The 71,581-nt window shown below is 42.5% G+C and overlaps 2 protein-coding genes and 1 long non-coding RNA gene across 4 annotated transcripts in view; 2 read left to right on the top strand and 1 right to left on the bottom strand.

Annotated features, from left to right (window-relative positions):
* The first annotated feature begins 12,765 nt into the window (after positions 1-12,765).
* On the top strand, positions 12,766-48,016 carry Gspt1 (G1 to S phase transition 1). 2 transcript variants are annotated; one of them, XM_050136270.1, is made up of 15 exons: positions 12,766-14,051; positions 25,433-25,474; positions 25,648-25,689; positions 26,743-26,967; positions 28,274-28,307; positions 34,349-34,426; positions 35,442-35,622; positions 37,293-37,447; positions 37,608-37,748; positions 40,449-40,542; positions 41,703-41,783; positions 44,221-44,394; positions 45,489-45,578; positions 45,865-46,033; positions 47,533-48,016. In XM_050136270.1, exons 1-15 carry the CDS (start codon positions 13,709-13,711, stop codon positions 47,583-47,585), a joined length of 1,902 nt encoding a protein of 633 aa, XP_049992227.1. In that variant the 5' UTR covers positions 12,766-13,708; the 3' UTR covers positions 47,586-48,016. The 2 variants fall into 2 exon arrangements, with proteins under 2 accessions (XP_049992227.1, XP_049992219.1); XM_050136262.1 differs by having other exon boundaries at positions 12,767-14,051; positions 26,740-26,967.
* A 10,035-nt stretch (positions 48,017-58,051) lies between these two features.
* Positions 58,052-71,074, bottom strand: LOC126498041 (uncharacterized). The gene is made up of 2 exons (XR_007590754.1): positions 68,522-71,074; positions 58,052-68,440 (listed from the first exon to the last, which is right to left on the bottom strand). It is a non-coding gene; the product is annotated as an uncharacterized lncRNA (long non-coding RNA).
* Positions 71,075-71,222: 148 nt separating this feature from the next.
* The window catches only part of Rsl1d1 (ribosomal L1 domain containing 1), an 11,225-nt gene continuing 10,866 nt past the window's right edge, over positions 71,223-71,581 (top strand). The window contains exon 1 of the mRNA XM_050136307.1: positions 71,223-71,387. Within this exon, the coding sequence (XP_049992264.1) occupies positions 71,310-71,387 (78 nt within the window). The 5' untranslated portion in view covers positions 71,223-71,309. The remainder of the gene's footprint in view (positions 71,388-71,581) is intronic.

Genomic DNA, 71,581 nt, shown 5'->3' with positions numbered 1-71,581 from the left:
TTTTGGTTTTTCGAGACAGGGTTTCTCTGTGGCTTTGGAGCCTGTCCTGGCACTAGCTCTGTAGACCAGGCTGGTCTCGAACTCACAGAGATCTGCCTGCCTCTGCCTCCCGAGTGCTGGGATTAAAGGCGTGCACCACCATCGCCCGGCTAGGAGATACTTTTCTGACAGAAGGTGAGACACCAAAGTTTTGCTGGTTATCTTTAGTCAAACTGTGTCTCATCAGCAGAGGGAAAGTGGCTTTCAGTTTATGCAAAAGGTCTTGTACCAAACAGTTCTCTGTTGTTAAACATCCTTTGAGCTACTTCCAGCAATAGGACCTACTTATATTTTTAATTTTTCTAACTTGGTTGAAAAAGAGATATGAATCATGATATGAAACATCCTCTTTCCCTTCCCTGAGGCGGCTTCAAGCAGACTGAGGAGGGGAGGAGCTGAGGGAGTTCTCACCTGGGGGAACTGTTCCACCACGGCCCCCACCCTATGCACTCTGGAGGAGAGGCCAGGCCCTTCCCCACCTCCACACAGGGACCAACCCTGTCCTTGAGCAGGCTCACACAAGTGCTCCTGCTCCAGAATGGGACAGGTAGAAGATTTTATTTGTTTGTTTTGTTTTCAGGGGTTTGGTGTGGTTATTTGTTTTGTTTTGTTTTCTTCTGGGTGATCTGGTAGAGCCAAAAAGATTATTGATATGCCCCAACAGGAGGGAGAACCAGTCTGAAGCCAGGTGTTCTCACACCAGAGAAAGCCACTGAAGGAACCAGAACTGACAGAAAGACACACATACACACACACACACACACACACACACACTAAAAATAACCAGGGGCGGCCACCTCGTACTCATACACTTGACAGACAGGGAATTCAGTGACGTCACCCACAGCCCCTGATCACTGAATCAGGGGTTTCTTTTAAAAAAAAAAAAAAAAAAGACTTATTTATTTATTATGTATACAGTGTTCTGCCTGTATGCATACCTGCATCCCAGAAGAGGGCACCAGATCTCATTACAGATGGTTGTGAGCCACCATGTGGTTGCTGAGAATTGAACTCAGGACCTCTGGAAGAACAGTCAGTGTTCTTAACCGCTGAGCCATCTCTCCAGCCCCTGTATCAGGGGTTTCATCTGACCTCTCCTATGTGTCCAAACAGAAGACACCTTAACCAGACTTATCTCCGAAGGGGACTGACCAGGTAACTTTCTAACTTGTTTCATTTAGGGGTGGAACTGTCAGACTTCTCTGAAGACTTAGCAGTGATTGATCAAAGGGAGTCACGAGGACCTGGAATTCAGCACCTCCTAGGTGCTCCTTGATCATTGTACTCTACCCCACTCTGAGGGGCTCTGAGATCCCTGGTGTCTTAAGGTGTGGTCTTTGGAGGTCTCACTGGGGCCTCCAGAAATGTGGGGTAACTACCAGAGAAGACTTCTCAGACATGGGTTTAAGGCAATAGAAAATCTTTATTAGCTGGCTGGTGACTTCACTAAATGTTAGGGATCTCATGGTAGCCCTGATTTTTTTTTTCTGATACAAAGTTTCCCTGTAGCTTTGGAGCCTGTCCTGGAAATAGCTCTTCTAGACTAGGCTGGCCTTGAACTCACAGAGATCTGCCTGCCTCTGCCTCCTAAGTGCTGGGATTGAAGGCCTGTGTCACTACCGCCCAGCTTCAGGGTGAGCTTTTAAGCACAAAAACATATTCTGGGTTGACATACTTCAGTTAACAAGAATAGTCAGCCAGAAGCCAAATTCATTTAGATACTTACCCTGATCTGTGAATGTTGATGGATTAGACCTTTGTTTTCATTTTGTGAGTTTTACAGCCTGAATGGCACTTCTGTCATGAAATCGGTTTTGCTTAGGTCTGGGGCCCTGTTACACCTAGCATGAGAAGGGTTAGTCAGGCTTTTGGACACACAACATGATTGGCACTGTGTGAATGAATCCTGCTGTCTGCAAATGAATGAACTTCTGATGTGAGTCAAGGCTGGCTACCAGGCTGCTTCTGTGCATCACTGAGCTGTACACTCAAAGAAGGGATACAGGAATAGCCATATCCAGCACAACAGCTATTTGCAAAGTAATCAGTGAGCTGGTTCCACCTGCTACTTACACATCTTTTAAAGCTTGTTTCTGCTAATACAGGGCCAGAGCTAGGCACAGCTGACTAAGGTCCTGGGTGTTCTCTACTTCAGAGCCACAATTCTCCGAAATATAAGAGACCCAAGGAGAAGTGTTTGTTAACACTGCCTGTGTTTCAGTCCCAGATGACATTGTAACTCTTTCCATCCTTAAGACAGAAAGGACTTATGCTAACCAAGGTGAAAGGGTTGCTGTGGGAAGTGTCTCTGAACCCTGGAGAAACCAGAAGAACAGGTTTTGTAGGAGTTCATTGAACTTCTCCACAGACAGGGTGAGGAAGGCAATGGGTCCCTCCGGTGCCCCTGTGATTGCTGTCCTGGCCACGGGTCCCTCCAGTGCCCCTGTGATGCTTTCCTGGCCACGGGTCCCTCCGGTGCCGCTGTGATTGCTGTCCTGGCCACGGGTCCCTCCGGTGCCGCTGTGATTGCTGTCCTGGCCACGGGTCCCTCCGGTGCCCCTGTGATGCTTTCCTGGCATTACACATTCCAACAGCAGTAGCATCTATTACCAATCCATTCTCCTTATACTTTTTTAAAAAAATTAATCTCGTCCGCTGCACAATTTTCTCATTGATGATTTATGTGTTTAGTGATTTATTCTTTTCCTTATGGAAGGGGCAGAAACAAGACAGGTCATTTTCCATAACCCTGGCTATCCGGAAACCTACTCTGTTGCCCTGTACCTGCAGCAATCTATCTGCCTTAGTGTCCTGGATGTTAGGATTACAGGCTCATTAGGATTTATCTTCTCCCCTACTTTCCTGTCTGCTGTTTGCTCTAGCAAACTATATCTCTGGTGGTATAGATTACAGAAACACCCACAGTGGGTGGGGACTGGGATTTGGTGATGCTCAGACGACTGTGACCATGCTAAGAACCACATGAAGTGGGTGAACTGCAGCCACACGAAGATGTGAACAACCACCCGTATAAAACCTGAAAGCTAAGCCAAAAAACAGGACCAGTTTTTCAAAGTGTTTGTTTCCTACACTGGTAAACACAGAATCCTCCATTCATTCTGGTGTATCTGGTCCCAGAGCTTCTGGGGATTTTCCGGTCTCCACTCCCATCTCGTGGAAAACACCAGCATTACAGACTAGAGATACACATCTGGTTTAGGGTGCTTCTGGGGATCCGCACTCAGGTCCTCATGCTTAGATGGTAAGTGCTTTATGCACTGGGTCATCTCTCCAGACCCCCATATTTCCAGCATAGTTCAGATTAGTCTATGGAAAAATATGATGGGCTGACCAAGTGGCTCAGCAGGTAAAAGCCCTTGCTGGGCAGGGCTGACAACCTGCTGCATCCCTACAACCCACCTGACTCTTGGAAAAAGTTTTCCTTTGGCATTCACATATGAGCCATGGCATGCATATGTGTGTGCACACACGTACCAGAAAAATTTAAAAAACCCTGAGAACTCTATAGTCTTATTTTTTGCTGTCTTTTGATGTTGTTTGGCTTATTTTTCAATAGAGCCTCATGTAGCCAAACCCGGCCTTGAACTCACTATTTTGACTCTCCTTCCTCCACCTCCCAAATGCTAGAATTAGAGGCATATGACACCACGCTGGTTGTTTTTCAGCCAGCTTAAACTGGAGATGGTGGAACATGCCTGTACCAAGCCATTGGGAGGTAGAAACCTGGTCATGTTCTGCTATATAACAAGTCTGAAGCTAGCTTGGGCTACATGAGACACTGTCTCACACACACACACACACACACACACACACACACACACGAGTGCTGAGTAGATACGTAAAAGTTGGAAAACTTGTGCTTTGATGATGGGGCATGCATAAAGATACAATTACTGCAAAAAACAGATAGGGCTCTGTGTGTGTGTGTGTGTGTGTGTGTGTATTTTCTTTCCTGTCTCTTTACATAGCTCTGGCCATCTGGGAACTCATCATGTAGACCAGGCTTCCCTTGAACTTGCAGAGATCTGCTTGCCTTTGCTTCCTAGAGTGCTGATATCAAAGGTGTGAACCACCATGCTGGGCAACCCTTTAAAAACATTAAACACACAACCTATGAGTCCTCAATTCTATTTTTTTTTTTTTTTTGCTTTTTTGTTTTGGTTTTTCAAGACAGAGTTTCCCTGTGTAGCCCTGACTGTCCTAGAACTCGCACTGTAGACCAGGCTGGCCTCAAACTCAGAAACATTCACCTGCCTATGTCTTGTTTGTGCTGGAATTAAGGCTAAATGCCTTAATTCCACTGCCTGTCCATCAATTCTATTTCTTCAAGAATAGAAAGCAGGACTGGAAATTTATTGCTCTTCCAGAGTGTCAGAATTCACTTCTTAGAGTCCATGCTGGGTGGCTCCCAACCACCTTTAACTCCAGCTCCAGCAGATCCAGTATCCCTACCCTTTGCAGGCACCTGCACTCATGTGCACATACCCACACAGACACATGCATTTACACACAATTAAAGAAATAATTCTTGGACATGCAAGACATTCTATGAGTAAAGGTATAGCACGATTAATAAAAACCCAGAGGCAGAAATTGGGTAGGTTTGGGTTCTGATTCCTAGAGCTGGAATTCTAGTCCCAGCTCTTGCCTGGGCTGGTGGCTAAAAAGCCTCAGGCAAATGGCTTTTTCATAAATAAGTTCCTCAAAAGTCGGGCACTAATGGAGGAGAGTCATCTGTCTATCTGTTGCTTTCAATGGTTAATTAATAAAGAAACTGCTTGGCCTGATAGGGCAGAAATTTAGGTGGGTGGAGTAGATAGAACAGAATGCTGGGAAGAAGGAATGAGGCAGATGCCTCAGGCAGATGCTATAGCTCTCCTCTCCAAGATAGACGCAGGTTAAGATCCTTCCTGGTAAGCCACCACCTCGTGGTGCTACACAGATTAATAGAAATGGGTTAGTCAAGATGTGAGAGTTAGCCAGTAAGAGGCTAGAGCTAATGGGCCAGGCAGTGTTTAAAAGAATACAGTTTCCATGTAATTATTCCTGGGTATAAAGCTAGCTGTGGAGGAGCTGGGCTATAGTAGGAGCCCGCTGCTCCTAGTATAGGGCACCAAGTGAAAAGTATAATTAATAAAAAATCAGGGGCAGATATTGTGGCTCAACTGAAGACCAGAAAGCAAAGCGGCCAGTCACTGGTTCTTACCTCGACCTCAGTTCAAACATGGCAATCCTGCCTCCAGAAATCTCAGAATGAGACTGAGATTTAAAGCTGCCTCCTCCTGTTTTATAATCCTCTCTAGTTCTGAGATTAAGAATGTGCACCACTACTGCCTGGTTTCTATGGCAAGTTAGTGTGGCTACTGGGATTAAAGGTGTGTGTCATTGTGTCCTGGTGTGTAAGGCTGGCCAATGTGGCTGTTTTACTTTCTGATCCTCAGGCAAGCTTTATTTGTTAAAGTACAAATACATAAAGGTACTTGCCACCATGCCTGATGAGTTTGATCCCTGGAGCCCAGGAAGGAGAACTGACTCTCACAGGTTGCCTTCTGACATGAACACATACATGCCATTGCATATATGCACTTACGTGCATGGACACAAACACACTAACTAAGTTAATAAATAAACCAATAGGTAAACTATGTAGGAATTCTTTCTAGAAATGACAAGTTGGAGAAATGGCTCATCAGTTAAGGCACTATATTAAGGGAGTGGGGCCCCTTGTTCTGTCCCACCCAGCTAGCTTCCACTCAAAATAATCACATAGAAATTGTATTAATTAAATTACTGCCTGGCCCATTATTCCTGGCCTCTTATTGGCTAACTCTCCCATATTAGTTTAACCCATTTCTAATAATCTGTATATCACCTTGAGGTCGTGGTTTACTGGGTAAGGTTCTAACCAGCATCTGTCTCAGACAGGAGAATCATGGAGTCTGCCTGCCTGTCCTTCTTCCTAGCATCCAGTTCTGTCTATTCTGCCTACTTAGGTCTGCCCTATCAAAAGGCCAAGGAAGTCTCTTTATTCAACCAATGAAAGCAACACAAATACAGAAGGGCCTCCTACACCAGCAGTAGCTGTTCTTCCAGAGGACCCAGTTTGATTCCCAGCATCCCTGTGATGGCTCACAACCACCTATAACTCTAATTCCAGAGGTTTCCAATGTGCAAAGCCCTGGGATTGATCCCTACTCCCACATAAAACAAACAAAATTTAGAAGCAGCGATTCAAACAGATGTGTATATGTACATATTCATAGAAGAAATACTAAAAGTCAAAAAGTATAATTAACAAAATGACTGGTCTATAATTGTTGAAATAGGAGCAGCGGTGGGGCTGCGTCCCCAACACTCCAGCCGCTTGGCTAGCTTATGCTCGAAATAACAACACACAAACTGTATACATTTAAGGACTGCTTGGCCATTATATCTATCTAGCCTCTTCTCAGCTAACTCTCGTACCTGGACTAGCCCATTTCTAATAATTCATGTAAGCACCCCAAGGTGCGCTTACCGGGAAGATTCTAGCCTCCGTCCATCCTGGGCCGGAGCTGCCTGGGAGAGCTGAGCATGGCGTCTCTGCTCCAGAGAGCAGAGCTGTCGCGTCTCTCAGGGAGCAGAGCAGAGTCTGACCTCACTTCCTCTTCCACCCAGAATTCTATTCTGTTTGCTCCTCCCACCTATGCTTTAACCTATCAGGGCCAGCCAAGCAGTTTCTTTATTGCTCAATGACCTTCCTCCATCATATAATGACAATGAAATTATTTGATTTTTGAAAATGCTGATACATATGACATGTGGATGACCTGAAGGATATTATGCTAAGTGAAAATTAGCTAGTGTCTAAAGGGCAGGCACTGTCTAACCCACTTCTATGAGGTCCCTAGAACAGTCCAGTTTGTACAGGTACTTGTCAGTTGGTCAGATGGAAATATGAAGGGTGTTAATATTTCCTAAGAACGCCTTTCAGCAGGGACAGGGTGCTGGGGGAAGGCTGCAGACAGTGCAAACAGTTCTGAGATGTGTGCAGCTCAGTGGGTGGAGCGCTAGCAGAGCACTGCTTCACCAGGAGGAGGTGTGGTCTGTATCCCAGCGGCTGAGAGGCAGGGCAGAAGGATTGGAAGGTCAGCCTCCTCTGCACTCTGGTTTAAACTTAGTTGGGGATCAAAAAAGCAACATAGTATTGGAATTGTATTATCTCTGATCTCAAAATATGAAACAAAGTATTAAGGTCTGTAAAAAGAAATGGCAACCTTGAGATTCTAGGCAAAAGTATGCCCATTCCTGGTTCTCCATACTGTTCTTTATTTCTAATGTTCTCAAATGGGGGAAAGCTCCCCTTCTCTAATTCTACTCCTGTTCCAATTTTTGTTAGAAAAAATTTTAAAAATAATTAACTTTTAAAAAAATCATTAAACAAGGGGGGCTGGAGAGATGGTTCAGAGGTTAAGAACATTGGCTGTTCTTCCAGAGGTCCTGAGTTCAAGTCCCAGCAACCACATGGTGGCTCACAACCATCTGTAATGAGATCTGGCGCCCTCTTCTGGCGCGCAGGCACTTTTGTAGGCAGAACATTATATACATAAAAATAAATAAATATTTAAAAAATCATTAAACAAAACAAAAATACCCTTTTGGTAAAGATTTGGGAACCCAAGCTGAAGTCTACTTTTACATGGACTCCAACAGTTCAGAAAACATGTTAAATTGCTAGTATGAAAGTTTTTTTTAACCATTTCACTTTGTATTTTAAAATACCTGTCAGCCATAAATTGCAATACTACTTTAGAGCTCCAATGGACTTACCACCTAGCCTATCAAGAGCTAATATAGAGATCAACAGAAATTGACTATGGGACTATGGGCAACGTTTAAATTATTTTTGTTCAAAAATAAAAAACAAAAAAAAGCAAAAAATAACAACAACAACAACAAAAAGTACCATATAGCTGAGTTTAAAAAAGCACATTTAGAAATCCTAATTTGGTTTTGAAAGAAGACAGTGGTATTTTATGGAGGATGGAGGGGTGGAGCTCTTGATAGAGCACGTGCTTAGCATACGCCGGACCCTAGGCTCAATTCTCTAGCACCATGTTGGGTAGGAGAGAGCAAACGAGACTAGTAGCAATGAAAGATAGGAATTATCAAACCTTGAATGAGCATAGCTTTGCGAGAGAAAGTGGCTGTCAAACTAATCCTTTGTATACATCCTATCAAAAATTAGTCCTAAGCCAGGAAGATGGCTCAGTGGATAAAAGTACTTGCCATGAACCTACAGAATGGGAAAAGATCTTCACCAACGGATAGTGGACTGATCTCAAAAATATACAAAGAGGGGGCTGGAGAGATGGCTCAGTGGCTAAGAGCATTGCCTGCTCTTCCAAAGGTCCTGAGTTCAATTCCCAGCAACCACATGGTGGCTCACAACCATCTGTAATGGGTTCTAGAGCTCTCTTCTGGCCTGCAGGCATACAGGCAGAACATTGTATACATAATAAATAAATAAATAAATAAATAAATAAATAAATATAAAAAATATACAAAGAACTCAAGAAACTTGACATCAAAAGAACAAATAATCCAATTAAAAAATGGGGTATAGATCTAAACAGAGAATTCTCAACAGACAAATCTCAAATGGCTGAAAGACACTTAAAGAAATGGTCAACATCCTTAACCATCAGAGAAATGCAAATCAGAATAACTCTGAGATTACATCTTACACCTGTAAGAATGGCCAAGATCAAAACCACTGATGACAGCTTATGCTAGATAGAATGAGGGGTAAAGGGAATGTTCCTCCATTGCTGGTGGGAGTGCAAACTTGTACAACTGCTTTGGAAACCAGTATGGCGATTTCTCAGAAAATTAGGAAACAATTTACCTCAGCAATCCTGCTCTTGGGTATATACCTAAAAGATGCTCAATCATACCACAATGACATATGCTCACCTATGTTCATAGCAGCATTATTCATAATAGCCAGAACCTAGAAACAACCTAGATGCCCCATGAAAAATGGATAAAGAAATACATTTACACAGTGGTAAATGTGTACTACACAGTGGTAAAAAATAATGACATCTTGAAATTTTCATGCAAATGGATGGATCTAGAAAAAACTATATTGAGGTAACCCAGACCCAGAAAGACAAATATGTACTCACTTATAAGTGTCTTCTAGACATAAAACCAAGTAAAAAACCAACCTACATTCCACAACCCCAGACAACCTAGACAACAAAGAGGACCCTAAGAGAGACATACATGGATCTAAATACAAAGGAGAAAAAGACAAGATCTCCTGAGTAAATTGGGAGCTTGGGTAGAAGCAGAGGGTAGAAGAGGAGGGGGAGGAAGAGTGAGGAACAGAGAAAAATGTATAGCTCAATAAAAACAACAACAATAATAATAAAAGAACCAGAAAAAAAGTGCTTGCCATGCAAGCCTAATGACCTGAGTTGGATCCCCAGAACCAGATGTCTTTGTCAGTGTGCTACTGCTATGAAGAGACATCATAACCATGGCAATTCTTACACAGGAAAACATTTGATTGGGGTGGCTTACGGTTCAGAGGTTTAGTCTATTACCTCATTGGTGGGAAACAGTTACATGCAGGCAGACATGGTGCTGGAGAAGGAGCTGAGAGCTCTACATCTGAATTGGCCGGCAGTAGGAAGAGAAGTGGCTTTAGCTTCTAAGATCTCAAAGCCTCCCTAGAGACACACTACCTCTAGCAAATCCACACATACTCAAACAATGCTACACTTCCTAATAGTGGCACTCCCTGTGGACCAAGCATTCAAACACATGAGTCTATGGGGGCCATTCCTATTCTAACCATATCACCACACCAGATAAAAAAAAGCTGGATATGAGGCTGGAGATACGGCTCAGTGGTTAAGAGCACTGGCTGCTCTTCTAGAAGACTGGAGTTCATTTCCCAGCACCTACATGGTGGCTCACAACCCTGCAACTCCGGTTCCAGCATTCTCTTTTGCCCTCTGTGAACACTGGGTATGCAGAAACATAACATGTACTCATAAACACATTAAAACAACAACAACCACCAACCTGGTGGATATGGCGATATGAATCTGCAATCCCAGCATTCCTACGTTAAGACAACAGGCGCAGAAGCTCTGCAGCGAGCTAGTCTAGAGTACAAAGCATGGCAGAAACAAGAAAGACCCTGCCTCAAAAGATAAAAGGTGAAAGGCCAGCTGGCCTGGGTCTGAAAAAGCCTGGGTTAAAACAGGTCTCGCTGAACATAGCAGACAATGAGGACTACTGAGACCTCAAGAACAATGGCAATGGGTGTTTGAGCCTACTGCACCTATTGGTTTTGTGGGAGCCTAGGCAGTTTGGATGCTCACCTTACTAGACCTGGATGGAGGTGGGTGGTCTTTGGACTTCCCACAGGGTAGGGAACCCTGATTGCTCTNAAAAGATAAAAGGTGAGAATAGTCCCAAGAGTTGTCCTCTGACCTCCATGTATGTGTTGTAGCACACACACACACACACACACACACACACACACACACACACAAACATAAATTAAGTACCTAGTCTGTACCTCAAAAATCCTGAATGAGCCGGGTTGTGGTGGTGCATGCCTTTAATCCTAGCACTCTGGAGGCAGAGGCAGGCGGATCTCTGTGAGTTCAAGACCAGCCTGGTCTATAAGCACTAGTTCCAGGACAGGCTCCAAAGATACAGAGAAACCCTGTCTCAAAAACAAACAAACAAACAAACAAAAAACAAACAAAACAAAAAAAATACCCAAAAACCAAAAACAACAACAAAAGTCCTGAATGATAAAGGGCAGTCCTGTCATTTTACACCTACAAGTGCATTTTTTTCTTAAATATTTATTTATTATGTATACAATATTCTGTCTGTGTGTATGCCTGCAGGCCAGAAGAGGGCACCAGGCCCCATTACAGATGGTTGTGAGCCACCATGTGGTTGCTGGGAATTGAACTCAGGACCTCTGGATGGGCAGGCAATGCTCTTAACCGCTGAGCCATCTCTCCATCACCCCTACAAGTGCATTTTATTTGCCTAACTTATGCTAGGTGATGGACACAAAAACAACAGCCCTGGACTCAAGTTGCTCACTTTTAGCACAGTAGTAGTTGTTAGCAAGCATTTTTCTTCCCGCTGGAGCTCGATCTGGTAAGCCAATGCCTTTGAAAGCCAAAGGAAGGTTGTCGTAATAGCACATGTTTACAGTCTCAATGCTGGAGGTGCAGACGTCCATCCATCCCAGATTAAATAGCAGCTAATCTTGAATTGATAGGGAGCCTCCTGCCTCTGTTCTCCTTGGTACTGGGATTACAGGATTGAGCCAACACACTGGGCTCATGAACTGCTTTTCTAAACCACAGTTTTAGCAATTTCTGACACTGCATAGAAACTGTTAATTCAATTAGTTGTTAAGAGCTAACATTATCAGAATGTGATCAGCCAGCGTCCTAGGGTTTGGCTCTATACATGGCAGGGTGGTTGGAAGACTGTGGTGAGCTACTCCAGTCAGCTGCATGCACATGTGGACATTGTCTCTGGAGTGGGCTGAGGAATGCAAATCTTGAGTAGAAAATGGAGACACCAACTAAAAGGAGAAAAGAGTGGTGCTGTACAGTTTCCAGTGGTTCAAGTCATCCGGGGTCACACAGTGAGACCTTGTCTTAAAACACACACAAGAAAAAAAAGTCATCCACAAAACACTACTTAAAGTTGAGTGTGGAGGTATATCTGTAAGCAATTTTAGTACTTGGAAAGTGGAGATAAAAGGGTCAGGATTTCTAAGTCAGCCTGGGCTGCTGCTGCCCCTGCTTAACAAACAAACCCAACTAACCAACCATAAAAGAAAAAAATTCCTAGTTTGAGGGCTTGCTGTAAAAAGTAACTGAGAGGGGCTGGAGAAATGTCTCAGAGGTTGAGAGCACTGGCTGCTTTTCCAGAGGTCCTGAATTCAATTCCCAGCAACCACATGGTGACTCACAACCATCTATAATGAGATTTGATGACCTCTTCTGGCATGCAGGCATATATGCAGGTAGAACACTGCATACATTAAAAAGAAGGAGAAGGAGAAGAAAGACAAAAGACAAAAGAAAAGAAAAACAAAACAAAACTGAGAGCTTCGTGTTTAGTTCTCTCCTTAGGCAACAATTCACCCTTAGCTCCTTCACAATACAGTTGTCTAAAGTCAGCATTCCAACTTAGATCTAGATTTTAAAAAATAAAGTTGTAAAAACATCTTCTTTACACACTATTCTGTAATTTCCAAGCAGATTGGCTGCATTCTGTCTAGACACCTTTCAGAGGAAGTAAAATTAACAGTAAGATTTTCTGTGTCTTGGCCTCCAGGAGATTTACAGAAGTTAACAGGTACCTAATTAGACCGAGTTTTTCCTACTTCCTGCAGTAAGGGACTAAAGGTGAACTGTACTTCATGTCATTTTCCCCACATTTACTAAAATGTAACCTGTAAGTGTGAGATGCAGTTATTATTAAAGTACTGTGAATATAGTTGACAAATCTGGCTATTCAAAAAGAAACCACCTAAAAGTGGATAAGGAACTGGAAGAACCCAAATCGCCCATTGGCACCGCTGGACACACTAACAAATATGGCAATCATGATTAATTCGGAAATCTGGCAGGGAAGAGGAACAGATGGAAAAAAGTTTAGGTGAGGGCTTTTAATGACTAGTCAAACATAACGTGAGTCATCAGAAGTTTCCAGTTAACAATCCCTTCTGCCGTACATCCTGGGCCCATTCCTTTATGAGCCACTCTGCTGTTTAAACGGTAACATCTCAGGTTTTACTGCCTCTTCCACAAATGAATACATAAAAGGAAAGACGCTCCCCGCCGGCTTTGAAATGTAGGGCAAACTCTGGTTGGGGTGGCGAGAAAAAGAACAAGGTACAGAGACTGAGGAACACAGAAGGCAGAAAGGGTGTTGAAAGTGGGGAAGAAAAAATTTTTTTGCTGTTGATGTCCTCACGGGCTGGTTGGATCGTCGCCGCGTGCTGAAGGGCCCAGCCCACCGCCCTGCCCCAGCAAAGAAGGGCCTGCCCCTGCCCCCACCCTGCAACAGACGGGGCAGCCGGTCGGCCACCAGACCTCTGCCTCCTCGCGCTGCCTGCCGGGAGCTCCAGCCGCTTCCGGTGACGCTTGATCGCTGAACTCCGACTCCCGTCGGCCCCTGAGAAAACCGCAGCAGGTTTGCGCGGGTGCTGTCGGGATCTGTAGTTTATCTGTCGGCCGAGCTGCGTAGACGGGAACGCAGGCTAACATAGCCGGGAACTACCGAGGCGAAGGTACGGGTAGTAGCGAGGGGTCAATTCACGCCAAGCGTGGGGTTGGCGGTGAGGCCGGCGGCGGTAGTTGGGGTTGGGTGGGAGGAGATCCTTTCGCACACACGAGGAGGGTTGAGCTGCTGTCGCCGCGGTCGCGAGTGCCCAGTCTGGACTGTAGCTGCCGCCCAAGACGCCGAGGAGTGAGTCGTTGGCCTCCGGCTCCTCTGTCTTGTCCTCCTCGCTGGGTCAGCGCGGCCTGCTCCTCCCCGGTCGGCCGCCCCCGCCTCCATTTCCCGCCCTCTCTTCACCACACACACGGCCCCCCCGATCATGGATCCCGGCAGCGGCGGAGGCGGCGGAGGCGGCGGTGGCGGGAGCAGCAGCAGCAGCAGCGACTCTGCGCCCGACTGCTGGGACCAGACGGATATGGAGGCCCCCGGGCCGGGGCCTTGCGGCGCCGGCTCCATGGCGGCGGTGGCTGAGACCCAGCGTGAGAACCTCAGTGCGGCCTTCAGCCGGCAACTCAACGTCAACGCCAAGCCCTTCGTCCCCAACGTCCACGCCGCAGAATTCGTGCCGTCCTTCCTGCGGGGCCCGGCCCAGCCGCCGCCATCCCTCGCCGGCGCGGCCGGCGGCGACCACGGAGCGAGCAGCAGCACGGGAGGCCCTTCGGGTAAAGGGCCGGGCTGGGTGTTCCCAGGGCCCGGGCGGCGGGCTGAGGCCGGAGTTCCGCGCCAGCGTGGGTGGGGAGGACGCGCGGCCAGAGCGGCCTGCACGTGGGGCGCTGACAGCGGCGCCGGCTGGTCTGGGTGGGGCACCTCCAGTCCCGGAGCTGGCTGGCTTGGGGCGCCCGGGCGGGGAGGAGCGGAGAGCCGGTGGCGCTCGCCCTTCGCCGAAGGCCGCGGTTTACCCGCAGACGTGGGAACCGTATGGGACCCGGCAGGCCCTCGGCCAGGCAGTGCCACGAGGCCCAAAAGTGGGGACTGATGGGGCCTGAAGTCCCGCAGGTGGGCGCTGTGAGAGCCTAGGAGTTGGGGGACAAGACTTATCTCTCCGCCTCACCCAGAGAGCTAGTGCTCCGGCTGCAGTTTCTACTATTGGAACTGTAATTGCGTTTTAAATATCTGTGGCACCGGTCGACCTGAAGGAATCCCAAGATGCATTGCAGGCCTGCGGTTCGCCAGAAACTGTTGGCTGTCAATACAAAGACCTTTTATCATTCTTAATAGTTTGAAAACTTCAAAGGTTCAAAAATGTCAGGAAGATTCCTCAGTAGTAACATGTGGTAGGAAAGCTCATTGACTTGTGTGAGGTTTTTAAGTGGGATTTAAGACCTTCTGAGTGGCACGTTTAGACTTTAATTGCTTGAAAGTGTTGACCTTATACGGACTGCTTGCTATAAGAGCGGTTTGTGTGCGTGTATTGGTAGCTTAGTCTGTTACTTGAATATTTCTGATAACTTCATAGTTGTCCCACGCAGCAACTACAAGATACACTTTATGTCGTTTCTAGTTTCAGTCTTTAGACATCTCTTTACAAGCTGACTGTGGGGATGGTAACCTGCTTTCAGGGACTGGTGTTGTACCAGTGTCTGTTGAGTGAACTTAAGTATTGCCTTCGCACTGGTGCTTATTGGAGTAAATGCGGTATTGTCTTTTTAAAGAGAAAGGGGAAAGGGAAGGAAAAAGGCTGACTCTTTAGTTCTTTAGCAGGGAGGCTGTGGGCCAGATCGTTTGAGCTCATTTCAAGTGAGAGTATTGTTAATTTCTGTGTTTTAAATTCTGGACCTTAACCTGTGTGGTGGTACACCAGGTAATGTCTGTAGTTCCAGAACTCTAGAGGTGGAGGCAGGCGGATGCTTAGGGAAAGCAGAGAAAACAAATATCAGTGTCACCGAGCCTCCCTCTTCCAGGTGTGCAGTGCTTGTCTGTGACCCCGGGGACTCAGGAGGCTCAGGTAGGAAGATCTTTAGGTGAAGGCCACTGGTACTATCTGGAAAGTCCCTCTAAAAATAAAGTAATAAATACATAAATGCCAAAAATAAGCAAAGTGCTCTTGGAAATGAGTTTCTTAGGAAACTTTTGCTTCAGTTTGCTCTCCAGGAGTGAAAGGGTGTTTAGGGAAATGCTTTTGTGAGGAACATGTGTAAGCACGGTTTAGATGAGACTGTTTTGGGTGGCTGGGGTGAAGAATGAACTTTGGGGCTGTATCATGCATGAGGGATTTGTCATACTTACCTGCCCCCCCACCATGGGGTTTGAATGTTTATTGACTGGCATTTCTTTTATTTGTGTGTGGTTGATACTTCCCTTTAAACAAGGAAAACCAACTTTGTTTTGTTTTTCAAGACAGGGATTCTCTGTGTAGCCTTAGCTGTCCTTGGCTGTCCTGGAACTTGCTCTGTAGACCAGACTGGCCTCGAACCTATGGCTGGGATTAAAGTCGAATGCCTGGCTTAAAATTCTATTTTATTTATTTGCTTTTTGGTTTTTCCAGACAAGGTTTCTTTGTGTAACAGCCCTGGCTATCCTGGAAGTCACTTTTAGACCAGGCTGGCTTCGAACTGCCTATGTCTGTCTCCAGAGTGTTGGGATTAAAGGTGTTCGCCACCAAATTTTTTTAATTGTGTGATTTCTGTGAGTGCAACACTTGAGAAACATGGAGAATTTCCATGAATTCCAGCTCAGTCTGGGCTAGAGTAAGAACCTGTATCCATCAAGGAGAAATAATAATATAAACATTCTGTGTGTGGTGTCTGAATATTGCCTGTGTATTAGTCTAAAGCTATATGGGACTAAAGTTTGGAAACTGTGGGTTTATAAAATGCTACCATCAGTGAATATTGCTTGGGGAAAGCAGAAAAAAACAGATGGCAGTAGCACTAAGCCTGTAACTCACTGAGGGGAACACAAATGCTTTTGATGGTGAGTAAATGATCCATAAGGTACGTGGCCTGTTGCCTTCGTTATCAATCCAGTCTGTGTTTGGTGTTTCTAGTAGGAGAGTTGTGGTGAGTGGGGCTCTAGAATAACCTTTAGGGTGTGCCTGCTGATGACAACTGTCTCTCCTTTCTCCTGGAAACGGTGATTTGCCCCCCCCCCTTTTTTTTTCTTTTCCTTGAAATGCAGTAGAGGAAGGGGCTTTGGTGCCAAGAGTCTTTACTGTTCCTGGAAAGGCCGTCAGTCAGAAAGAACTAGTCACCTGCTGTTGAAAATGTAAAAACACCAAATTCAGGCTGGGTGGTGGTCGTGCACACCTTTAATCCCAGCACTCAGGAGACAGAGGCAGACTGTGAGTTAGAGGCCAGCCTAAGCTACAAGAGCTAGTTCCAGGACAGGCTCCAAAGCTACAGAGAAACCCTGTCTCGGAAAAAAAAAAAAAAAACACCAAATTCCTAACAATGATTAAGTAAACTCATTTAAGTGTTATTAAGTATAAGCATAATCCATTTAAGTCCAGTTTTCTGCAGAGCCAAGTAAATTGGGCTAGTGACTATAAATGAAAATAGAGGCCTTAAAAAATGACTGGAAATTTTAAGTTTTAGTATATTCTCAAGGTTAAGCAACCATCGTCACTTAATGTATTTTTTTTTTTTTTGAAGACAAGGTCGTGTTGCCTAGGTTGGTCTCCCCGGTGCTACGTAGCCAAGAATGACCTTGGACTTTTCTTAATCTTCCTGCCTCTACCTCCCAAGTTCTAAGATGACAGGCTTGCCCCACCACAGAAAGTTACACGATGTACATGATATTGGGGCTCAACCCAGGGATTTGTACATGCTAGGCACACACTTACCAACTGAGCCCCCCATCCGTAGTCTTGTTTTGGATTTTTAAAAAAAAAGATTGATTTATGTATTATGTATACAGTGTTCTGTCTGCATGCATGCATACATGACAGAAGAGGACATCAGATCCCACTACAGATGGTTGTGAGCCACCATATGGTTGCCGGGAATTGAAGTCAGGACTTTTGGAAGAACAGCCAGTGCTCTTAATCTCTGAGCTATCTCTCTGGCCCAGATTTTTTCTTTTTTTTAAGGCAGGTCTCACTATATAGCCCAGGTTATCTTCTCAGTCTTCCTGCCTCAGCCTCCCAGAGACTGAAAAAATTACTTGTGATTGCCACTATGCCTGCCTGACTTTCTGATCATTGGATAGTTTTAAGTTTCGTCATTGGGGCTTGAAGATTAGAGAGTATCCAAAATCAAAATGGGTATTTTCTGCAGAATTCTTATACTTTGTTATGTTAACCAGTTCCTATTTAAAAAAAAAACTGGATAGTCTTTTATTTTTAATGGCACTGATAGTGCAACCCTGAGCCTCTTGTACATGCCAGGCAAGGACTCTACCTAGCATTTACCCCAGCCTAAGAGGATGTGTGTGTGTGTGTGTGTGTGTGTGTGTGTGTGTGTGTGTGTGTGTGGTACCCTGGGGGGGGTCATGGAAACTAGAGGAAGACATAGAGTGTCCTACTTTATTACTGTCTGCCATACTCCTTTGAGATAGGATCTGTTATGAACCCGGAGCTAGGCTGACAGTTAAACCCCCAGTGGTCCTCCTATCTCTGCTCCTCCCGGCCCCACGGCACTGGAATTATATGCACCTGTGCCTTTTTAAAGTGAGTACTGGGGATTTGAATTCAGGTCTTGTATAGCAAGCTGTCTGATACACTGAGCCATCTGCTCAGCTTCCCAACCTTTGTTTTTGATTTAGGTTTTGTTTTACAATTTAAATGCCTACAGGAATAAAGATGTAAAGAGTTGGTAGGCCTCATTGGAATATAAGTAGAGGACAATAGGAAAAAAATTGGTGGTAAGTATTGTTCCTAAAATATTACAGTGATGGAGATTCGATTTTGTTTCTTGGTTGATGTCTTCACATATACTTCACCTTAAGTATGAGGATTTAGGGGCATCACCTAGTATAAGGTTGAGTGGTTGTTTAAACTTAAAATTTTTGACTGGAAACAAACCTTTGGAGCATGTTTTACTTAGTGTTGTTAGAATATAGTTTATTGCATGGTTGTGTGTGTGTGTGTATATATGTGTATATATATATAGTTTACCTCTTTGAAATCGTACAACATGGAAAGGGCAGGCAAAGTGGCTTAATAGGTTTAAAAAACAAAAAACTTGCTAAGCAAGCCTGATGACCTGCGCTTGATTCTTGGAACCAACATAACTAAGTGGAAAAGAAACCGATCCACAGAGTTGTCCTCTCACCCTCGCATGCACACACACAATAATAGTAATAAATTTTGAAAGTAAAATTATTAGGGCAGTTGGGGACATAGCTCAGTAGTAGAGCACTTGCCTGGTAATAAAATGGCCCCAGGTTAGAACTAGCTCCTTGGCACTATAAGGAAACAATATCAAATTCTCAAGACAAGTTAGGGAAATATAGTAGAGAACAAATACAAGCCTTCATTTGCTTGCTTTTGTTTGCCAGGGAAGAAATTAATGTTAAAAATAGAATTATCACCAGGCAGTGGTGGCGCACGCCTTTAATCCCAGCACTCGGGAGGCAGAGGCAGGCAGATCTCTGGGAGTTCGAGGCCAACCTGGTCTACAAGAGCTAGTTCCGGGGCAGGCACCAAAGCTACAGAGAAACCCTGTCTCGAAAAACAAAAACAAAACAAAACAAAAAAAAATCTTTCTGGCTAAAGAGAAAGAGATGAAAAAGACTTAGTCAACTTTTGTGGTGAGTTAACATGGTGGAAGGGAATTTTTTGCTCAGCTGTTCCTTCTAGCAGTGAACAAGCATTTGCCTGTCTACTGAACATAGGATGCTTGCAAGGCATTGAAAGAATGCTCTGGTAGGAATATCAAGGCAATGAGTATGGTCTTTGAAAGAGTCTAGAAAGAAGCCAAGTAAGTTTACAGTAGTGGAAGACTGCGGAAGAGTGCAGACAGGTAAAGGGTGTGGAAGCAAGAGGCTGGTAACATCCAGGCCCCTTCAGTAAATGGTTCCAACCTTGTTATCCTAATGATAACACTAAAGATGTGTCTATTTTCTGCCAGGTGTTCTTTATGAATGCCTTGGTTTTGTTTTGAGGCAGGATCTTACTGTGTTTTCTAGGCTGGGCCATAACTCATCTATCTTCCAAGTGCTGGAATTACTTTTAATATTTTCAGGAATTTAACAAAGTAGAACATGACATATCTTAGTATTTGATTCTTTCTTACCAGACAGCAGTGGGTTTGGGTACCTAAAGTTTTGTCCTTGTTTTCAGTAGATTTTAACTAAGTAGCTTAGCAGTAAATATAGTTTGTTTATTCATAAATAACTTTGTTCTTTAAGATCTTGTTACTGTTTCCCACTGTAATTCTTCTTTCAAAGGGAAAGAAACAGTAAGAATTTCTAAGCATTTTCCATTGTTATAACTTATTTCCAAACAGGTTCCAACTAGGTGATTGTCATTTCAGTTGAAGGACAAAAAAAGAAAAGTACATATGACTGTGTAGCACGAATAATAAAAACCCAGAGACAGATATTGGGGTTCAGCCTGAAGATCAGAAAAGCAAAGCAGCCAGCCACTAGAGATCTTTTACCTCTACCAAATCTTCAGACCGAAAGGGCAAGATCCTGTCTCCACAAATGCTCAGATCCCACCCTCCACTCAGTCCTGTCTCCTCCCTTTATATCCTCTCCACCCAGCCAGCCATATTGCTCCTGTCTCCACCTCCCTAGTGCTGGCATTAAATGTGTGATTCCCAAGTGCAGGGATCACCTTAGTGTGAGCTCTGTTTCTCTTTTAGACAGATTCAATCTTGTGTAGCCCAGGGTGGTCTTGAACTCAAAGTGATCCATCTACCTCTCTCTGCTGAGTCCTGGGATTAAAGGTGTGTGCCACCACTCCATATTCGTCTGACTAGTATGGCTTCTTTGCCCTCTGATCTTCAGACAAGCTTTATTTATTAAAACACAAACAATATACCACCATATTACTGAGCAATAGGTATCCATCTTTGGGTAGTTGATTTTTGTAGTAGGACAATGTCTTCTATTTTTATATCTTACACTATATGAAATGCCTCTGGCTTATGTATTTTAATATACTTTTGTTTTTGAAGTAGATGAGACATAAATTATAAATAAGATCTTTTCAGGATTACTTGAAAAAATGTTTTTTGTTACACTACAGAAAGTCATATCAGGTTGGTATGTGGCATTGCTTTAATGATATAATAAATAGGTTCTTTGAACATTCAAGCTGAAAATTACTCCAACAGAATATAATCTTAGTTTCGAATAGAGAAATAGAAGCCTAAGCATGCTAAGTGGTTGTCTGAAGTCACTCCCAGAGTTAATGACACCGTTGAATCCTGATTTACCAGCTGCTAGTTTAGAGCTCTTTTTGCCCTATCATGCTGTAAAGAAGGGAATGCCTATAACCAGTGTCTATAACCAGCATGGGTTTTCTGACAGTCTAGCCCTGGAATTTGCCTTTCTAATGTTTTCATTCTTAAAGGTTTTTGTAATAAGTGCAGGACTCTGAAATGCTTGTTGTAAATTTATGGAGCAGTTACCACAGCTTACTGCTTAGTCTCAACTCTCAGTGCTTGGATACTGCCACCCCATTTTGTAGATGTAAAGATTACAGATTATAAAAGCTAAACACCTTAGTAAGAATATACTCATGAATAAATGGAGGAGCAGGCTCTGGTTTCAAAGCTTATTTTAGTGATAGTGACTCTAGCCGGGTCGTGGTAGTGGCACACACCTTTAATCCCAGCACCTAGGCGGCAGAGGATCTGTGTTAGTTTGAGACCAGCCTGGTCCACAGAATAAATTCCAGGACAGCCAGACCTACGTAATGAGACCCTGTCTAAAAAAACCACCACCAACAACAACAAAAAAAAATGAAACAATCTCAAGACCCTTTCAGAACCAGGCCCATGAGTCTAATTTTCTCCATCTTCTGTCTCACTGCTGAGTTTCAAGTATTATAACTGCCCCTTCCTGCATTCAAAAAATTCATGTAGATGGCTTTGAACATGTTTCTTTGCCTTTGTACCTGTGTTCTCTCCTCCCCTCTCCCTCCCCTATCCCTTTCTTTTTTCACTTTGAGTCTGTTCATGATGCCCAAGCTAGCCTTGAACTCTTAGACTCAAGTGATCCTCCTGCTTCCACCTGGGATTTCATGTCTCAGCTTTAGCATTTGTTTCCAGGGTCTTACTGTGGTAGCCCTTGCTAGCTGTGAACTCACTGTGAATCCCAGACTGACCTCAACTTCAATAATCCTCCTGTCTCGCCCTCCGGACTGACAGTACAGGCTTACTACAATGTCTAGCTGCATTTCCATCTTTAGAATGTTTGAGAAGTAAGACAAACCATGGTGTTTTATGACTTTGTTCTGTTGTCTCCTTTAACTATTTCCAGTGTTGCCTATAGAAGAAAGAAACCTCTACATGCAATTTTGGTGAGATGGGTTGGTCTCCTGAGTGCTGGAAATCTTCAGTTCCTTATTTAAGCGATAAGTCAACCTCCTGAGTAAGGCACTTTCCATAACCCTCCGTTAGAAAGCTGGCACTTCCAAAATGGTTTTTACTGTATTCAAGCTTAGTAAAAATTCAAGCCCCATGGTGATGGTATACACTCTTTAATTCCCAGTACTTGAGATGCGGGGCAGCAGATTGCTTTAGTTCGAGGACAGCCAGGGCTATAAAGAGAAACCCTTTTTGTACAAAAAATTCAGTGACTGCATGGAGTGGGATAAGGAAAGTGCAGGGAAGCAGTGTGAACCTAGGTGAAGCTAGGTCTGGAGGCACACGGTATAATCCAGGCAGGAAGAGTGCCACCAAGTTTAAAGATAGCCTGGGCTACTTTATGAGTTCAAGGGTAGTATGAGCTACAAAGTGAGACCATGTCTTTAGTGAGAGAGAGAGAGAGAGAGAGAGAGAGAGAGAGAGAGAGAGATTGAGAAGAGGGCCAGGAAGATCTTGGTCATTAGGTAAAAACAAAGCAAAGAACTTGCCGTATAAGCCTAAAAACCTAAGTTTGATCCCCAGAAACTATGTTGAAAAGCCAGATGTGTGTCTATAATCCCACCATTACTATGGCAAAATGAGAAGCAAAGACAGTAGAATCACCCCCAAAGCTCATGGGCCAAGCTAACTGGAGGAGTACATAGTCCAGCAGATGCAAGAGAGACCCTGCCTCCCCAGTAATGTGTAATGGAAACCAACTCGTCAAACATTGTTCTGCCCCTCATGTGTGTGCTTAATGCCACTGTTGCATCTGCTTGTGCATGTTCTCTCTCTCTCTCTCTCTCTCTCTCTCTCTCTCTCTCTCTCTCTCAAATACACAAAATCAACCAATCTGGGAGAGAGGGGCTGGGGCAAACTGAAAAAAGAAATGAAAACTGCTAAAGTTAGTTCATTAAATTTTTTTAATTTTAAATTCTGGGGCTGCAGAGATGGCTCAGTGGTTAAGAGCGCTGATTACGCTTCCATAGGACCCAAGTTCAATTCCCAGCACCCTCATGGCAGTTCACAACTGTCTGTAACTACTTCCAGGGGATTCAACACCCTCACATAGACATACATGTAGATAAAACACCAATGCATATAAAATAAAAATAAATCATTTTTTGAAAGTTACTTTCTAGGTGGGCAGTGACGGTATACACCTTTAATTCCAGCACTCGGAAGGCAGAGTCAAACAGATGTCTTAGTTGGAGGCCAGCCTGGTCTTTAAAGCAAGTTCCAGGCCAGCCTAGGCTACCAATGAAACCTTATCTCAAAAAACTAAGGGAAAAAAAGGAGTTGTTTTTACTTTATGTGTATGAATGTTTGCCTGCATGCATGTTGTGCATCACATTTATGACTGTTAGATCACCCGAACTGGGAGTTAGTGTTGGTCTGGTGTTTGGGTGACTGTCCAACAGATGGTTGCGAACCACCAACTGCTGGGAATCAAACCTGGGTCCTCTACATGAGCAAGTGCTCTTAACCACTGAACCATCTCACCAACCTCTTCTTTATTTTTTGAGACAGGGGCTCTCACTGAACCCAGGGGCTCACTGGCTAATCCAGCTAGCCTATTCTCTGCCATCCCAGTGGTAGGGATTACAAGCACGTGCAATACACTGGGTTTTTGATGTGTCTGCTTGGGGTTGATCTTGGGTCTTCATTCTTGAGCAGCAAGTGCTTCTCAGACTCAGGCCCATCCCCAGCCCTAGGAGAATCATTTTAACTTGAGACATAGTTGTCGTCCTGCTACACTCCATAGAATTATTCATGTTTCAAATAAATGCAGGTATGTTTCTAGCTGTGCGGGGAGCAGGTACATGGGTGTGCACAGGATGAGTGAGTGTGAAGGACAACCTCAGGTGATGTTCTCAAGAATGTCGTCACTTCCTTTGAGGTGGTCTGTAAGTGTGGGTAAGTTAAGTCCACAAGAGCACAAAATAAAGGGATCTTTGGTGTGTTTCGGCATCTTAGAAAGTCTTTAGCTGTACCATTTGTGCTTTTCAGGGAAAAAGAAATCAGACTCACATAGGAACGCCTTAGCAGATTAGCAGTTCAGCAACTGCAAACTGAACTGTTGCTTGATTTTAGAATTCTAAGAATTCTGACTTCATCAGAATCACTTAAAATAATAATAATAATTTTGGCCAGGCAGTAGTGGCACATACCTTTTTTTTTATTATTAAACGTTTTCATTTATTTTATGTCCGGACCACAGCTTCCCTTTCCCTTTCTCCTCCTGTTGCTTCCTCCCTCCCCTTCCCTCATCCACTCCTCCTCCACCTCTGCCCAGAAAGGTGCAGTCCTTCCATGGTGTCAGCAAAGCATGGCATATCGAGTTGAGGTAGGACTAAACTCTTCCCTTTGTATTAAGGCTGGGCAAGGCAACCCATTCTGGGAATAGGGTCCCAAAAGCCAGCTCAAGTACCAGGGACTGGACTGGTCCCATGCAGGCTCCCTAACTGTTGGTCCAGAGTCTGTGAGCTCCTATGAGCCCAGGGGTTGTTGGCACACACCTTTAATCCCAGCACTTGGGAGGTAGAGGCAGACAGATGTTCGAGGCTAGCTAGCTCTACAGAGTGAGATCAAGATAGCCAAGGCCGCACAGAGAAACCTTGTCTTGAAACAAACAAAATAATAATTTTGAGACAGAGTTTCTCCATGTAGCTCTGGCTGTCCCCTAACTAGTTAAGTAGACCAGAGTGGCCTTGAACCCAGAGATCAGCATGCCTCTACCTCCTGAGTGCTGGGATCCCATTGGGCAAGAATCACCTTTTCCGAATATATTACTGTATGTATTCCAGAGGCTTCACACAGTTGCCATTTAGTGTCGAATTACTTGGGGATTTGATAACATTGCAGTCTCAGCCTTCTTGGGTTGGAGGATTGCCAGAAGTAGAGAAGAGAGAGAGGCATATTGAATAAGTACAGTCCAACTAATTGTATTTGTTCTGGGCTTTGTATTACATTTATAATATCTGTGAAGGAAAGATTTGGGAAATAGGATTAACATTTTTAACACATTCCCACTATTGAAAGTCTATAGAGCTTTTAAGTTACCATTTTGTGTAAATGCCGGTGTGGAGGTCAGAGGACAGCTTTGTGGAGTTGGGTCTCTCTCTCTCCTTCTACCTTTATGTGGGCTCAAGGGATTGAATTGAAGTTGTCAAGTTTGGGTGGTGAACTCTTTACCTGTGGAACCACCTTGCTGGTGCCTTTATTTCTCTTATTTCCCTGCAATTGGTAGTTTTTTTTTTTTTAAGTAGGCTAAACAGACTTCTGATTTGAAATCCAAGTTAGCTGCCATTGTTCTGAGTTGCTGAGGTTTGTGATATGCTTATTGAACTTCTTTTATTCTGTGTTAAAAGATAAGTAAATAAGCTGGGTGGTGGCACATGCCTTTAATCTTAGCAGAGGCAGGTGGATCTCTGTGAGTTCGAGGCCAGCCTGGTCTACAGAGTGAGTGCCAAGACAAGCTCCAAAGCTACAGAGAAACCCTGTCTTGAAAAACCCCAAAAAAGAAAAAAAAAAGATAAGTAAATAAGAGAGCTCAATTTCTAATAAAACTTACTTTTCTTAACCAGCACCTGTGGAGTCGTCTCAAGAACAGTCATCATTGTGTGAAGGTAATTATTTTAATGTCTAACCAAGAAAACATTAAGTTGTCTGTGATGTTTAAAATTAGATACTGTTGGCGGGAGGGGGAGGGAAATGGGAGGTGGGGAGGAGGTGGAAATTTTTAATAAAAAAATTAGATACAGTTTCATGAATATATATTGTATCTTAATTTTTTTTCTAGGTTCAAATTCAGCTGTTAGCATGGACCTTTCAGAAACTGTTGGTAAGCCTTTCTGACCTTATTTAAGACAGTAATGGGAACACTCCAGATTTAAGGTGTACATGGTCTGATGACTGAAATGTCTTAGCTCCAGCCACACTTAATGTTTTGCTATTAAAATTTTAACACAGCCTGGACAAATTAGTGAATGCACATGGAATCAAGAAGAAGAGTGCTATTCCTTTGACTTTTTCTCTTTATTTATTCTGCTGCCTCTGCTGTAAGAGTGCTGGGATTCCAGGCATACGCCATCACTAGTCAAACATTTCATCAAATTCCTGTCCATTCTTTTTTTTATTGATTTTTATTGAGCTCTACATTTTTCTCTGCTCCCCTCCCCCTGCCTCTCCCCTCCTCTTCAATCTTTTCCAAGGTCCCCATGCTCCCAGTTTACTCAGGGATCTTGTCTTTTTCTACTTCCCCCATTGTTTTTGTTTTTAAAGATCTATTTACTATGTATACAGAGTTCTGCCTGCATGTATTATTCCTGCAGGCCAAAAGAGGGCATCAGATCTCATTACAGATGGTTGTGGGCCACCATATGGGTGCTGGGAATTGAACTCAAGACCTCTGGAAGAGCAGCCAGTGCTCTTAACCTCTGAGCCACCTCTCCAACCCCCCATCCTTTTTTAAAATAACTCCATTAGCCTTAAAAGTTTCCTATTTCCAAAGTGACTATTAAAGTTAATGCCGAAAGTTACTATTTACATTGAAAATTTACCTCCTAAATTCTTTCACACTCCTTATTCTGGTTTCTATACTTTCCTTTCCACTGTCAGGGCATCTTGATACTGGAATAAGTGGGGTTGGGCTTTTTTGTTAACTTGTAGTCTGTCCTTAGGAAATGACACCATGCTAGTATAGCTGTGTGTCATAGTATAGGCTCCAGCTCTCTGCTGTCAGGAATGAGGCCAGCTTGAAAATCCACCCATCTCTGTCTATGTCATGGGTGTCAGGAGAGGGGCCTAAGCAACTTATATTTGCCACTTTAAAGACTGTTTAAAATGCAGGCAGGTATTGTTCAAGATATTGAGTTAAAATACTTTTCTTCAGTAGAAAATGGAGAGACAGAAATGTCCCCAGAAGAATCATGGGAGCACAAAGAAGAAATAATTGAAGCAGAGCCAGGGGGTGGTTCCTCCGGAGATGGAAGGCCACCAGAGGAAAATGCCCAAGAAATGATGGAGGAGGAAGAAGAAATACCAAAACCTAAGTCGGTGGTGGCACCACCAGGTGCTCCTAAGAAAGAACATGTAAATGTAGTGTTCATTGGGCATGTTGGTAAGTTTCCTTCATAGAGCTCATAAACACTGACAGGCGTTATTGGAAAGAGACATCAACGTGTGGAACATCTTTTGTTTAGCTACTTGGAGATGTTGAGAGAAACTGGGTCAAAATATTGAAATACCTAAAGTGTTCTGTATACATGCACACACTGAGAGTTGACTGCAGGGTCACATGTAAAGTGCTTTCTTTGTTTGTAGGCTAGGTTTCTCTGTGTAGCCCTGATCTGGAACTTGCTCTTTAGACCAGGATGGCTTCAAACTCAGAGATCCACCTTATTTTTCTGCCTCCTGAGTGCTGGGATTAAAGACATGTACCACCACTGCCCAGCTGTTTTTATGTTTTTTAACTTGCTTCAGCTGACAAGAAAAAAAAGTGCCAGTGTTTTGTTCTTGAAGTTTGGGCAGATGAACTGTTTTGTAGTGCTGTAGAAGCTGGAGGAAAAAAATGAGCTTCATTGTGTGTGATGGATAATTAGTCTGCAGACCATTGGTGATGGTTTGCCATACTGTGATACTTAATTAGTATCCAAGGGATGTGCATGTTTTGTTCTCTTTAGTTGATCTGTTCCTTTTAGTGGGATTAACATTGTTACTACTCATCTTAATTTTGTATGAAATAAGAAATTAGTAATTTAGAGTAACTTCTGGGTATTTGCCAAGTAACTGGGTTAGCCAAACAAGACCTTGCTTAATTATATGATTTCTGACTTTTCAGATTGTGACAAAAAATAGTGAATTCTGTGTTATCCCTCCACCTTGAGACAGGGCCTCACTATGTAGTAATCTAGACTGGCCTACAGCCCTTGTTCTTCCTGCCTCAGCCTCCTGATTTCTAGGATTGCAGATGGATCCCACCATGCTTGACCTGTCTCTCTTTTGCTATATCATACTCCCTTTAGAGAAGAATAACTTTGAAATTTGTAGAGAAATGCCTATCCTGTTTCCTAAAGTCAGGGATGCCTTTAATCCCAACATTCAGTAAGCAGAGGCAGGCTGATCTCTGAGTTTGAGGCCAGCTTGGTCTACAGATAGTTGTCATAGGTAGGTAGGTAGGTAGGTAGGTAGGTAGGTAGGTAGGTAGGTAGATACTTCTTCATCAGGGAAGTATTTCTCAGTCCTTATTGCCCTATGAAGATCTTAGCCTTATTCATTGTACATGGGAGAAGGTCCCTGAAATTCCTATTACAGTTCAGTTGTTTTTGCAAGACTTGATTATACATGCAAAAAAATCCCTTCAGTTATATTTGTGTATATATCAGTTGTTTTTAACCTATGTACCCATATTTTTATTCTTCCTTTAGATGCAGGCAAGTCAACCATTGGAGGACAAATAATGTAAGTCTCTTTTATCTAATGGTAGAGTTAATCTGATTGGATAAATTTTAGGCATTGTAAGTGTTCATGTTGCCATTCAAGGGAGATAAAAACTGGTCACCACCTCAAGTTAGAAACTTTAATAATAAATCATCTGTACAGAAGGTACCAGTTAAGTAATTTTTGTTTTAGTGTGATCATCAGTTTTTAATCACTGTCAAACTCTTATGACGCACTGTTTCTAAAACCCATCTTTAAGAAACAAAACATGTTATATGTGTGTGCTTGTGTGTGTGCATGGTGGTGGTGATTTTTGTACTTGAATAGCTGGGATTAAAGGTGTGAACCACTCCTACCTGATTGCTATGACTTTTTAAATAATTTTTATGTGCATTGGTGTTTTACCTGCGTGTATGTCTGTGTAAGAGCGTTAGATTCCCTGGAACTGTAGTTACAACAATGTTGTGAGCTGCCATGTGGGTGCTGGGAATTAAACCCAGGTCCTCTGGAAGAGCAGCTAATGCTCTTAACCTTCAGGTCTTGTCTCCAATTCTACAAGACCACCCTCCCTTTTTTTTTCTCTATTTTTTGGCAAGGCATGTTGTTGCATACCTTTAATTACGGCATTTTGGGGGCAGGTGGATCTCTGAGTTCAAAGCCAGACTTGTCTATATATAACATTCTTGGCTAGCCAGAGTGACATAATGAGACCTCGTCTGGAAAGCAACAACAAATTTTTGAAGGTGTTGTTTTTGTGAGTATATGCATATATGCATGTGCAACTATGCCTGCAGGTAGCTAGGGAGGCCAGAAGAGGTTGCTGAATCCCTTTGGGATAAAATTACAGGTGGTTTTGAGTTGTCTAGTGTGGATGCTGGGAGTAGAACTGCGTCCTCTGCAAGAGTAGCAACTGCTCTTAACTGCTTAGCCATTTCTCCAGGCCTTATTAAAATTTTATGAAAAATAATATAGTACCCAAGATTACAGAAAGTCTTAATTGGCTTTGAATATACAGATAGTCCCTGGCATTAACAAGAAACCATACTTTGAACTTTGATCTTTTCCTGGGTGGTCTGCTCCTCCTCTGTGGTGTGGACAGTGACTGTGATAGCTCCCAGTCACTGATCACCAAGCTAAACAGCTCTCTACAGTGTACTCCTGCCAGTGTCAGCTGAATAGTGTGTGTGTCCTTTGTGTCTGAACATGAGACATTCAGCACATTAATTTTTTTTTAAAGATTTATTTATTAAGTATACAACATTCTGCCTCCATGTATGCCCACACATCAGAAGAGGGTGCCAGATCTCATTACAGATGGTTGTGAGCCACCATGTGGTTGCTGGGAATTGAACTCAGGACCTCTGGAAGAGCAGCCAGTGCTCTTAACCACTGAGCCATCTCTCCAGCCCTCAGCACATTAATATTAAGTGGACCTTGTGTCACTTGATTTTGCCCAACAGTGAGCTAATATAAGTGTTCTGAGTCTGTTTAAGGTAAGTTAAGCTAAGCAATAATGTTAGGTAGTTTAGGTGTTTTATTTAGTTTTTATTTTTGAGGAAACAGGGTAACCTTAAACTCAAGTATGTAGTCTAGAATGACCCAGAATTCCTGATCCTTCCACTCTACTCTGAAATGCCCCAATAAAATTATTTTGGTTTTGGAGGGGAGGGTCTCACTATGTATCCCTGGCTGGCCTTGAACTTATCCTCCTGCCTCTGCCTCCAAAATGTAGGGGTTAAGTACCACCATGCCTGGCTATAAGGCATTTTTGACTGGTGATGGAGTAAGAGAGAACCATGGCAAGTTAAAGTATATTAATGAAAGCTAACTTTCTTTCTTTTTTCTTTTTTTTTGGTTTTTCGAGACAGGGTTTCTCTGTGGTTTTGGAGCCTGTCCTGGAACTAGCTCTTGTAGACCAGGCTGGTCTCGAACTCACAGAGAAAGCTAACTTTCTCTTTCGTTGAATATGTTTTTATTTTATATGTATTAGTGTTTATGTAATATTTATGTGCACCATGTACATGCCTCATGTCCACAGAGGCCAGAAGAGGGAGTCATATCAGCTGGGTGATGGTGGTGCACGTCTGGTCTACAGAGTGTGTTGCAGGACAGCCAGGGCTGTTACAGAGAGAAACCCTGTCCTGAAAGAAAAGAAAAAAAAAAAAAAAAAAGAAGTCATCACCTGGAACTAGTTACAGATGGTTGTGAGCCGCTGTGTGGGTGCCTGGAAATGAACCTGGGTCCTCTGCCAGAACAACAAGCATTCTTAACCACTCAGCCATCTCTGGTCCCTGCCTTCCTGTTTTCATTTGCCCCTCGTGTTGGTGTTCCTACCCAGAGTGTGTGAGCACTGAACAAGAGCTCTGCCGTTGAGCTACATTCCCAAACCAAAAGTTTGATTTTGACTCACGAATGGACTGTTTTTTTGCTCCTGAAATTTATGTGGATTGAATCAAAGGCAAGTAGTCTGGCCATCATTCCACAACTTTTCTTTTTTCTTTTTTTTAATCAAATAGGGGAGGAGGTAGTGTGAGTGTGTGTGGAATCAAAGCCCCATCCCTCTCTTTCCAATATTACCTACATAGTGACCTACAGTATGATATTCTTAACAATCTGAATGTAAAAAACAAGTGAAAAGGCCACTTTAACTATAGCCTATGCATGTGTGTTGGTCTACATATGTGTTTGCATACATGCAAAGATCCAAGATTGGTGTTAGCTTATTCATTGAGCCAGGATCTCAGTCACACTTAGGGTTCTCTGATTTGGCTAATCTCACTGGTCATCTTACTCTGGGATTCTATCACTGTGCAGCTGAACTAACAGAAAGGGCAGACCCGCCTCCCTCACTTGAACTCCAAGTCTCAAGTTTGTGTGACCAGTGCTATCACTAGTGAGCCATCACTCCATCCCCAATTTTTACCATTTTATATAAGCTACCTACTTGAAAAGATACTGACCTCTGTTAATGTTAATTAACAACTTTTTAAAAGTGTGTGTGTGTGTGTGTGTGTGTGTGTGTTGGGGAAGCACATACATGGCATGTTGTTTATGTAGGACAAAAGAATTTCTCATTCTTCACCTCCCTTCTTGTTTGTAGGTTGTTGTCTATGTTAGACTAGCTGTCCTTCTAACCCCCCCCCCCTTTCATGCTCCCTATAAAGAAACGAGGATTACAGGCATGTGTCCTGCTGTGTCTGGGTTCTAGGAATCCGAACTAAGGTTGTTAAGATTTATGCAGGGTTTGAATTTGTTGTTGTTGTTGTTTGGGTTTTGTTTGTTTGTTTTTATGTTTTTGTTTTTGGCTTTTTGAGACAGGGTTTCTCTGTGTATTTGGAGCTTGTTCTGGAACTCATTCTGTAGACCAGACTGGCCTCCAACTCACAGAGATCCACCTGCCTCTGCCTCCTGAGTGCTGGGATTAAAGGCGTGTGCCACTGCCCAGCAACAGTATGTTTTTATTGATGGATTGTAGAGTAGCCTTTTCACTGTTTTCTGGTTTCGTTTTGTTTTTTATATCCAGATTGTGAAGAACATCATACTGTAGGGGATTATGTAGGTAATATTTGGGATGAGAGGGATGGGGCTTGGATTTGACCTGAATGAAAGCTAGCTGGCATTACTAGTGAATGAACGAGTCAGACAGCAGTCTCACATTGACAAAGGCTATTTTAAAATGACCTCACTTTGCAAAGTCATTTGACAGAATGTCATTGCCTACACCTGCACATTAGAATTTTATATATATTTATATATATTATACTAAAGGGTATACATAATGATCTTTAGTATTACTAAAGAGTCTTTAACATGAAAATTTTTTGTCTTACATGTTCACACTCATGTGGGTTTATGTGTGTTGGTATTTCAGAAAGATAGCAGAAACAATATAGAGTTCCTATAGTCCCTTTATTCACTTTAACCTAATATGAAAATCCTCCATAAACTGTGGCACAGTAATCAAAACTGGAAAACTGGGGCTGGGGATATAAATCAGTGTTGCGAGCACTGACTCACCAGCCATGTGTAGTCCTGGGTTGAGTCCTCAGCATGGTTTACAAAAAGAAAAAAAAAAATGCAATGGTGGCAAGCACCTTTAATCCCTACACTTGGAGGCAGGCAGGTCTCTGAGTTCATTAACATCTTGGTCTATAGACTTGAGTGAGTTTCCATGACAGCCAGGACCACACAGAGAAACCCTGTCTTGGAAGGGGGGAAAAAGCAATTCAGAGGTAAAAAACTTCAACTTTGTTGGTGGTGGTTTATTGTTTGGTTGGTTTGCATGGCTGCCTGCAAGGTGCAACTTTGCAGTGTCACTCTTAATTAACATCACTAGGACATTTGATGCTCTTCTTAAAAATTAAACTACAGGGCTGGGCGGTGGTGGCCCACGCCTTTAATCCCAGCACTCGGAAGGCAGAGGCAGGCGGATCTCTGAGTTCGAGGCCAGCCTGGTCTACAAGAGCTAATTCCAGGACAGGAACCAAAAGCTATGGAGAAACCCTGTCTTGAAAATAAAAATAAAAAAAAAAGGATAAAACAATAGATCATGGGGCCTGGAGAGATGACTCAGGTTTAGAGCACAGGCTGCTTTTCCAGAGATCCTTAGTTCAATTCCTAGCAACCACGTGGTGGCTCGCAATCATCTAAAAGGAGATATGGTGCCTTCTTCTGTCTAGCCTGCAGATACACATGTGGACAGAACACAGTAATATGTATGTATATATATATATACACATACATACATACACACATACACATAATAAAACTTTAAAAAAATAAATAAAAATTAAATAGATCTTAATAGGATTTCACCATATTTTCCGTTGTTATTTTTTATGTTCTTAAATTATATATGATAGGGCATTATTATATCTCCATAGCCCTTAATTAGTAACATTTCCAGTTTCCTTGCTTTATGGCCTTGGTAACCTTTAAAAACAATTAAATTTGTATTTGTGTGCATATATTTGTGTACCTAGATGTATTGTGCATATGCATGTATCTGAGCAGGCTAGAAGAGGGTATTAGATCTCCTGGAATTATAATTACAGGCAGATGTGGGCTACCATGTGTGTGCTGGGAACCAAACCTGGTTCCCCTGCAAGAACAGCAATTGCTCTTAACCACTGAAACATCTCTCCAGGCCCCCTTCCCTTTTTAAAAATGTATGTGTATGTGTGTGTCCCCAGGATACCAGAAAAGACTATTGGCTCCCCTGGAGTAGGAGATACAGATGATTGTGAGCTGATTGGTGTGAATGCTGAGCACTGAACTCAGGTCCTCCTGAAGAAAAGAGCCACCTCTGGCCCTTGGCCTTAGTAATTTAAAGAATGTGAACTGGTTATTTCATATAGTATTCTGTAGTTCAGTCAAGACTGATACTTTCTTGTATTAAGAATATCACAGAAGACAGCTAGCTATATTTTGTACTGTAGGGATCATGATGTTAACTCTTTACTTATGCAATATATTTCACAAAGTATTGATATAAGCTGAGTTTATTGTTTTCATCTAATAATTTGAAATGATACAGATACCGTTTTATATTTAAATTAGCTCTACAAATGGTACATTTACTTTAAAAGAGTTGGAGTTTTTTGCTAGTGAGATGACTCAGTGGGCAAAGGTCACCAAAGCTAACCATCTGGACTCATTCCCTGAAACCCACATGGTGGAAGAGGAAGACTGACTGCTGCAAACTGTCCTGGTTCCACATAAATAAGTGAATGTAGTTTCTTTTTTTCTTTTTTTTTTTTAAAGATTTATTTATTTATTATGTATACAACATATGCCTTGATGTATGCCCGCACGCCAGAGGAGGGCGCCAGACCCCATTACAGATGGTTGTGAGCCACCACGTGGTTGCTGGGAATTGAACTCAGGACCTCTGGAAGAGCAGCCAGTGCTCTTAACCTCTGAGCCATGTCTCCAGCCCCCTGTAGTTTCTTTTTTTAAATAGCAGTTTTTCTGTAGCTCACATTCCCTCCAGGCGCTTCAGTCGTGTCCTCACTGTGCTGAGTAACTGAAGTGTGTACTTCTTTGTCTTTAACCCTTTACAGGTATTTGACTGGAATGGTCGACAAAAGGACACTTGAGAAATACGAACGGGAAGCTAAAGAAAAAAACAGAGAAACTTGGTATAGTAAACTTTTATGATACTAGAAACTCGGGGATCACCTGCCTCTGTTTCCCAAGTGCTTGGATTGAAGGGGTGTGCCAGCATGCCTGGCAAATGGGAAAAGTCCTAATTAGTATTAGACTCAAAAAGATTGTAAGCTATTACTATGGATGTTTTGAAATAATTTATGTAGAATTATATAATTCTCACATAATGAAATAATATCAGAATTTTTCTTCATTTCTTTTTTTTTGTTGTTGTTGTTATTTTGAGACAAGATTTCTCTGTGTAGCTCTGGCTGTCCTGGAACTCACTCTACACCAGACTAGCATCAAACTCAAAACTCCCAAATGCTGAAATTAGAGGTGTGCACCACAACCGGTGCATATCAGTAGAAGGAAGAATTATTTGGGCTTATAGTTCCAGAGGAATTAGAATCCATCATGGCTGGGAGGCATGGCAGCAGGCAGTCAGGATGGCTGGAGCAAGCAAGCTGAGAGTAAACCTGAAGTGCAAGCCTGCCTTCAGTGACTTACCGCTTCCGACCAGACCACACCTTCTAGAACTCCCTAAACCTTACTGGCCAGATAGCTCATGCCCAAGACTTTGGGGATATTTCATTCAAACCACAGCATTAATATTATGACTCGTCTTTGTTTTTCCTTTTCTCTGTCACCTCTTCTTTCTTAGAGGATTTTTGATATGTAGCTCAGGATAGTCTCAAATATTCACTGTCCTGCCTCTCTCTTCCTGACACTAGAATTACAGATGTGCAATAGCACACCCAGCATTTAAGTAATCTTGCTCCCTATGTTGTCAGTTTAGTGTTATGAATGTTTGCTTATAGACTAGCCGACTATGTATAAGCTGTTTGAATCGTAACAATACATATTTAATTTTCCTGTTTTTATTTTACTAGTCTTCCTTATGACACAGATGAGTAGTGGATATGAAACTGGGTGTCACATCTTATTACATGCTTATTAGTAGAACATAATGATAATCATGAATTTTTTTTTTTTAAATTCTTCCAGGTACTTGTCTTGGGCCTTAGACACAAACCAGGAAGAACGAGACAAGGGGAAAACAGTAGAAGTAGGTCGTGCCTATTTTGAAACTGAAAAGAAGCATTTTACGATTCTAGATGCTCCTGGCCATAAGAGTTTTGTCCCAAATATGATTGGTGGTGCCTCTCAAGCTGACTTGGCTGTATTGGTAAGAAAGACATTTCCATCTGGGCTTTTTTTGAGGGTAGGCTCTGGGCATATTTATTAGTAAATAGCCCACGTGTATCTTCTCTTTTCCCATTGATAAGGCTTGAACCCATGGTGTTTGCATATTGCTGTACAAGTATTCTACCACTGATTTGTGATACAGGGTCTTACCATGTAACTTAACTGGCCTGGAATTCAATATGTAGGCCAGGTGGGCCTCAAACTCAGAGATGTACTTGCCTCTGATTTACGGTGTGCTCCACAACCCGACTTCAGTGTTCTGATCCACCCTCATAAAGTTGTAGTCATTATAACACTATACATAATCGTAATAGTCATTTTTGTCACTCCTGTTTTCCCAGAACACATTATAATAATTTACTTGTAAAAAAAACTCCATAAAGGCCAGGCGGTAATGGCATACACTTTTGGTCCCAGCACTCAGGAAGCAGAGTCAAGTGAATTTCTGTGAGTTTGAGGACAGCTTGGTTTACAAGAGCTAGTTCCAAGACAGGCTCCAAAGCTACAGAGAAATCTTGTTTCAGGGAATGGGGGAGATTAAATATTTTCTGATTGCTATTATCTGTGTGTTTAAATTTAGTGGATTTTTTTTTTTATGCTAAGCCCACAAAGATTGAAATTAATGTTGTTTCTCCTTTCCCCCTTCCTTCTTGCTAGGTAGTACATACTGTCCTCAAACTTACTATCCTCTCATCTCAGACTCTTAAATGCTAGGATTACAAGTATGCATTAGCATATACTCATTTTGGTTGTAGTATTAAGAGATTAAACCCCGTGGGGGCTACAGAGATGGCTCAGTGACTAAGAGGACATACTGTTGTTGCAGAGAGGCTGAGGTGATTTTCAGCATCCATATCGAGTGGCTCACAATTGCCTGTAACTCAAGCTCCAAGAATATCTGATGCTTCTGGCCTTAGCAGGCACCTACACAGAGAGAGAGATTGAGATTGAACTTGGAGCCCTGAAATTGCTAAACACATATTTTCTCACATCTTTAACCTAAAAAGAACATACTTGAACTGTTTGAGCTATATGCACATATCCTAGATTTAGGGAAGTTGAAGGGGTTAGTAAAAACCACTGTTTGTTTTGTAACTTGCCACAGCACATGGAAATAGCTATTCCAACGAGCCATACCTACTCAACTCCAAACTCTTAAGTCTTGAAGCCATTTGGACACATGCCCCATTTCCTTGGAAAGCTTTCTTTTCGTGATTTCAGGTTTTTTGTTTTGTTTATCGAAACAGGATTTCTCTGTTTAACAGCTCTAGTTGTCTTGGAACTCACTCTACCTACTAGGCTGTCCTTGAACTCACAAGAGATCCACCTGCCTCTCCCTCTCAAGTGCTGGGATTGAAGACATCCGCTGCCACCTAGCTGGTTCTTTTTTTTTTTTTTTTTCTTCGAGACAGGGTTTCTCTGTGGCTTTGGAGCCTGTCCTGGAACTAGCTCTGTAGACCAGGCTGGTCTCGAACTCACAGATATCCTCCTGCCTCTGCCTCCCGAGTGCTGGGATTAAAGGCGTGCGCCACCATTGCCCGGCGTGGAAAGTGTTCTTATAGAAGCTAAAAGTATACATGTTTTGCTGCTAGATTTGATGTGGGAGGAACCTGAATGTTTAAGAATAAATTACTGAATTTCTTGGAATAGGTAATCTCAGCCAGGAAAGGAGAGTTTGAAACTGGATTTGAAAAAGGAGGACAGACAAGAGAACATGCAATGTTGGCAAAGACAGCAGGTGTCAAACACTTAATTGTGCTTATTAATAAGATGGATGATCCAACAGTAAACTGGAGCAACGAGAGGTAAGCTTACATGCTTTAGTGACTTTTTACAGACATGTTGGTGAAGAAATGGATGTTTTTGTTATTGTTTGCATTGTTTCTTCCGGTTTTTCTAAGCTTTAATTTGTTTACTGATGAAACTACTACTCAGCATAATTGTGTTATTTCTAAATATTCTTAGATATGAAGAATGTAAAGAAAAACTAGTACCGTTTTTGAAAAAAGTTGGCTTCAATCCCAAAAAGGACATTCATTTTATGCCCTGCTCAGGACTGACGGGAGCAAATCTGAAAGAGCAATCAGATTTCTGTCCTTGGTACATGTGAGTAACCTTCTGCTACCTTTTCTAAAAGGAGATGGGCATATCTAAAAGAAATTGAAATATATTTTGGCTGTAGTCTTGGTTTTAAAAATACCTGGACCTTTGCCTTTTAAAACATTTATATGGTTTGTGTGTGTGTGTGTCTGTTGTATGCTTATGTGGGTAATATGCAGGTTCGTATGTGTGGTGTATGCTATATGTGTAATATGAAGATGTTCTTTGCCCATGTTTACATGTGGACAGGCCAGAGGTTGAAACCAGGTGTTTTTAAGAGTTTTTCAAACCTGAAATTACCTGATTTGGTTCGGGCCCTGGGACCAGCCTGTCTCCTCCCCAGTGCTGGATTACAGACGCATGCCACCACCTGGCTGTTCCATTGGTCCTGGTGCTTGCATAGCAGGCAATCTACCCACTGAGCCGTCTCCCTGGCCCTATTTGTATTTTTTTGTTTTGTTGTTATTGTTGTTTTGGGATTTTTTGAGTCATGTGAGTTCTTTTTTATTTTTATTATTTTGTTTGTTTTTTGAGACAGTTTCTCTGTGTAGCCCTAGCTATCCAGGAACTCACTTTAGACCAGTCCCATCTTTTAACTCCTAGAGAGATCTTCCTGCCTCTGCCTTCTGAGTGCTGGGATTAAAGACGTGGGCCACCACTGCCAGGCTTTTGTATGAGTTCTTTATGGGGTCTTTGGCCTATAACTTAAGGCAATAGATTTCTTGCCTTATAAGCATGAGGACCCTGATTTCAATTTCCCAGTGCCAATCACTCAAACACAGAAAACCCCAACAGGTTTCTTATGTACAAGTCCTTTACTAGGTAATTAATCAACATGTACTTTTCCCATTCCATATTAAGGTCATTCTTGCCTTCCCCTTCTTTCATCCCTAGTTGTTTGTATTGGGTAGAATCCAGAGGCCTGCCCCACTGAGCATGTTCTGCATCACTGACCTGTCCTCGGCCCTCCATGGCTGTTTTTCACTGTGGGAGTGTAGATGCACATGTGCTACGGTCGCTAGGTGGAGGGCAGAAGACAGCTGTCAGGCTGCTCCTCACCCTCTTCTCTGCTCTTCACCCTACTCCTGCTGGCGCACGATCTTCCACGTGACTCCTGTCTCTGCTTCCATCTTCTCCTAGCAGTCCTAGAATCACCAAATCTGTTTTGTAAATCATAGCTAGTGAGATGGCACAGCAGCACATTATGGTGCCTGCTGCCAAGACTGGTGATGTGGTTCACTCCCTGAAACCCACGTGATAGGAAGAGAGAGCAAACGTCTGCAAGTCCTCTGAAACATCAGCTGGTCCCAGGTTACAAAGATTTAGCTCTACAGAAGAGGGTGAGACCAGTTTAGTTTCTAGGTAATAAAGTGTTAAGATTTTAGGTTTTCAGGCCTGGAGATGGCTCATCAGTTAAGAGCACTCAAAATTGATTTCTGGCACCTACATGATTGCTTGTACTTCAATTCCAGGGTCTCTGACGCTCTCTTCTCACCTCCTGATAGGCATGCACACATAGACAAAGCAATACACATAAGAAAAAAAAAATCTAAATTTAAAAGAAACTTTTTTCCTTTTATATTTAGTTTTCAGGTTTTTTTTTTTTGCGTAAGGTTTATGGTATTTAGCTAGGTATATTTGCTTTGATGTGGGCATTCCATTATTCTGGTATAATTTCTGTGTTGTGTTATCATCTTCATTAGAAATCAGGTGGCCATAAATGATGTTTGCTTGTTTGTTTTTCCCTCAGTTCTCCTCTGTTCAACTGTTTGTCTTAAGACTGCACAGTCTTGCTTGTAGAACTTTGAAATTGGCCAGAAAAACTTTGGTTTTCTTTCTTTTTTGGCTATTGTGAATCTCTTCCACACAAATGGTTCAAATCAGTTTATAATTACTGCAAAACAAGCAGCCTTTCTAGACAGTGTTGCCTTATGGAATCCTGATCTGATAAGGATTAAACTTCACAGTCCATAAATTAGGAAATAGAGAGTTGGGTGTTGGGTGCATGCCTATAATCCCAACACTTGAGAAGTGTGGCAAGAGGATTGATTGAGTTTGAGGCAAGTCTGGAAGATATAGCAAAATCCTATGTCCCTCATCCTTGTGTAAGTAAGAGTATAATGCAGGCTGTCACAAGTCACTTTTTCCTAGACTTAGCATAAATTCATGGGGAAGCTAGGCCAGCATGGCTCAGCAGGTTAAGGTGCTGGCTACCAAGCCTGATGACTTGAGGTCTTTCTCCAGAGCTCAGATCACTAAAGGCGAGAACTGACGCCTGCAAACTGTCCTCTGACTTCTGTGTGCACATACTCACACATAAACAAACACAATAAGTCAGTTAATAAACACCCAGTGTGTTTGTAGTTTTTCATTTTGTTGTGTTCTGTTTTGAGACAAGAATCTCACTATATAGACTCATTTAGTCTGGAACTTAATAACCTCTTGTCTGAACCTCCCAAGTGCTGGGATTACAGGGTTATATCACCATATCTGACCTAGGGAGCTTTTAAAAGTAAGGTATTTTGTTTTATTTTAGTTTTATGAGGTGTTAAATTTCATGAAATGAAAATATATAAATAAAAAAATGTGCATTAGAAAAATAAAATGTTATATATAATCATTTATTATTTAAATTACAACACTATAACTTAGATTTTAAAAAATTATTATGTTAACTTTCTTTAATGAATATTGTTCTATTCTCAGTGGCTTACCATTTATTCCATATCTGGATAATTTGCCAAACTTCAATAGATCAGTTGATGGACCAATCAGGCTGCCAATTGTCGATAAGTACAAGGTACCTCAAATATTAAAGTTACTGGATTTCAGGGGAGTTGAAATCATTGTGTTTTGTTGTAAATTAGAAAAAAAAATCTTAATAATGTTTATTAGCTTTTAAGTGTTTGCTTCTAGAAGGCCATGATTTACTCAAACTTTTTACATTAAAAGTTGTAGCTATTGATAAGTCGCCTTGCAAGAATAGTACACTAAATTACAGAGTACCAGGACGTGAGGGCTTATGTTGTGGTATGCACTTTGTTGGGTGTGGTGGTGCATGCTTTTATTCTCTAATCTCAGCACTTGGGAGGCGGAGACAGATGGATCTTTTTAACTCAGGGCCAGCCTGGTCTACATAGCAAATTCCAGGTTAGCCAGGGCTACATAATGAGACCCTGTCTCAAATAATAACTCCACATCTCAGACCCCACAAAAAAATCGACTTCGTTGATTTCAATTGAATTTCCAACTTTGTTTTTTAGGTAATTTGTTTTGCGATACAGGGCCTTGAACTTAGGGCCCTGTGCACACCAGGCAAGCTGTCTGCCACTGAGCTATATCCCAAGCCCTCAACTTAATCTTTAAACTCTGACAGTAACAATTCATGTAATGTTTTACCTACTTTTAAGCCTTTTGTCCCTCAATTAGCTCCACTCTAAAGCTTACAAACAAATAAGTTTCTAAATTTATACAAACAGTTCAATCTTCCAACATAAAATTCTATGCTGTTTTCTGTATGAAGCTTTCTTTTGCACGTTAGCCATTCCTTGTTATTAATATAATTGTACTAAGGCCTAAGATACAAATTATTATGGAGTATTTATTACCTCCTTTATGTTTAAGAATAATCATAGGGGCTGGCGAGATGGCTCAATGGTGAGAGCATTAACTGCTCTTCCAAATGACATGGCTTCCCTTCCCAGCACCCACATGGCAGCTCACAACTGTTACTCCAGGATCCAACACCCTCACACAGGCATACAAGCAGGCAAGACACCAATGCTCATTAAATAAAAACAAATAAATTATATAAAAAGAAAAAAGGTTATACCTTCAAAAATAAATACTCATAAGCATTCGATCAGTTATTAGCTAAAGACTTTTCTTGGTAGATTTCACCTGCTATAATCAGGAATAAGTCTGAATGTTTTTTAATTATTTTATTCTAAATTTGATTAGGATATGGGGACTGTGGTCCTGGGAAAGCTGGAATCTGGATCTATCTGTAAAGGCCAGCAGCTCGTGATGATGCCCAACAAGGTGAGAGTTCAGTGCGTGTCTTCTAGAGTCACTCTTGTTTCTCAAAAACAGAAACATTTCAGTCAAATTTATACATAGTAATTATTTTGTTAATGCTCAGTGTGAAATAGAAGAACAGATTTGTTTTTGTATTCAGTGACAATTGAAGCACCTTAGAACTAGAAGGAGCAACAGGAAAGTTTGAAACTATCAATCTGTCCCATTATCAACGTGGGCAAATAACATTTTGGATTTGGAGTGGCTGAGTAACTGCTTAAAGGCTGACAGGACCGATTATCAAGAGAGCCATGGAAGAAAACTCAGGTTCAGTTCTGGTGTGTCTCTGTGTCTGCGTCGTTTCGATGCCACAAAATAATATGTCCAAGACTATATTTGAGGGGAAATCTTTTGGGGTTTTGTTTGTTTTGTTGTTGTTAAACAGCTCCAGGGTAAGGACCTTGACCTTGGCCAATCAGGCATTTCTTCATCACTGAGCTAAATACCCTGCTCCCCAAGGTCATTCATACCAGGTAACACTTGGGTTTGAGAACAGTTTGAAGAACTTAAAAAAAAATTAACTTGGGTGTGGTGGTACTCGCCTTTAATCCCCATACTTGTGAGGCAGGGTGGGTCTATGTGTTCAAGGCCAGCCACAAAGGGAGTTCTAGAACAGCCAGGATACACAAAGAAACTGTCTTGAAAAAAACAATTAAAAAAAAAAATTTAAGGTCTGGCAGGGTGGCTCAGTGGGTAAAAGGCTCGGCCCTTGCTTCCTGAGAACCCTTGTTAAGGAGAAAGGAGAGAAACTACAAAGTTGTCCTCTGCCCGCCTCCATATGTGCTCCATGGCGCTCACCACACATGCGCACACACCACAATGATAAACAAACAAAAATCTTGAGTTTAAAGTAGAGTCGATGATTTCTACTTGGAGGTATTATAAAAGAAAAGATAACTCCGTCAATGACATTTAGGACATTAGCATTTCTGCTGTGCTGACCATTGCTGCACATGACTGTCTAGTTCCTTTCTCATGAGGAAATCTTTCATTCATTAAACAATGTGCTTTTCAAAAGACATTTGCTTGTTTTATTTTGTATATTAATGTTTGACCTGCATCTGTGCAGCTGCAGCGTGTACACTTGGTGCCCAAGGCAGCCAGCAGAGAGCATTGGGTCTGCTGTAACTGGCGTTATATACAGACAGTTGTGAGCCATCGGTTGGTGCTGGGAATTGTTCATAGGGCCTTTGTAAGAGCAGCAAGTGCCCTTAACAACTGCCCTTAACAATCTTTCCAATCCCAACAATATGCTTTCAAAATTCACTTGTTAAAATAACTGAGAAACATATCCTTATTTCAGGATTGGCCTGCTGTGGGAAATAAGTTTTTAAAAGTTTTTAATTATAAAATTTACCTGAAATGAAATCAAGTATTAAGTTTGGTATTTGTCTAAGTCTCCTGTGGCTGTGATTAAATAAATACCCTGAGTAAAGCAAATCAAGGGAGGGGCTGGGGAGATGAGTCAGCATTTCAAGAGTTCTTGTCACCTACTTCAAGCAGCTCACAGTGACCGCTAATTCCTGCTCCAGGGGATCCTGTACCCTCTTCTGGCCTCCACAGACATTGCAAGCACAACATTCTACACACAGAGATAAGCATACACCTGTACATAAATAAAAGTAACTTTTTTCTTTTTAAAGCAAATCAAGGGGGTGGGAGAGATGGTGCAGCAGTTGAGAGCACTTATTGATTTTGTAAAGGATCTGTATTTAGTGTCTAAACACCCACACCGTGCTTCCCGGCAAACAATTCCAGTTCCAGGAGATCTGATGCTGTCACTTCTGATCTTTGAGGGCACCAGTCGGGCACATACAGAACTTACATAAAATGTTTGTTGGTTTGTTTGTTTGTTTGAGAAGCAACTCAAGGGAATAAGGTTTTGTTTCAGCTCTTAGGCAGGAGAGTCAAGGCTACAGAAGTTTTACGCAGCTGGTCACCATATCTACTATCAGGAAGAGGGATAAGTCACTAGTGTCAGCTCCCATTCTCCATTCTATACTGTAGGCCCCCATTTCAGGGAGTGGTCCCAGCCAGAAACAGTAAAGAGGGTTCTTCCCACATGAGTTAACTATGGTGATTCTATACAAGCATAATCCCTCCCTGGCGTGCCTGGGCATTGGCCTCTCAGTGATTCCAGATCACTAACAATCACAGTGTTGTCGTTTTGAAAATGAGGTTTGTTCTGGATTCTATTTAGAAGTTATTAAAATATGATATTAAAAAATAATAAGTTATGACAGTTGCGACTAATCTCTGAGATTGAGCCCCTTTTCTTTCCCTCTCAATTTTTATTTTGGCATGTGAATTTGTAGCTTCTTAACAAATGAACATTGAGGTGATTTTATGTCCATAATCCAGTTCATATATCAGAAAGCCTCCAACTTTGTTTCTTTTTAAGCACAATGTGGAAGTTCTTGGAATACTTTCTGATGATGTAGAAACAGATTCTGTAGCTCCAGGTGAAAACCTCAAAATCAGACTGAAAGGGATTGAAGAAGAGGAGATTCTTCCAGGATTCATCCTTTGTGATCTTAATAATCTCTGTCATTCTGGACGTACATTTGATGCCCAGGTAAATAAGTTACTGCAATCATCTTCGTGGTTGTTAGAACCTAAGTGGTTAGAATTTCAGTGCCTTTTGTCCTATTTGTGACATTCCACATAACCAGTATCAGAGGAACTGAAACAGTCAAACTCATTTGTACATTGCAACAATATTATCTTGAAATTTCAAGATGCTATAAAGAATTTATTAGATGGTATTTTTTGTGAATTCCATTTATTCTTTGGTTTATAGATAAAGTTACAGTATTATTGACTTTGTAAAGGCAGACAGTGATACATCACCAATAATGTTTAGTTTGGAATGTCCTTGATTGTGACTGCAACATAGTTGTTTGCTACTCCAGGACGGCATGTTTTCAGACTTGGGCCAAACGGACATTTAACCTGACCTTCTTATGAGAGTGACAGCAAACCACTGTTACCATCACAGAACTTTTGTAGTACTATTAAACTGGGCCTGGAGCACAGTGGTTAAGAGTTCTTGCTGCTGTCACAGAGTACATGGGTTCAGTTCCAAGTACCGGCAGGTTACAATGCCTGTAACTCCAGTTCTAAGGGATCCAGAACCCTTGTCTGCCCTCTTCAAGAAGCAAGCACGTGTGCACATGGTAAACAGACAGATATCCAGGCAAACACTCATACACATAAATAAATGTTAACCCTTCTCCTGAAAAGTATGACTAAGGGTTTTTTTTTGTTTTGTTTTAGTTTTTCGTGTTTTTTTTTTTTTTATGCCAAGTTTATTTACTTGTTTACTAACTGGCCTTGGTTATTGGATAAGAAAAATGGATACACTATGGGAAGATCACGTCTGGGTAATTTGTGGGAGGTAATTTGTTACATTAGTTCCATAGGTAGTATATACTAAAGGCTTCTCAGAGCCTGCCTGTTGAACTGAAATAAACCAGGCACTTCTCAATTTCTATACAGTGGAATGTTTGAGGGTGAGCCTTGGTTGGGCAACTTGAGCTATCCTGTCAACAAAAGAAAAAGGTATAACACATATTAAAAGTTAGTGATTCCTGTTGCTTCTTGGAATATCGTACCTTTAGAGCATTGATGATAAATTGTGGGGTTTTGTTTGTGTTTCTGATTTGACAGATAGTGATCATAGAGCACAAATCCATCATCTGCCCAGGGTACAATGCGGTGCTGCATATTCATACCTGTATCGAGGAGGTCGAGATAACAGTGAGTTTGGGTTTTCAGGGTAACTGGCTTGCTTAATTTTTCAGAATATTGTATCTTGATCATTTCTGATACAGGTACATACGTACTTTTTCCTGTGGCGAGGAGGATGGGTGTGTCATGCTACATGGGTAGAAGTTAGGGACAACTTTCTGGAATTAGTCTCTAATTTAATTTACTTCTGCTTTGAGCATTAGACTCAGGTCAAGAGACTTACCTGGCAACTATCTTGCTACCTTATTTAACATTTAAATTTTTTTTCTTATCTTTTTTTTTTTTAATTGACTAGGCCTTAATCTGCTTGGTAGATAAAAAATCAGGAGAAAAAAGTAAGACTCGACCTCGTTTTGTGAAACAAGATCAAGTATGCATTGCGCGTTTGAGGACAGCAGGGACCATCTGTCTGGAGACCTTTAAAGACTTCCCTCAGATGGGACGCTTTACCTTACGAGATGAGGGTAAGAGGTTTTCAGTGTCTCTTGATGTTAGACTTCAGTAGATAGCATGGTCTGAGCACTGTCCATATTATAGCAGATTAAAAAAATCCAGATTTCTGTTCCATAATAGTCATATGTGATAAGTATACTTAGTTGAATATATTAAACAACAAATGGAATTACCATATAGTACCAGTAATGTTGTATGTAGACTTAATTTTAATATCTTATACTAGTGCACTCAGAAAAAATTGAATTTACTAAGACATTTCTATAATGAAGACTTGTATAATAAATAAGGGTTATATGACGATCTTTTGTTACTTTAATATGTAATTCATATCCCCTTTCTCCCTCCCTTTGGTTGATACAGAATAACTGTAATTCTCATCTAACAGTCTCAAAATCCTTGTATAAAAACAAAATTATGTTTTGTAATTTTTTTTTTTTTTTTTAAGATGAGGTCTCTTGTAGTCTACTGGCAATCAAAGCCAACACTTCTGACATTTGAGGCTGCACTCTATAGGCCGAACTGTATCCCCAGCACTGTGTGTTGTTTGAGACTGGGTCTCATAGTGGAGCCTAGGTTGGCCTCCAACTCTCTGCTGTCCTTGGCCTCCTGAGTGCTGGGATTACAAATGTGAATTCCCATGTCTGGCAACTAGAAAACTATATAAAACTTTGTGGTTCAACAGAAATACAGATAACTGTTTAACATGGTAGTGTCCGATATTGTTACGTCAGTATAAAAACTGTTGAATTTATTTATTGATTGATTGATTTTTTTTTTACCTTTCCCCCCAAAGTTTGACTGGGTGATGGTTTCATTTTAAACACCTTATCCACCAAATTTGTTGATAGTGACATTTGTTATACTTAATAGTTTAGCAGGATTTTTTTTTTTTTTTTGAGGCATCATTTCTATGGAAAGCCCAGCCAGCCTTGAACTCAAGAACCCAAGTGCTAGGACTACAGCCATTTGTGCTGTGCACCCAGCTCGAAATAATTTTAGTTGGCCTTAGAACCTGATGGAGTGTGGATAGAAGAAAGAAATTAAGGAAGATAACGTAGCTTTTAGGTTTCCGAGACTCGTGGGTTCATACTTTATACTTCCATCCCCTTCAGCTCACAGGCACGCTCTTGGAAGAGTCTTTTCTGTGAATTGTACGCTTAGAGACAGGTTTAGCTTTTTAGTAGCTATACAGATACATGGGAAGCATTTTGTTTTGTTTCATTAGCAGATTTTAAGTTTAGCCATGTTGTTGGATGGCTGTACTTCATTAATTTTATCATTAAATGGTATTCTGTTGTGTGGATGCCACTTCCCAGTCGGACTCATTTGAAATTACCTAACCAGATATCCTGGTTTGGGTGGGTAAAGCTATTAAGTCAGGAATTTGCACAATGACAAAATTTTCTTTAGGTTAGAGAAGCTTAGTACATTCCATAAACTCACTGAAAGTACTGAAAGGTATATTTTTTTGTTTTTGTTTTGTTTTTTTTCAAAATTTCATTTCTAGGTAAGACCATTGCAATTGGAAAAGTTCTGAAACTGGTTCCAGAGAAAGACTAAGCATTTTCCTGATGACCCTGCACAATACTGTGAGGAATATTGACTGCAAAGAACTATTCACACCGCCTTCTCTTATTTTCTGCCCATTGACAAACCTCTCCCCATATTTTGCAAAGAAAATTCACAGCAAAAGTCCACATTATGTCAGCTTTCTCATATTGAGAGCTCTGCTATGCCACTGTTGAATTTTCCCCAAGATTTTGCCCCCTTTCAAACTTTGCTTCCTTGGACAGATTTGGCAATAGCTTTGTAAGTGATGTGGACATAATTGCCTACAATAATGAAAACCTACAGGAATTTTTATTTTTCATTTTCCCCTTAGGCATAGTTAGTCCCCCCCACCCAGGCAGATCATTCTGAGTGTGCGAGTGTGTGTGCACATGTTAAAAAGACAACTACCATGTTAATAAAATATTCAATTTGAAACCCTTTTCGGTATTTGAATTGCTTTGGAATACTGTTTTTTATCTCAATGTAACATTGTTGCATTAGCTTTTTAACTGCCAAGTAATTGAATACATTTTATTACTTGGATTTTTCTAAACTCTCCTTACCCACTCACTTTAAATGGGGCATTTACAAACACTGTTCAAGTTTGTATTAAAGGAAAGAATTTGTTGTTTGATCCCTTATTTTGATGGTTAATGCATATATAAACACCTTTATGCAGCGGCAGCACTGCTTTACTAACTAGGTCTATTCTTCTCTGCCAATTTATATTTAATATGATTTCTTAAACACAGTAAGTTGTTTGGAAGCAAACAGCATTACTGTCATCTTTAAGAGTACAAGCTTAATGAAACTGCACCCTAGAGACAATTCCATTAGCTTGTTACATTAATGGAATTCGTAGTAAAGAAAGCATGTTGAGACTGGCAAACACCCTTTAGTTTTTCTGCGAGCTGCATGCATCTAGTATGAAACCCTCTCAGTTACACATGCCAGTCCCACAAGTTACATTGCAGTAACTAAAGGGTCGGAGAGCCTTGCTTCTTCATGCCAATTCTCAATCCATTGACGAAATGAACATAGTCATCACATACTTCCCACACTAAAATGAACGGCAACAAATAGAGTTAAGCACAGGATAGGTTTTAGCTCAATTATTGTGAGTTTTCTTCAGTATAAGCTGTAATTTGCTAACCTTGCTGTGGATGGACTACAGTGCAGCATTCTGTGGTGGTTTTAGTTCAGAGGGTGACTTTCTACACCAGCTGTCATGGCTGCAGTTTTTCGTGAGAATAAGTGGGAAGTAGAAGAGACAGTTTCTGGGCTTGCCAGGGTCTCCATGTTGAGTGTTTGCTTCCATTTATGAGATTTGGCCTCTTACATTGTGATTCCTAAGAGACTTTTTAACTGTATGTTTATTGGTATGGCCCATTCCTGTAATCTTGCTCCACAGAAAAGAAAAGCCTAGCCAACTGTATTTCCAGTTAGAAAACAAAACACAAAAGTGTTTTTTAAACACTAAAATGCCAACTGCAGAGATAAATGAGTAGCTGTCTTCTGGACAGGGCCAAGGTAGAGCCCTCCAGCTTTGAACTACAAATATGGCTATTAAATTGCATAAAATTTAAATTTTATAATGTTTGCAAATATCTGGGCTTTTATTTTTCTGTGACATTCGGGAGCTCTAAAGAGAACAAAATGTTTTTTTTCTTATATTTCCATGCTAATAAAAATTAGCAAATGCTTGAGTCTTAATGAATCTTTAGAAACTTTGAGTTACTAAAATTATTTCCAAAGACTTCCCTTTTGAAATTAAACATTTTTAAAAACAAGTTATGTCTGCTATTAAAACACACTGTTAAGAATGTTATATGCACGTTGCCAAGATTCTTAAGAGAAATGACTTGGACAGTACTTGTGAAAGGCCTACCTCTACAAGATAGCATAAGTACAAAGGTGATCATAAAAAAATTACTGGAATTACATCACATCAACAGAATTAATCAACATTACATTTTAGGGACTTTGAAGTTTGAGAGAAGTATCTCTATTTAGACTTGAGGAATATATCAGATTGTCATTTGAATAAGGAGATTAATGTCTGAAGTACTCTTGGAATGTGTGCAGATGTTGGATTTCTAAAGAGCAATACAGTTGTGTGCTATCATTCTGTCTTTGGCAAATGTAATAAGCTTTTTATATGTTGACAATGCAAAATAGGATAACTATAACATTCTGGATATTAAAAACCTTCCTTTTTCAGCTATATTTAACATAGGCATGTAGCATCATCATATGGTTTGGCCCATTTTACATTAATGATCATCACATCACTTTTATGCTATGTTATTTAAGTGAATATACAGAATTTTAAGTAATGGCATTTAAGATGACCTTAACTGTCATCTTTTTCTGTGGAAGAGGAAATACAGCATTTTTTGTTTATACATAATTTGCTATCCAACAGGGAAAAAATTTCTAGTAAATCTAAACGACAAGAATTTTGGCTAAGTGTATATACTGTCTGAAAATCAGTCACAAAGTAACTGTAAATGATTAAACACATTTTGCTCCTTGTTTTTTAATGAGAAATCTTGAAGTACATAATTACACGTGAAAACTTTGTAAACTGAAGTACAAGCTATTTACTGTAACAAGGTAATGAATCCATCGTGTCTGCTGTTTATGAAAACCACTAGATCTACTTTACAGTGTGGGACTTTGAAAATTACTTGGTTTACAATTCCTATCATTAGTTGAAGTGCTCCAAATATTTTGGCTTATACTTGGAGCCAGATGCAGTTTTATTACTTAAGAATCTAGGATGAACATAGGGGGAGGGTCAGCTCTCCTCTCTAGGCCGTCTCCAGGAAACTAGTAATCACTTCATGATCGTGGATGGCTGTTACACATGACAGCACTCTAGCACCTTTGCTCACTGGCTGCTGCTCCAGGAATGATGGCTTCGTTGCTTTGGGTAGAGATTTAGGTAGTCAGGGACAAAGTGTAGCTTTCAGTGTTAGAAACTTCCAACCTTTAAACCATTTGTTACAATTCCAGTTACAGTACTATAGCTCCGACTGTAGAATGAGTAGGTGTTATATTCATTGTTGGGCTACCTTATTAGAATAAGCTGCAATTAATCCTCTCACAGATCTATATGTAAAGTAGATAAATAGCAGTTAATTGGACTTGGGAGATTAACTCCAAATACTGTATTTATTTCTTAAACTAATTTTTCAGTGATTCTAACAAATGCCATCTAATTATTCATGATCTTGTTTCTTTAGAAATCTTGCCACAGCAGTAACTTGGTAAATACATGCAATTACATATGCACAATTCATGACTTTATAGGTTTAAATTTAGCAATTGATTAAATTAGATTTCATAGTATGTGGATAGAAAGTGTTATTTTTCCAGTAGTAATTCAGTCAATTGCATTTGCTCCAATTTATTGCTAGAATTCAGATGGGATGGTTTTGGTTCTGGGATATTCTTAATTTTTAGAATCCTAGAACTTAATGAGTCTTCCCTTCAATAAATATACTTCTCACATACCTCTAATCCAATGCTTCCTTGAAACAGTAATATGCTAACCATGTTGTTTACTAAGGATTATTATGAAGGCATGGAGGTAATGGGGGTAGATTTCAAACTTGTTTTCTGGTGCAAGGGAAAAGTAAATAGGCACTAAGCCTGATTAGGCAGAAAACATGGATTTCCACAGCAGCCCCAGAACAGTATTGCTTCTTTCTGCCTTGTCATACATGCCACTGTGCCCTTTAAATCTTGACCTGGAAACCTCAGGTTTGTGGACTGCACAGGCAGATGGCATTTTGTGCTTCTGAGGCTCCCCTCTGCTAGGCACGTTAGCTTAGTGCTTCAGATGTCAGCCTGAGTCCTTGCTACCTCCTTTCCTGCGCCCAGGGAAGAGTGTCTGCTGGAGCTGGAGCTCCAGTCCTGTTCAGGTGATGGTCTTCACCTCCATCTCTTCCACATTAGGTGAAACAGGTCTGAGCCTACAAGTCTGCATTTAAAGGGACATGTTGGGTTCTCGGAAATGTATGCAGTTGTTTGAAGGGAAATGTGGATCTCTCAGGCCAGGGTTTACTGGCTGATGTTTGCTGAACTGGTTAATACCTAGAGCCCATTTTAAAAGAAAACAAGTTTGAGAACTGGCTAGGGTTGATGGGTTTTTAACCTAATTCCAAAGCATGAATGAGTGTTCTAGGTAGGAAAGAAACCCTTTTCTTATGATTTGTAGCTACCTACTGTGCCTGACTTGGTGCCTGTGTGAGGATTACACCCTTAGTCTGCTCTTGCAATTATTCAAATGACGTTTAAAAATTTTGTTTTGTAACAATAAAAATTGTCATCTTCCTTTTGATGTGCTTGTCTGTTTATAATCACCTGTGCTGTACTCTGTGCTCCTTTCTCTAAAATATTTTGTATCAAGTATTGGAAATATCTAACAGACTTATTGAATGGACCTAATAGGCTGTTATTTCAGAATTTAAGAGAATTTAAGAACATGTTTGTTTGGTGTGTGAGGCTTTTTTTTTTTTTTTTTTTTGGTCGAAGCCCCGTTTATTAGGATCAGGGTTGCTGCTTATATATAGCCCCTGGATGAGGGCTTGGGCAGGGGAACCGTGTGAGGCTTTTTATGGTTAAATGACAACCTTACAGAAGAAAAACAGCCTTCCAGGAAGGGTTATAATAAAAAACATCACATTGTGTGGTCTTATGTGAACAATAGAATTGGAGAAACATGGATGATTATTCTGTCCAAGCTATGAATCCTAAAAATTCAGGATTTTTAATAAAGATCAAGAGACCAAATGGCATGTGCACTTCTTTATTGTGCAAGGGTGAATAATTTAGCAAAACTAGTATACACAGTAGATACCTGAATGACAGTGATATATTTGTACACATCTTCAGCGAGGGAAGGCTGAGACAGGAGCTTAAAACTATGGTGATCTCCCAGTTTCTGCTTCCTAATTGGTGAGATTACAGGTGTGTTCCACCACACTCTAGTTCATTTCCTTTGATGAGAGGCAGTGAGTTCCTGATTCAGCGTCCTTACATGAAAGGTCAGAACTTTGGTCTTGTGTTAAACTGGTCTTAGCTTAAATGGAATTTGCAAGCAGGAATGTGGTAGAGCAGGGGTCAGAGAGACTGCTCACCAATTAGGAACAAAGAACTTTTTTTTTTAATTTATTTTTTTTAAATATTTATTTCTTATGTATACAATTCTTTCTGCATATATGCCTGCAGGCCAGAAGAGGGCACCAGACTTCAGATGGCTGTGAGCCACCATGTGGTTGCTGGGAATTGAACTCAGGACCTTTGGAAGAACAGTCAGTGCTTTTAACCTCTGAGCCATCTCTCCAGCCCACAAAGAACTCTTGATGGTAGGATTTATAAAGAAAAACAAGCACATAACCAGGTGTAGACTGATGAGTTTTTTTTTTTTTTTTTTAAATGTGTGTATGTGTGTATGTATGTGTGTGCCTAGTACTCACTGAGAGAGCATTGAGCCTTCTGGAACTGGAGTTAGAGAATGAACATATAGGTGCTGGGAATTTAACCTGGGTCCTCTGAAAGAGCAAGGAATGCTCTTAGCTGCTGAGCCCCCTCTCCAGGCCTGTGGTTTGTTTTGTTTTTAAACATCATTTCCAAGAATGGAAGGAAGAACCCTTTGGTTTGTTAAACATCTTACAAGCATTTCTGAGAAGAAACCCTGTCTGGTTCCAGTGAAAAGGTATAGGGTTAGGATAACCTGCCCTCTTCTGGACCATACCATTCCCCACCTTGTAGTTATTTCCGAGTCTCGGATTTTTGTTAAGGGGTAATACTGGGTTCTTAGGATCATTAGCTTAAGTGACGCACCCCCCCCCCTTTTTGTTTTTGTTTTTCGAGACAGGGTTTCTCTGTGGCTTTGGAGCCTGTCCTGGAACTAGCTCTGTAGACCAGGCTGGTCTCGAACTCACAGAGATCCTCCTGCCTTTTTTTTTTTTTTTTTAAACAACTTAAAAGGCAGTTGATTATTCAAGGTTCACTGCGAGCCCTCTGAGGACGAGCAGCAGTGACTGTAAAGCCAGTGAGTATGGGTGTGAGCCAGGGGCAAAGGTCAAAATATTTTATGGTCACAGGAACCAGTGGACTCACATTCTGTTGTCTGTGGTCCAGATTGTCTCTAACATTTTGTAGGGATTGTTTTGTAATAGCTGATTTTTTTTTTTTTTAACCATAGAAACAGCAGAACTCTTAGGGCCACACATAATCCGTGTGAGACAGAAGCTGTGTCTAGACCTTGGTTTTGGTGACTCGCTTCTCCAGTGGGCTCCACCTGATCATGTCTCTGGAAAGCTGCAGATGATTGATAACAGCAACTGCCAACTCATATATGGAACTAGGGCTATGGTGTTTAAAGCACCCGACCCTGCCACTCCCATTCCCACTAGCATCACAACAAAGAGTAGAGTTTCCCTTTCATTGTGGTGGGGTGGCCCAAGAAGAAACATAAGGTGGGCTCCCTCTGTGCCTGAATAGGCGTACATCTCTGGAAAAACATGAACAATCAGACAAGAAACAGGGCTTAAAGTGTCTAAAATCATGCAGAGGGTGAGTCCAGTGGTACAGGCAAAACAGGTTCCTGACAGAAAAATATACATGTGAACCAAGTGTCAGCCTAAAGCTAATCTTACTAGTAGTCGCGAGTTAAGACTACAAGACAGTTAAAGGGTAATTTGAGATGACAAGGCAAGGGGAATTTCCAATCACATCTCCCAGAGTAACTGAAGTTTCCAGGAAGGGACAAGCTGACTTATTGGAGACATTAATTGGTAGTTATGCGTCCAATACAGCATTTTAAAAAGGGGACTAGACTTCATTCCGACAAAGCCAACAATCTTGGGCCAGCTCAGATTCAGAAGGTAGTGTATTCCCTGGAGCATAAAGAAAAGGTCAGGGGCTGCAGGGGTCTTCTCAGATTGGTCAGTCATTGAAGGCCTAAGAGCTGGTAACAAGAGACCTGTCAAAGGAGTGTGCTCAGTTGTGGGCTGTTTAGGAAGGGGAGGAAAGGCAACTAGGAGCTTGTGTAGTTGCACTATCGGGCCAATGAAGTGTAAGGGGGTATGGTGGAGCCTTTGTTGGATGCTGAAAAATGCTCCTGTGATTCCCTGACTTAAACAGTTTGATACCGAAATATAACATAGAAGGCTGTTTACTTGTAAGTACAAGGGATTGCTAGCAGATGGGGTTGAAGAATCTCCTGTGGGTCCCCTCCAGACAGAGAAGGAGGTATCATTTGGGCAGGAGTGAGTGGCTACAATTATTGGATTTCCAGTAAGGGCAAAAGACTTCTTGGTTGTTTTAAGACTTGTCCTCAGCCAGGCAGTGGTGGTGCACACCTTTAATCCCAGCACTCAGGAGGCAGAGGCAGGCGGATCTCTGTGAATTTGAGACCAGCCTGGTCTACAGAGCTCGTTCCAGGACAGGCTCCAAAACCACAGAGAAACCCTGTCTCAAAAAAAAAAAAAAAAAGACATGTCTTCATCTAGATTGTCGCTTCCTGTTTCTGGTTCCTTTCATTTTCTGGAAAAACTGTCAGTCCCCTTAATGTCCCAACAGTCCTACAGGACATGAGCAGGTGTCCTGCCAAAAGGGAAATTCCTGTGACAGTAAAGAGGTTTAAAATCTTCATGGTGTCAATTTTTAGTTTCACCAAGTGACTGGACCCATATATTCATGCAGATGGTCTTATCTCAGGAAGAAGAGAGGGGCTTGGACAGAGGGAAGGAATATGAAGTTGCATATAGGCCGGGTGGTGGTGGCGCACGCCTTTAATCCCAGCACTTGGGAGGCAGAGGCAGGCGGATCTCTGTGAGTTCGAGACCAGCCTGGTCTACAAGAGCTAGTTCCAGGACAGGCTCCAAAACCACAGAGAAACCCTGTCTTGAAAAAAAATAAAAATAAAAGTTGCATATAAACATCCTACTTGTTGGAGAGTCTTAGACTTAGGGGCCTTGTTTCTGGCATGGCAGCCTATCTTTGGATTAACACAAGAGTAGTGAATTCAGCAGTAGAAGGTCCTTTCCATACAGGAACTTTGTAATGTATACCCGAAGTGAATGGCACGGTACAGAGAAGGGAGCTGGAAGCATGTCTCAAAGATTGAGTGTGCTGCAGCCTGAACCAGAAGAGACCGCTTAGCAATTCCCTCAATAATGGGGTCCCTCAAATTGGGAAACAAAAGAGATGACCTCCCAAACATAATCTTTTATGGGGTAAATCCTCCCTGTGAGAGAAAGACATCTTGTCCTGAGGAAAGCCAGGGACAGGATATTGGGTCAGTTTTCCTAGGTTTCCAGGATCAATTTGGAGAAGATGACTGTCAGCTGTGAAGAGACACCATGACCACGGAAACTTTTCATTAGAGCTGGCTTACAGAGGTTTAGTTCCTTACCATCATGGTGCGTCATGGCAGTGTTGTAGGCAGATATGGAGCTGGAGAAGTAGCTGAGGGTTCTACATCTTCATCTTCAGGCAGCAGGGACAGACTATGTCCCACACTGGGCATAGCTTGAGCATATGAGACCTCAAAGCACGCTCCCACAGTGACACTTCCTCCAACAAGGCCACACCTCCTAATTGTGCCACTCCCTATGGGCCAAGCACTCAAACACATGAGTTTACAGGAGCCATTCCTATTTACAGTGACTTCATAGTCCTATTCATGCATTCAACCCATCCAGAGCTCGGGGGGCTGGTAGACAAAGTGAAGCTTCCAAGTTATGTTTAAGATCTTACTGACCATACAAATTATGAACAAGACAAAAGCAGGCCCATTAATGAGCCAATGGCAGAGGCAGCCTGAATCTAGGAATAAGCTTGTGTAAGCCTCCTGACTACCACCGTCAGAGCAGCTTCTGACCAAGCAGAAGCAAAGCTTTCACCCATTCTGAAAAGATGTCTGTGAACACCAGTAGATGTTCTATCCTGCATGAAGACACTTCATCTCAGTGAAGTCGACCCCCACCTCTCTCCAGGGGCTAGCCCCCGGTGGACCTCAAGTACCTTTCATTCCATCCCGGGTTAACCCTGTACAGCAAAGACATCAAGCTACTTGGGGCTAGAGAGATGATGACTCAGAGGTCCTGAATTCAATTCCCAGCAACCACATGGTGGCTCACAACCATCTATAATGAGATCTGGTGCCCTCTTCTGGCGTGCAGGAATACATATCAGAACACTATAGATAATAAAAAATCTTTTAAAAAAATTAAAGGCATGAACCATGACACTTTAAAAAAAAAAAAAAAGATACTGCCCGAGCAACTATGCTGGCTACTTTTATGTCAACTTGACACAAGCTAAAGTCATCTGAGAGGAAACCTCAATTAAGAACCCCAGATGGGCGGTGGTGGCGCACGCCTTTAACCCCAGCACTTGGGAGGCAGAGGCAGGCAGAGCTCTGTGAGTCCTAGGACATCCAAGGCTACGCAAAGAAACCGTATCTCAAAAAAAAAAAAAAGGAAAAAAACCTTCATAAGATTGGGTTTTGGGGGCAGGTGGTGATGATTTATTTATTTTTAATTTTTTGGTTTTTTTCAAGACAGGGCTTCTCTGTAGCTCTTGTAGACCAGGTGGCCTCTAACTCACAGAGATCCACCTGCATCTGTGTCCCAAGTACTGGGATTAAGTGTGTGCCACTACACCAAGCTAAACATGTCACTCTATTTAACTCAGTAAGAATACACGGGTTTTTTTTTCTTTTTTTTTAAATTTATTTATTTATTTATTATATATACAATATTCTGTCTGTGTGTATGCCTGCAGGCCAGAAGAGGGCACCAGACCTCATTACAGATGGTTGTGAGCCACCATGTGGTTGCTGGGAATTGAACTCAGGACCTTTGGAAGAGCAGGCAATGCTCTTAACCTCTGAGCCATCTCTCCAGCCCGGGTTTTTTTTTTTTTCTTTAAACAAGGTTTATTTATTATATATAGTGTTCTGCCTGCATGTGTGCCAAGAGGGCAGAAGAGGGCACCAGATCTCATTCCATGGTGAGCCATCATGTGGTTTCTGGGAAATCAACTTAGGACCTATGGAAGAGCAGGCAGTGCTCTTAACCACTGAGTCATCTCTCCAGCCCCAACATTTTTTTAAAAAAAAAATTTTTAAAGCATGTATATGGAGAGTTAGGTGTCCATGGAGGTCAGCTGCCAGATGGGGGATCTGAACTTCAGACCCTCTGAAAGAATAGACAGGCTCTTAACTGCCGAGCAAGCTCTCCAGCCCCTTGTCTTTTTCTTTTTCTATGTGCGAATCTAATATTCAAATAGTATCCACCTGATGTGTGATGAGAGCTGCATCAACGAGAAAGGTCGGAAGAATGATCAAGAATGAGTCCAGACATCTTTGACCTCTACATACATATGCAAACATATACACAATCAGACCCCAAAATGGGAGACAGGTAAGCAACACAACTATGGATAAAGGAGAGGATTTTTAAAAATGATTTATTATTAATATTTACACACGACTGCTGTTTCCCCTCCCTCCTCTCTTCCTAGTTTCTCACCCCACCTTTGCTCTGCCCTGCCATCCACTCCTCCTCCATATTTAGAAAGGGTAGGTGTCGCACGAGAATCAACCAAACATGGCATATCATACTAAGGCTGGACAGGGCATCACAGTAGGAGGGAAACTGTCCCAAAAGCTGGCAAAAGAGTCTGAGACAGCCCCTTCTCCCATATTAGGAGGCCCAGAAGAACACCCAGCTACACAACTGTAACATGTGCAGAGGGCCTAGGTCAGACTCATGTAGGCTCCATAGGTGTTGGTTCAGGCACTGTAGCTATGAGCCCAGGTTAGTTGAGTCTGTGGGTTCTCTTGTGATGTCCTTTACCCTCTGGCTCCTACAATCCTTCCTCCCCATCTTCAACAGGATTCCCCAAACTCTGATTAATGTTCAGCGATGGGTCTCTGCATCTGTTTCCATCAGTTGCTAGACAAAGTCTCTCTGATGTCTATTGGGCTAAGCACCAATCTAAGAGTATAGTAAAATATCATTAGGTATCATTACAGTGACATTTCTCTTTCCTGTCATGTTTGGTTCCATCCTAGGTTTCTGGGCTATCCATCCTCTGAGTCCTAGTGCTCCAGGTAGTGTCAGGGATGGGCTCCCTTTCAGGGCAGAGGTCTCTGGCTGAACACTGGTTGTCCACTCCCACAATTTCTGTGCCACCTTTACTCCAGCACATCTTGTAGGTAGAAATGAACGAGAGGATTTTTTTTTTTTTTCTGTTTTTCGAGACAGGGTTTCTCTGTAGCTTTGGAGCCTATCCTGGAACTAGCTCTGTAGACCAGGCTAGTCTCTCAGAGAGCCACCTGCCTCTGCCTCCCGAGTGCTGGGATTAAAGGCGTGCGCCACCACCACCCAGCAAAGGAGAAGATTTTTAAAGCTAAAATTTATATACTGTAAAAATGTACAAATTGGGCTTACAATGAATTTTTTAAGTATACACATCAATACTAGCGAATACATCAACACATACAAAACATTTCCACTGTCCCTAGGAAGGTCCCTCTGTCCCTTTTTAACTAGTCTCCTGCCAAAGTAATCACTGTTGAATGCCAGACAGATGGGACCATGGGACATGAACACAAAATCTGCCTTTGTCCATCATCTTTTACAACACTGATGGTGGCAAACGCTGTCAGCCCCAACCAACACATTGTAGGCAAATCTTTGTGAGTTTAAGGCCTGCCAGATCTGCACATCAAGTTTCAGACCAGCCAGAACTACAGAAACCCTGTCTCAAATAAAACAACTCACATAAAATAAAAATATTTCTTTTTTATCACTCAGTAATAATCTATTTTATGACTATTCCACAATTCCTAGAATCTGCTCTTTAAGGGAGATTTAATTTTGTTTTCCACTTAGGATTTTCTTCCATTCTAGCTACAAATAAAATTTCCTTTGGGAAATGCAGGGAAGTAATGCCAGAAAACTAGGTCACACTCCATCTCCTTTATCTCCATTATAAAATCACTGAAAGCACAATGGTCACTGTACTCATAGAGAGCACAAGGAACACTAGGAATGTTAAATATGCAACGTTGACTTCTCAAAAGAAAAGATATGTAACCTGATTTTCACCCAGAAGGCTGTGCGGGAACAGAGGTGGCCAGACCATACCAAGCTCCCACAAGGAGGACCCGAGGTAGTGGTGGTTGTGGGTCTGAGGCTCAGATCAACCAGAGCAGAGACAAGAAGTTCTGCACAGCAATGCTGATTACTGGGCACACGATAGAAACTGACCAGTCAGGGACAATACTGACTCAGGAGCTGACTATGTCCCTGAACCTTCAGTTCAGCATGTATTTAAACACAAAATCCACAATTTTTCCACCAATCAGGATTCAAAGATTATGGGTTTTTCCCATGTGTTCAATCAATGTCAACTCACACAGAATGTAAGCTTTTCCATCCAACCAATAAAATTCATTTGTTCTTTTTGTTGTAATGAACAGCTGTGGTTTTAGAAAACTATGTACAACTGACTATTTTTTTCCAGATTGAACTGTATTAATAAATATACCTAACATAAATTGAATGGTGTCAGTCTCTAGAAGTTTGAAACAATACTGGCAATTGAGTCGTGTTGAGCTGGATTTCCTTCTTGCCTCATAGGAATTACTCTGCTGACCCTGGTGCCTGTTCCCAAGGATGAGCTTACTAGGTTGCAGTTATGTAACTTGTAAATCGGCCTGCTTTTCTGAAAAATTCAGCAAAGTATTCTTTTTTTCAAGACAGGGTTTCTCTGTAGCTTTGGAGCCTATCCTGGAACTAGCTCTTATAGCCCAGGCTGGCCTGGAACTCACAGAGATCGCCTGCCTCTGCCTCCCAAGTGCTGGGATTAAAGGCGTGTGCTACCACTGCCCGGTGAAAGGAGGGTTTTTAAAAGGCAAACCCAAAATGACTTAATTTTTCTGTGAATTTGCAGCTCTGTGAGAAACTTCTTCACTCCCCTTACATACGTCAGTGAGTTACAAAAGCCAGAGCAAGCAGCTAATTATACCATTTCACAAGTTATACCATTCTGAAAAGGGCACAAAAAACCAGGAACTTAAGTTAGAGGGAAAAGCTACGAAAATGGGCACCTTAGCCATCACATTCCCTACTGGTTCTAGTTCATATAAGTCAAATCGATTCATGTTGAAGTACATGTTGAAATACGAGCCTGTAGGGCTCATATTTTAGCAACAGACTTGATTCTGCCTTTAATGTCAGTGCAAGGCCAACTGTGATGCGAAGGAGCAGTATGAAGCAGAGGCCCAGCTATGACCATTAAAGGGTCATAGGGACCAAGAGAAAAGAGACTAAACCAATTAGAAGCCTCAGTTCCCTCCTTTGCCCTAGAATCTAAGTTTTTCTGAATCATATCTAATGTTTTCAATGTAACTCCTGAGTTACTGACACAGAGCAGTTTTTACTTACGACAGCACAGAAACGACTTTCCTTCAAGAGTAACAAATCCAGCCCTCGATGGTTCTGTAAAACCATTTCTGCTGGGAAACTCCTTGTTTTCCATGCTGTCTATGTCTTGGTCTACTTTATTCCTTAGTGTTTGAAAACTCTGGTCTTCAGTATCTAGGGCTGATGCTACTGACCTGTGACTCTTGCTTCATGAGGAGGGGTTAACTACACCTGCGACTGATACTCTCTTTTTTTCTAACAAGGCCCTAATGAGCCTCAGAATGGAAATGTCTTTCATAAGCAGGCAAAAGTTTTATGGTGGGGTAGTAGTTAATAGAGAGATTGACCTATAGCCCTTATAATAGGGAGGCCTGGGACCTAGACAAAGCTAACAATCTCTTCCCAGGCTAGAGTGTGTATAATTTGTCCAATTATGCAGTAACTTCAAGGTCTTGAGCTCAGGGACGTCATCAGGAGATAGAAGTCTGTACTGCAGTAGGGTTGAGGCTGACTCTATTACTGCAGCTTCTTGATTGTGACTGTGGGTGGAGTGGCCTGAGAAGGGGGACAGAGAAATGAGGTACCCTAATCCCTGGTTGAGGCTGCCAGTTCATTTTAAGACCTACAGGATTGGCTAGGTAGGATGGTACCCATTTCTGAATAGTGAATTCTACACCGGGACTGTTTCCATAATTCTTAAATTTAAGCACAAATCCCCAGGTCCGACCTGCAAGCCAGTATTTGGAGCTCAATTCATTCCAGGCCATGATCTTTAAAGTGAAGGGGTCGCAGGTCCCAGGTTTACAATCCCGAGAAAGATGCACTCGTTGAATGGAGATGAATGGGTCTTTATGTCCACCCTGGTCAGACTCAGTCTCACAGCCTGGGGTGGAGCAATGATAATCTCTTTTACATTTATGACAATGTGTAGGCCCATCGGCTGGGCACGCATAAAACGGTGAAGACCAGAAGGATATTTCCCGCATTTTGGTCCCACACCCTGGGTGAATTGGACTGTAACTTTCCCATTCAGCCATGAGTTCACTGTTATCAAAGAAATCACACAGGTTGAATCTAAACACAGGTTGGGAGGTGGCATTCCAGAAAATGCCTATTATTTTCTTATCTGCAATTCAAGACAGTTCCCAATCCCAGACTTCAACACTTTTAGTTGGCCAAATATAGGAGTTACCTACCAAGATTCCCAAAATTAGTGTCAGATGCAGGTCAGCTACACCTTTAGAGGGCAATGGGAAGTTTGCATTACCCTCCATTCGTCACCTTCCCCTGGCTGGTTGTGTCCACCTTTACATGGGATTGGTGGATCCAAACTGCAGTCCCACTACCTTGATGGCCTTTGGATCACAGGATACAGTTCCTTCCAGGAAGGTTCCGGAGTCTGGTTGGGTAAGTGGTGGACGCACACCAAGTCCCCAGTCAAGGGTGGCGCAGGCGGTGGGTGACAGATGGCTCTGGTTGTCTGCTGTGGTGCCTGTAAGGACTTGAAGGAACCATTAGACAGTTCAATAATCTGTGGCCTTCTCATGATAGAATAAGTGGAAGTGGTCGGCCAAACATTTCACTTGTCCTGATAGGGGAGCACCTGATCCTAAAAAGAACAGTAAGGAGAGATTCTGTCCACAATTTAATAAATGGTTTTGTAAATAGTTATTTCTTTCTACCTGTCCTAAACTCTGTGAACTACAGGCACGGTATATTTTCATGTATTCAACTACTTGTTGAGACATTTTGGCCATGCAGGCCATGCCTTTATCAGACCCTAAAAAGGAGGGAAGGCCAAATCAGGAAATAATGTCCATTAAAAACTATATTAGCTGTTTCTGAGCTGGTGGGAAAGGCTTCTTACCCATCCTGAAAAAGTATTTATAAAAACTAGCAAATACCAGGATTGAAGTTAAGAGCACTGACTGCTTCTTTCAGAGGTCCTGAGTTCAATAGTTCAATTCTCAGCAACCACATGGTGGCTCACAAACAACTGGATTGCAATCTGGTGCCATCTTCTGGCCTGCAGGGACACATGCAGAACACTGTATACACACTAAATAAATACATCTTAAAAAAAAAAAAAACAAAAACAAAAAAAAAAACTAGCAAATACCAGTAGGCAAACCTCATCAGAGCAAATTCAGTAAAGTCTAAGTCCCAATGTTTACTAGGTTAAGTCTCCTTTTGCAAGCACCCACCATAGGTACAGGTGCTGGTTTTCCTTTTGTCACAATCACCTGGGCGCAGACAGCAGTGGCAGGCGATTTGTTCAACCCTTTCATCCACGTGGTATAGAAAGTACCTATCCCTGATTAATTTTTAATCTGGTCGATCCCAGGTGTGTTTTGATGAATTTGTGAGAAAGGGTGGCCACAGGGCTTCTGGCAGGAAGAACCCACTCTCTCAGAGGACTCTTGTTGTCTGGTCCAGTTTTCTTCCTTGCTAGTATACATAGGACATTCTAGCAGGTGTGGCTCAGGCAGGAGGGTGAATATTGAGAGAGGGCCTAATATTTGCAGTGGCCCATTGGCTCTGTGATAACTCCTTTTGCGGCATCAGCAAATCTGTTGACTCATCCTTCCACTGAGTCCCCTCTCTGGTGTCCTGGACAATGGACAACAGCAAGCTTTTCTGGCAGCCAAACAGCTGCTAGGAGAGCTACAACCTCCTCCTCTTTGGTTTTGATCTCCCTTCCCTCAGGGTTAGCACGCCTCGTTCCTGGTACAAGGCATCGTGGATATGTGGAATGGCAAAGGCATACAGCTACCAGTATAGATGTTGATGGCTGACTATTTCCCCACCTTAGTGCCTGAATCAAGGCTATTAGTTCTGCCTTTTGGGCTGATACTTCTTGAGGAAGAGATTGAGCCCAGGTTACCTCAATGAGTGTCGCTAGAGCTGTACCTGCACACCTCGGCCCATCCTCACACAGCTGCTTTCATTGGTGAACAGGGTTGCGTCTGCCTTTCTGAGAGGCTGGTCTCACAGGTCCAGTCGTCCACACTGCAGATGGTCAATAACTTAGACATGGTCGTGGACTAGCTATTCTTTGGGGTTAGGCAGAAGAGATGCTGGGCTCAACACTGCAGAAGTTGAGAATCTGATCCTGGATGCATCAAAAACGAGAGCCCAATAATGGGTAAGCATGTTTGACATCTAGCACTCAGAGGCTCCCCAAAGGAGCATTTCAGTGGCGCAGTGACAACCAACTCCTTCCTCGTGGTCCATTTATCAGCTTCTTTCATCAGTAATGCAGTGGCAGCAATAGCCTGGATGCAAACTGGTCATCCTGCTGCAACTGGGGCTAGGTGTTTAGACAAAAAAGCCACAGGCCTTTTTGGTTTTTTGTTTGTTTTGTTTTTTCAAGACAGGGTTTCTCTGTAGCTTTGGAGCCTGTCCTGGAACTAGCTCTTGTAGACCAGGCTGGTCTCGAACTCACAGAGATCCGCCTGCCTCTGCCTCCCGAGTGCTGGGATTAAAGGTGTGCACCACCACCGCCAGGTGCCACAGTCCCCAAGTTTGAGTCAGTATGCCTTTCACCAACCAATTTTATTCATCCACAAACAAGTGGAAAGGTTTAACAATGTCAGGTAACCTGAGCACTGGAGTCTCCTTTTCCTTGCCCTCCCAGCTCATAGGGCCATTTCCTCCTAGGCTCAAGTATTATGGTTTTGCTATTTCTGCAAAGTTAGGTACCCATAGTCTGTAAGCAGGAATTTTTATCCTGTTGTTCATGAATATTCACGATAGCTTGCATCCTGCCTGAGGACAGGATCCTGCTGCCTCCTTCCATGCTATGTCCCAGATTAAGTTACCTTATTGAAGCATAATTGGGCCTTTTTTGTCAGATACCTAGTAGCCCGGCTGCTGGAGTGTTTCTCCACAGTAGTTTGCCAGCACTCTTTCAGGGTGTGTGCAACAACGAGATCCTTCATACATTGCAAGACGGTGATTTCCAGGTGCTCTTGGTGATACTCAAGGAGGTCTGCACTAAGAGCCTCATCAGAGTGGGGAAGAGTTTTTTGCTGTTTTTTTTTTTTTTGTTTTGTTTTGAGACAGGGTTTCTTTTTATAAGAGCCCTAGCTATCCTGGAACTATCTCTGTAGACCAGGCTAGCCTCACAGAACTCTACCTGCCTCTGCCTCCATAGTGCTGGGATTAAAGGTGTGCTCCACCACAACTTTAGAATGGGGTAGTTCTGAAACCCCTGCAGAAGTTGAGACCAGTTCAATAGGTCACTGAACCCTGACTTGGGATGTGCCCATTCAAAAGCAAACATGGATCCAGACTCAGAGAGAAAAAGGCATCCTTTAGGTCTAAGACAGTGTATACAGTTTTTCCTGCAGCTAATAGGCTGAGTAAAGTATAAGGATTGGGCACTTGAGGGTAAACAGTTTCTACTCTTTTTTGGCTTCCTTCGCGACTGGGTATCTAACCTGTACAGGCAAAGCTGAGTTCAGGAGTTGAACAACTATTGTGAGACCAGTGCAGGGAAATTGGTCTCTACCCATACAGAAAACTTAACATAATTTTGTTAGGCACGATTCATCAGCTCTTAGTTTTTCTTTTTTTCTTTTTGGTTTTTCGAGACAGGGTTTCTCTGTGGTTTTGGAGCCTGTCCTGGAACTAGCTCTTGTAGACCAGGCTGGTTTCAAACTCACAGAGATCCGCCTGCCTCTGCCTCCCCGAGTTCTGGGATTAAAGGCGTGCGCCACCACCGCCTGGCCCAGCTCTTAGTTTTTCAATACTCATTTTTGTTTGTCATTTTATAGTCTTCTGAAAAAGGGCAGTTTACCAGAATTGCTGAGTATGGACTTGCCAGGTCCAGAATGGCTTTATTCTCATTGAACAAGATAATGGTGGCATTAAGTTTTCTCAACAAACCTCTACGAATCAGGGGATATGGAAATCTGGTATAACAAGAAAAGAATGAATCACAGTACCTTGTCCAAGGTTCACTTCTTGGCTGGTGGTCCAGAAGTAGACACTGGTTCCTGTGGATGGTGATTCTCTGCTCAGTGATGGGGTTTAGGGGCCGGGTCAGCACTGAATGGGCTGTATTCATGCTTACCAGAAACAAGAATTTTGCCCTCTATTTTCCTATAACCATGGGTTCTTGGGGGCTCACTGGTATGGTGCCTTAGCCCTATCAATTTGATCCAATTAGACTGAAGATCAGCCCTCTTTTTCATGTCTATGAACTTTGGGGCACTTGTTTTTCCAGTGTCCTTTTTCTCTACAATATGCACACTGGTTCTTCTTCATCATGGCTCAGGTCTGATTTGGTTGCCTGAGGGCAACCGTCAGGCCCTTCTCTGAAGTTGGTTATCATTATCCTGGCCAGTCTTATGTCCATCTCATCTGGATCTCTGCTGTTAAGTCTTCTGAGTTATTTATAACAGCTGTGACCTATTCATTCCTTCAGCCTTTCTAACTTCTTCAAATGTTTGGGGCTGACTGGGTAAGTAAAGAAATGTTAGTAATCCCTGGTTTTCTGGGCTGTCCAGATCCTGGTAGGCCTCTTGGAGATGCCCCAGCAGCCCAGCAGGATTCCTCAAATTATTTCAGATACCTCTGAGATATTAAATGGCTTTCTATCCACTACTCTTATTCTGGTCAGCAGGGCCTGGCGATAGGTGGAGAGCCCTGCTACCTTGATCAGTGCTGGGATTCCAGTTTGTTAAGGTTGAGGGCAATATTCACTCTGCTCTTTTTTCCAATAAACCCACTGCAGCCTTCCTGGCCTCAGTAATAAAACAGGATACCTAAACCTGCTTATAACCAACCCAGGCAGGCCGACTGGTAAAGTTTCCAACAGGTTGATAAGGGGCTAAGGTTCTCAGAAAAGAGAGAATTTTGGGTCTTTCAGTTATACAGATCACTGGCTGAAAGGAACAAAGACTATACAAAATGCCTAGGCCTCTGCCCATTTCCTGTCCCTTCCTCTGACAGGGGTTGGGGCCCTTTAGGGGGTGCCTCTCTGAAACAGAGTACAGCTAGGGTCTGGCTCGACTGAGGTGGAGCGCAATCCCACCCATTTTGAGTGTGCAGAGGTTGAGAATCAGTTAGATGGAGGTGAGGGAAAATCAGGATAAACTCTTGGGACTGCAGGCATAGAGTACCCTTCAGACAGTCAGGCCCTGGACTATCTGGATGTGTGGAGTGTAAGGTGAGGAGCCATCTTCCTCCTCTGCAGGGACTAGAACAGAGAATCCAGACATTTTACTAAGGTTCTTACTCCTCCATGGCCTCTGCACCAATGCCTGTCTCCAGGTTTCTGTCCTGTTTGAGTTCCTGTCCTGACAGTGACATGGAAGTATAGGTCAAATAAACCCTTTTCTCCCCAAGTTGCTTTGGTCATGGTGTTTCATCAAGGCAATAGTGACCTTGACCAAACACTTTGTTCACCTTACTTTGTCCCAAGTTGTAAATTACCAAGGGGAGGTGCAATTCAGTCCTATTGATTTAAAGATGAGGTCACCACCTTAAAAAAACGCTTGCTCTGAGCATGGTGGTGAATGCACTCAGCACCCAGGAGGAAGAGGCAAGATGATCTCTGTGAATCCAGCTTGGTCTACAGAGTGTGTTCCAGGGCAGCCAAGGCTATTATAAAAGAGACTGTCGGACTGGAGAGATGGCTCAGAGGTTAAGAACATTGACTGTTCTTCCAGAGGTCCTGAGTTCAATTCCCAGCAACACATGGGGATTTACAACCATCTGTAATGAGGTCTTGTGCCCTCTTCTGGTTGCAGGCAGAAATACAGGCAGAACAATGTATACATAATAATAATAAAAAAGAATATCTCCACGCCCCCAAAAAGAAAATCTACTTCAATAAATGCTACCAACATGACTCAGTGGTTACAATGTTTGCTTTATTTGTGTTTGGATCTTAGTACCCATGTAAAGAAGCCAGGTATGGCAGTGCTTGTCTGTAACTCTAGAGCTGAGGAACTGAGAAGGTAGATCCCCAGGGCCAGCAAACTCCGGGTTAGTTAGATTGTCTCAAAAATAAGGTAGAGAAGCAACTGAGGAAGATATCTGCCTTTATTTTCTATTGCTATGATAAAACACTGACCAAAAATAATTGGGGCAGAGTTAATTTCATATTACACCTCTCAGGTTTAATTTACCTCTCCATCACTGAGGTAAATCAGGGCAAGAACTGGAGCAGAAACCATGGAGAAACACTGCTTATTGGCTTGTTCCTCTTGCCTTCTTATACAACCTAGAACCATCAGCCCAAGGGTGGTACAGCCCATAGTGGGTTAAGTCTACCTACATCATTAATCAAGAAAATGCCTTTCCTACAGGCTGATTTGATTGGAGGTATTTTCTCAATTCAGGTTTCTTCTTCCCAAATGATTCCAGCTTGTATCAAACTGAAAAGTATGAAACTATCTTAGTCAATGTGCAATGTCTTACTAATGTTCCTTAGTAAAGGCACACCATGACCACAACATCTAACTGGGGCTGGCTTACAGTTCAGAGGGTTAGTCCACGGTCAGCATAGCGGGAGCATGGCGGCATGCAGGCAGACATGGTGCTGGAGAAGTAGCTGAGAAGTCTACATCCAAATCTGCAGGCAGCAGGAGAGAGGTTCTGGGCCTAGCACATTATTAGCATTAGTATTCTTATGATTTCTCTCAAGTGTGACCACAGGTTAACAACTAGCTACTTTGTCAGTTTTTAAAGCCTGTATCCCAGCCCTCCATTTTGCAGTTCTCTGGCTTTAGTCACTTGCTGTTTCCAAACACCTCCAGGATCTATCATCTGAATTCATGCCATTTTCTTAGCCCAAAAGTCTGGTGCTTGGGGCTGGAGAGATGGCTCAGCAGCTAAGAGCATTGGCTGCTCTTCCAGACCTGCGTTCTGCGTTTGTTTCCCAGCACTGACATGGTGGTTTACAGCCAACTGTAATTCCAGTTCTAGAAGGATTCAACACCCTTTTCTGGCCTCCACCAGCACTGCACACATGTGGTGCACAGACATACACGCAAGCAAAACACCCGTACACATAAAATAAAAATAAATCTTTTTTAAAAAAAGTCTAGTTCTCAAACAATGGATGCTCTTTGGAGTGTGTTGGTATGTAAAGAAGCCTGGATATCTCAAGCCCAATGTAACAATTCACTGCAATATGCTAAAAGTTCATCTTATAATAGATTCTAAAACAGACGAGGAGAAGCCAATGACTTTTTCCAAAATGTTTAGTAGGGGTTGACTTAAGTCAAGATCCTTATTGGACACCAGCAGGAGGGCGTTATTCCTTCAGAGAAGGGCCGCTTTTGGAAACAAAAGGCGACGGACAACATTCTACTTTATTTCTTCAGCTCTCTAAAAATTTCACACACTATCCTCAACAGTTAGCCCATAGCTCCTAAACAAACTATGGAGCTGTGCTGGTGGGGGGCGGGGCGGGGGGGGGGGGGCTCACTCACCCATGTAATCCCAGCCTCTGGGACGCAGGGGAGGAGGATTGAGTCAAGTTTCAGGACAACCTGAGCTAAATAAATAGCAAGCTCTTGACCAAAAGTAAAATAAAATAAATGGAGCGTGTTGGCGTACGCCTTTAACTTCAGCACTGGGGAGGCTGAAGCAGGAGGATCTCTGAGTTCGAGGCCAGTCTGGTCTACAGAGAAGAGTTCTAGGATATTCAGAACCCTGTCTCAAAACAAACAAACAAACAAACAATCAAACAAAACAAAATAAAAACTAATGGTACCACTCAGAGCTTCCAATACTGAGAACAACATCGTTGTTATAAGGCAGCACAATAGGTACACTCGGCAACTACTCCTAATTTAAAAAGAAAATGTAAATTGTATCTACTCGTAAAGAGGAAATAAATGGAGTATGCGTCTAACAGTCCTGGAAGCTTCTAGGAGGTGGTGGTGAAAGACCCTCGGAGAGGACCTTTACTCCGGTGAAGACCCCGGGACCCAGGCAGACACTCCAAGACCACTGGATGCAATCAGCAAGAGGTTTATTAGGCAAACACAGGTACCTGCGGGCGGCAAAGTCTTTCGGAGGACTTGTGCACCCGCAGACTGGGAGAAGGTCTTTTTATAGGAAAGAGGGCGGCAAAAGCAGGTTTACAGAAGCAGAAGCGTGGTTATTGGTCAGTTGGAATGAGGCGAGGGGCATAAATGGTTTTTCCTCTCCCAGCACAGATGTATGGCAACAGATATCCTGTTCTTATTTTACAGATATCCTGTTTTGCAGACATCCTATTTCACAGATATCCTGTTTTGTAGATAGGGGCCCTGACCTCACCCTGCACTTACATTTGTTTTTTGTCAAAGCCTTGCAGTAGCTTACAGTAGCTAAGCTGGGGTCTTTCATAGGGGCGACTGTTCCTTTTTTTTTTAATTTATTTATTATGTATACAATATTCTGTCTGTGTGTGTGTCTGCAAACCAGAAGAGGGCACCAGACCTAATTACAGATGGTTGTGAGCCACCATGTGGTTGCTGGGAATTGAACTCAGGACCTTTGGAAGAGCAGGCGATGCTCTTAACCACTGAGCCATCTCTCCAGCCCCGACTGTTCCTTTTGTGAACTGCTAATATTCTAAGTTTGGCTCATGTGCCGACTACAGGTATCCTGTTTTCCTAAGCAAACAGGACGTTCTCATGAGAGCCGGCTAGCTGCTGGTCCTGAAAATCTTTCAAACAAACAGGACGTTCTCGCGGGAGCATGCTAGCTGCGGGTCCTGAGGGGGCGTCTGTAGGGTCTTTCAGTGGTCTCTGCGGAAGGGAGAGAAGCAGGAAGGAGACATTCTGGAGTACTGCGCTACTTATTGGTAGTCCAGGGCTTACCTCGAGACCGACTCATCTTCTTCTTCCTCACTCAGCTTCACGCGCCTGGGCCTGGCGGTTCCTCATTATTTCGGGGAACAGCACCAACTGGGGGAAAGCGACGCCCGAAGCCACAACGGGGTGGAGGAGCCTCGGCTTCCCGCTCTTCAGGGGCCGCACGGGGTTGAGGACAGGGCTCCAGTCTCTCCTCAGGACGCGCTCCCGCTTTCCTCCGTGGAGGAGCGGCAGAACTTGCGAGGCGCGGAGCCTTAGGAAGAGTCGGACGCAAAGCGCCGCCTCAAGGATGGCTCTGACCCCTGCCGGCTCCCGCATCACCAACTACACGGAAATGGAATCCCCCGCCTTGCGGAAATGAAGCACTAGGCCCCCGTGCGGTCCCACCCCTTATCTTCCGGTTCCGGGCCGCGCGCGTTCCTAGCTCCCGGGTTCTGCACGAGGCTAGGAGAGTCATGGAGAGCTCTGCGTCCGCCTCCACCCCGGCCTCAGCGCTCACGCCGACCGCTCTGGAACATCTGGACAGAGAGCAGGCGAGTGAATGGGGGACAGCAACTTGGAAGCAGGGTAGTTGGGGCTCGCGTGAGCCATGGGTGCGGAGCGAGAGGCCTAGAAACCCAGAGCGGGCCCGAGAGTGCGTGTGCGCCCCGGAGCCCTAAGGAGGTCCCCGAAAACGCACCCCGGCGGGTTCGCTTCCCTCGGGCCTGTCACCCGTTTTCCTCCTGTT

Source organism: Alexandromys fortis, unplaced genomic scaffold (genome assembly GCF_014885135.2).
Source record: "Alexandromys fortis isolate MF-2015 unplaced genomic scaffold, M_Fortis_MF-2015_v1.1 scaffold_29, whole genome shotgun sequence".
NCBI lineage: Eukaryota > Metazoa > Chordata > Mammalia > Rodentia > Cricetidae > Alexandromys > Alexandromys fortis.
Note: the sequence above shows the minus strand (reverse complement) of the source record. Positions and strands in the feature narration are given on the sequence as shown.

What these genes read in the sequence shown, in the direction of transcription:
- Gspt1 (XM_050136262.1), top strand. Translation starts at nt 13,709, where the DNA reads ATGGATCCCGGCAGCGGCGGAGGCGGCGGAGGCGGCGGTGGCGGGAGC. An exon ending in GAAAAAAACAGAGAAACTTG is followed by an intron (nt 34,427 to 35,441) that starts GTATAGTAAACT and finishes AAATTCTTCCAG; the next exon opens with GTACTTGTCTTGGGCCTTAG. An exon ending in GTAAACTGGAGCAACGAGAG is followed by an intron (nt 37,448 to 37,607) that starts GTAAGCTTACAT and finishes AAATATTCTTAG; the next exon opens with ATATGAAGAATGTAAAGAAA.